The sequence below is a fragment of the Dysidea avara genome, chromosome 15 (genome assembly GCF_963678975.1).
Source record: "Dysidea avara chromosome 15, odDysAvar1.4, whole genome shotgun sequence".
NCBI lineage: Eukaryota > Metazoa > Porifera > Demospongiae > Dictyoceratida > Dysideidae > Dysidea > Dysidea avara.
In genome coordinates, this window is record NC_089286.1 from 2,174,686 (window position 1) to 2,246,774 (window position 72,089).

Sequence of the window (72,089 nt, forward strand, 5' to 3'; positions counted from 1 at the left end):
TACATTACGCAATATAATCTCTTTCTGTATGTGAAATCTGCATGATTTTTATCCAAAAATCATGAATTTTTGTCCAAAAATCATGAATTTTTGATCAAAATAATGTCTTGAGTTGGCAAAATCCTTTGCATTTAGGAGTGTGATTAACCCACTGCAGGTGAGTCTCCTGCCCTCTACATAATCTCACTCATTTTCATACCAATCTCACTCATTTTCACTTATGTTCTCACTCAAAATGATTTCAACCAGTTGAGAGCTCTGACAATGCATTCTTGCAGTGGGCATTAAATAGAGCCATCAAGCAAATGACTTCTAACATATCTATAGCAGAAACAAACTAATTCTAGCACAATTCTAGTTATTGTGCGAAAGTTGGAAACAATGCAGTCATATAAGAACACAGTACAACTGTTGTACTTGTATAGCATATATCCTTTGTCCAATTGTAATTATACTGATTTATGAACAATGCCTCCTAGAAAGTGTTCTATAAAAACAAATTATAAGCAGATTCAATAGTAAGCCTTGAAATTTTATAAAGGTGTCATGACTTGTTTGAGTGTGTGCATAAAGAAAGTGTTAGGCAGTAGCAGTCAAGCACTGTAAAAAGCTAGTACAGTAAAGTCCATACTCACTTCATGAATTTAGACAATATTAATCAGTGGCCTGAACTACTTAACAACAGGCCTACGTGGTAGTCAGTGAAATGTCCAGCTGTAATCATATTATCATACTTTTGTTGTTGTTTTCTTTTTAGAAACTTGTATACCTAAAGCTACATGTATAAATGGAGACTTGGCCTTTGTTTACAATGCCAACTATCTATGTCTTATCTAATAAGTGTAGTCAAGTACTCCAGATCGCCCACACTTTCACCTGTTAGGTATGGATAGCCCTCCCACTGGGTACTTATACTAGTCCTGCACCCAGCTGGAAGATCTGTTCAGATAAACCATGGTTCGTACACATACTGTAGTGCATAGGCTTACTAGTTGAAAATGGTGTAGCTATTCTAATATCTTTTTCTTGTGGGGGCAATACTATACAGAAGGTGAAGACCAGCTAATAAGGTAGCAGACGAGGTAGACAGAGGTGGTAGAAGGGTCACAATTGTCAACAGTGAGTAAAAGACAATGGCTGGCGAGGCAGACATTCAACCTCAGATGCTACAATAGAAGGTCAGTTTCTAAATGGCGGGGAATTAGTATAATCTGGTTGTAGCTGAGGGAAAATATTAAATACGTGAGGTAAAATCAGGGTAGGGAATGTGTGGTAAAACTGATTTTCACCTATTTGCTTGTGTGTCTTGTGTTGCAGTGGTGATCTTTAAATTGACAGGGTCAAGGCAGAGTAAAAACCATAAAGATTATTCACCACTGCAGAATATTTAGCTTGTTGGCTGATATTAGGACCACTGCAAAACAGGAAATGCTTATTATTATGTGAATGAAATGATCAATACAATAAGATTAGTGGCATGCCAAGAATTTTTGACAGTAACTATTATGTTTACACTCAGAACGATGTGTACATGCTTGCCAATACTAATATCCCTAATTCTACCGTGTGAGTAACTTAGAATAGCTTTGTTCTAGTTTCTGTAGGCCTATATAAACAGACACCATGTTTTCAAAGCCAACTTTTAGTAGTTTCTTGTGCATTTTTGACCTTACCATGTCTGTAGTTGGACTATAACTCTCCACATGAACTAGGGATGGGGCTTCTTCTTCCGGTTAATCTGTTATGCACATAAAGCATATTGAAAATAACCATTGGGATTGTGAACCTAACAAAATTTATTTAACAGAATTCTTATATAGTAGTCAAATTTGGAAATTTGAAAAGGGTATAAAACTACTTCTCCAAATTTAAAAATTTAGGCAAATCTTAAAAGGATGATAGTAAAACCCCAACTACAGATATTACTTACTTATTCATTTAATTATAATGCTTTTTGAAGCAGGAGAACCCGTATCAAAGGTCTGTGAGAACCTGTGCCCACAGCCAGAGATGTACACCTATACATTACAATTACTTAACTATGTAGAATAACTACTGTACGTACTTATTACTAGCTAGTTTGCAGATCAATGTCAGTAATTAAAAAGGGAGAAAATTGGTGGAGATGTCTTGAGCATCAGTGGCATGGACATAAGAGATGAAATGAACAGGATTGATCAGAATTGAAGATAGTTGTAAAATGATCCCAATACTCACTGGCAGATACAGAATGGGAAAATACCCCCCTCACACCTTGTGAAGGAGCCAGCCATACTTCTAAACTTTACGAATGTCAGATCAAGATCAGTGTCATATATAGCACATTGTACTAGCATTTGTTACATATTACATATAGCTTTGCAAACTTTTAACAACTATAGAGGATAAGTGCTGCTTAAGATGGGCACCATTTATCCTACTCACCTGTTGTATTAAGTTCCCAGAGTAATCATCACTATTCAATAGTTGATGTTTGATAACTACGGATTCATAGACTACGGATTCACGGATTCATAGATAATGGTAATTCACCCTTGTCTACTATCTTGAGACGTGAAGAGAATTGGCTTAATGATACCAACTGGATTAGTGCTTGTGCATAGATCTTAGAGGCATTAGATTATCTGCACAATGAAAAAAAGTTTGCATTATTCACAATGACATAACAAGTACCAACATTCTTATAGGTGATCCAACTGCATTGTCAGCACAGCTGAGCTCGTCAACTAACGCCACATGTACAGGTCGCTATCAAGTACTAACTGATTTTGGGAAGGCCACAAAATCTATGCAAGGAAGAACTCTACTTGAGCAAATAAGAAAAAAGTCCCCAATTACCACCAGAGGTTGTAGAAGGTGAGAGACCACAGTCAACTAGTAGTGATATGTATGCTGTGGGTGGGGTGTTTTATCGCATTGCTGAAAGCGGACATATCTCCTCAGTTTATAGAAAAAGTTTACTGAACATTGCTGAAACATGCAGAGTAGTTGAATATTTGCAGCGATTAACTGTTAAGGAAGCTTTGTTACAAATGCAAGTTATTATTTTAAAGAACCGTAATCCACTTAAACAGTGAAACAAACAATGATTACCTGTGACACTTAGTTCGTTCTACAGCAATGGGAAATTTTACTTTAAGCAAGGGCATTAAATAGAAAACAAACTAGTCTTGAGTTTTCTGCTGCAATCCTAATACTAATACAGCAAGCCATGTGTTGACTTTGTAGATTAGCACTACCAACTGCGGTATCACGAGATTCATCAATTAATGGGTGTGTCCAGTGACACTCACAATTGTGTTTTTCCCACTGCGGTAGAACAAACTGAGTGTGACTGGACACACCCATTAATTGATGAATCTCATAATACCGCAGTTGGTAGTGCTAATCTACAAAGTCAATTACACATGGCTTGCTGTATTAGTTATGGCTACACAGGAAAAGTCACTGATGAATAATACGCAAGATTTCACAGCAAATATGACTATCTGCACACTCTGTGGAATTGTTGCCTAATTGAATACACTATAACAAGTAAAATAATCTGTGAAATATACTGTGTAATTTATTGTAGAATTATTTGTAGAACTTTTAATGTATTTTTCTGCAAATTTTAACATAAATTATATGACAAATACATTGTATTTCATCTGTAGTACATTGTATTTCATCTGTAGAATGCTCTATAAAATTAGTAAAGAATTCCCCCCATTCATTTCCACTGTTAAATTCTGCTATAATTTTCATAAAATGTTTTCCAAAATTGTATAAACTAAATCAAAACTAAAAGTAACAAAAGTCAATATTGAATACGTAGCTAGTAGTCTTCTGAGTCCACAAATGTTCTATCAGGATCATTATAAATCTATGGCTCATTTCCAAAGTCTTCAGCAAATGGACCATAGCCTGGAAAATATGGCCTTCCCATATAATCAATAGTCCGGTCCATGTAGCCAGCTCCATAATCCCATGGCTGTGGTTCCCTGACACTATCACCAACAAAATTGTTTTGGGTGCTTGTACACACTGGATTAAAGTTCAATAACACAGGAGTACTTCTCTTAGTCTCTTTTTTTTCTGCCTTTACTTCTCTAGCAATCTTCAAACTTTTCCACAGCAAAACTCATGTATGGAACTTACAAAGTTTAGTCGGTTCACTTTTGCTGAAATCCTTTTCTTTGTTCTCAATTCTTTATCTAAACTGGACAATTTACTACTTCTCCTCTGAGTGTAAAATTGGTGTAGGCTATTGTTTATATCTTTCGATAGCACGGTTTCACATCCTTTAATCTTTATTTGATCCATTGCAGATTGAAGCATTTTCTTTCTAATTGAAGGAACCAGGGCCGACCAAGTCTTACTCAATAGGAACTCATCTAGTTCTTCTTTGTATAATACATCAAACAGGTCTTTTTTGATGGACTGTAATGACAGTATATTCACATGCACTGCGTGCATGCAAGATTCAAGTATACTTATGAGAGGAAGCAAATACTTAGTTGATGGGCTACCTCTTGCAGAGCTACAGCCTGAAATTTATATTCAAATAGCTACAACTCTAATTAAATTCCTTTACCTGTTGTGCTTAAACTGTTATTTTTATCCAGACTCAGCTTGCTTCGACTAGTCCCATTCTATGACTCAGTTCATCCAGTCTTGCATGATTCTCGTCGAGTTTCTGGCACATCCGCTCAATTGCCGCATTACCATGGGTATCCATCAACCTTACCAGACTTGATAAAGTTCTGCCTACAATATAATCAAGTGTAACTCGTCCTTTATCTGTATTCTAACTAGCTACCCACTGTGACACTCACCGTGCTCGGTCAAAGAAAGTCACTGGGTTCCCTCACCGATAGGCGCCAAACATACAAATAGCACACGTAGCAACTTTGACAGTATAAACCAAACACACAAAGTTGTGGAGTATTGGTGACTGCCTTTGTCTTCTCCACAGACCTGCGTCTTTTTATCAGTTTGAACAAGTTCCCGCTTTTAGTCACGTTCCTGCTGTCATAGTGACCATCACGTGATTACGTGAAAAGTATTATGAAGAAATCTTGTACAGGAAGGCTTTATACATGTGATTGTACTCTATGTAAAAGCAAGAAGAAGGTGTCGTATTCTACAGTTCAGAGACATTTAAGCGTTTATGGAAAAGCAAGAGTTTTCACAGGTACCCGAATCTCTGCTCGCATGCGTACATAGGGTGTCTATTATCTCTATGATGCGTATAACCTAAATATTGTTAAAATGAGATGAATAGTCAATGCCATCTAGTGTATCCATGTGTAGAGCTCGAGGAAGCAAGTATCAACCATGGCCATTGTTCTGAAAGCACTGACGTACATGATCATGAGTCTTCATTATCTACAGTGAGTCAATTTCACTACTATACCTTTAGTTTAAGTAGCTAAATGCTTTTAGACTGATGGCTTGGTAAACTAATTGGAAGTTGATGATTTTGTGGAAGAAGGCTAAGCAGTATATTATGATGGTAACTGATCAATGTGTGTATGTAGTAATATTTCCTTCTCTAAGTATATAAAGTGTTAAGAAGTCCAATGTCGCGCTGCCAGATATGTAACAAATAATTACAGCCCTTGTGTCAGTGTTCTCACCTCACACAATCACAGAGCCGGCCTTAAGGGTAAGTAGCTGCCTAGGGCCCCGAATAAAAGGGGGCCCCAAAGCTCTGAAACCAGGGGCCCCAGGCCCCCAGCTCCCAAAATACAAATTCAGTACATAACACTCACTTATATACACAACTTGTCTTGGTAATTCAGGAGGCCATTCGCAATGCAAGCAGCATGGGTCACATGAACATTGGCTAGCTCCTTTTAGAGCCTCATTGTAGCATTGCGTGTCACTGGTGACTTGTGAAAGTGTGAGCCTAAGTGTGAAAGTCTGCAGTCTTTGAAAGCTACCTTTGATAACTGGGACAAGAAATGTATGTAGGTTTACAGAGTAGCTAATGATCTCTATCATTGTTGATTAGCCCAGGTGGGTTAATTTTTCCAGGCGTGGGTGGTATTGGTGAATACCACTTCTCTGGGGGCCCACCCAGATTGTTTTGCCTAAGGCCCCACAGTCGGTAAGGCCGGCATTACACAATCACTAGGTTGGGAAACTTTAGAATCCCGTCATATTCAAGCTAGACCATTAACATTCTATGAATGATAAATCAACAAATTGCAATACCTTACAACTCTTATCTACAATATTCCAATGCCAACTTTGCAAGAGGAACTAACAGCTATAAATTTATCCCTTTCTTTTGTCACAAAACCCCTTCTATTTCAGAGCTCCTTTTCCCCCACACAATACCAAAATGGAACAAATTACCAGACCACATTACAAACTTAAATTGTACTTATTAAACCATGTACAGTAATGGTAAATAATAAATATGTACATTAGGTCAGTTGAACACTTAGTGCTGCATGCAGGGACTAGCTATCATACCTTGTATGCATAAAGGACTGCCACATGTGTGTATGGAAATACAGCACCAGGGTGTGATGCACTAGGTGAAGCTGAGTGCTGTATTAGATCTCACAAACCAATCATTAGTAGCCATATAGTGATCAGCTATCCAAACGTTCACAAGAAACCTTTTCCCGTAATTTTGCCATTCAAAATGTTATGTTATTTCAACTGATCATCCTTACATATGCATGGATGCATGCATACACATGAGCATGTATATCTCCACTTGGGTGTACTGTAAATGGCAAAAGTTTGGCGAATCAGCATGTGGAGCTGGTTGGTAAATAAAAGTTTGGCAAATTTACTGTATAGCCAGTATTGAACAGCATTTAAAATAGACTGGGAGAATAAAGTTTGGCAAATTTCCTTTGTTTGCCACATTCGCCAAACTTAAGTCATCACACCAAACTTTCATCGTTTACGGTAATAATTTCTATTAGATGAGAATACTGCAAGCAGTAGCAGTGATAGTGATGATCAGCAGACCTCACCGACATTTGAAGCAGACTGTTTTGAAGTAAGCTTGGACTCTACTCAGCTTTCACCGGTGACCTGTCCACCTACAGTGCCTTGCCTCCCTGAGCACAATGAGGTGCTCACAGCTAGTGAAAATGAATCATCTGCTGCTGAGTCAGGTTTATTTCAACCAGTTTTACGTTTAAATAAATGGATTTCTGTTTTACTGGGGTCATAAGGCGAACAAAGGATGCTCACGTTGTGAGTTTGAAGGTGAAAGGGAAAATCCACGGGATGTAACTAGCAGAATGAGTTACTTCACTGTGGTAGACATAGTGCCTCGGCTAAATGATACTGTTAGGTCACAGGCTGTTGAATTTTTGGGTGCAACAAATGCAACTGAGGCAAAGAAAATACAAAAGAAAAATGGTGTTCGATGGAGTCAGTTGTTAAAATTGACTTACTTTGATATTGTCACAATGACAATGGTTGATCCAATGCACACAGTGTTTTTGGGGATGATAAGGCATGAAACAGATCTGATTTTTCAAGACCCCCTGTTTTGTAAAGAGTCTCAAAGAGTGTTTAGCAGTAGACTAAAACGCTTACGTGTGCCATATGATGTTGGCAGATTGCCTAGTTCATTGGAGAAAAGTTAGAATTTTCCAACTTGATCAGTGGAAGAACTTTGCTTTGATTTATGCTAAGCCTTGTTTATGGGACTTGTTGCCACCAGACTCATATGAGAGCATCTGTATGCTATGTGATATTGTCCAGCTTATTGTTCAGCCATCACTTACAGATGCAGATATTTCTAGACTTGATTATTTACTTAAATCTCACCATCGGTACTTTGAAAACATTTATGGCAGATTTCAAGTTTCAGTACATTACCACATGGCACTTCATATCCCAGACATGATAAGACATTTTGGGCCCCCTCATGCATTTTGGTGCTTTAGTTTTGAAAGAATGAATGGTGTACTGTCTGGTCTTCCAAATAGCAATCGCTACGTTGAATTGGAATTGCTTACCAAGTTTCTGCAAGACATTGATATTGAATCCGTGCTGCCACATGACCCATTGGTAACTAGTTGGCCACACCTGGATGATATTCTGCCGGTTGCAAGGGAGATGTCATCTTCAGTAATACATCCTTCACTGTTAAACATCCGTGTGAAATCTATGTTTGCCACTTCTACACAGGACATGTATGACTTACAACTGTCCATTGATAAAGGAGACACAAATATGTTTGGATTTGAATGGAAAGTTGAATATTTACCCCCTACTAGGTTGGATTTGCAAGTTACCAAAGACTTTTATCTCAAGTTACTCTGCTTCTATGAGCACTTATATGAAGGAAATTCAATAACTGTCATACCACATATAGATAAACATGCTCGTTGTTCAGTGAATGGTTTGTCACTCACTTCTGATCTTCACTCGTCAGATCGTAGCAGCATGGTTAAGGCATACTTTGCTGTTGTTGATTCAGAGCCTGGGTATCCATATTTTGGAATTGTAAGATTCTTTTTCAAATCATTGGTGATAATAAAAGGAAACAGTTTTAATCCCACTGAAACCACAAAATCTCATGATTTGGCTTACGTACAATGGTTTCAGTTCTACAATGGCTCTGATGACCCTTTCTTTCAAATAACAGATGAATTTTATGATGGTGATGAAATTATAAGTCCTAGAAGACTTGTATCTAGATGTGTACTGCTCAAAGCATACAGTAACAGTCCTTACAAGTTTGTTGTTGAATTACCAGCATGATTGCTATTTATATTTATCACTTACTGAAGCATGCAATAGGGTGCATGGTGATTCTGAGGGTCTATACCAGTGACTTGCACTGCCTATATTATATCTATAACTTGCTGGAGCTGAACTAATGTATAATGTGCATGTTGTTACAAAGTATTTTACAGTACACTAAAATTCAGTACACTATTTGATAGTCATTGCATCATTGTTTATAAAGTGAGAATACATTGTGGAATTGCTTGCATCATTCATTTGTAATAATTCCGTGGTGAAATAATACGTAGTATTTTACAGTGTATACCTCAGTATTATTTAATGACCTGTAAAATTATTTGCACTATTTTACTATAGCATCTCTCAGTAGAATACCACGCACAATTCTACTGATTGTTCCATAGAACAGAAAAATACTCTGCAAAATTTTGCATACTATTCCTCAGAAACTTTTGCTGTGCTAGGATTGCAGCAGAAAACTCAGATTAGTTAGTTTTCTATTTAATGCCCTGCTTAAAGTAAAAAAAACAACAGTTATTTATGCTATTTTTGTTACCCATACTATGCTGTACAATTCTAATTAGCGCTCTCTTATCTTTTAGGAGACCTGCTGTAAGTAATGGCCGATAAAACACTAGCCTAGTGGATAAAAAGGAAGTGTCTTCTAATAGTCATTTGTCAGGGCCTAAAATAAGGCCTTAACACTGCACAAATGTGCAGTAGTAAAACTAAAGTGTACAGGGATAAAATGTGATTTGTGCAGTATTATACAGCCAACTAACCTCGAAATCCATAGATATCAACTTCGCATGTCACGTTTTAATTCGAGGTTCATCATGGTCGCCATTCCATGCCTTGACAGTTCTGATAAAGTGACACATCTTTAGCCATAGGGATTCAATGCGGACCACGCGACCAAACAAAGGTGTTAAATCTGGGTAATCAACAGCAGTCAGATTTACGAGAGGACACAAAGGTATGCGAGCTACTTTACGGGCTCATTTTGCATTGCATTGCATTGCATATAGCGAAGTTCGATACTCACATTATAAACTCTTGATAATACCAACTGGCTTACTCTTCCTAACACATTATACCTCTTTATAATACTGACCGGCTTACTATAAGCGATGGCCTATACTGATAAAGCATCATCATGTTGATATGATTAGTGGTAGAGTTGATGGAAACTACTGAGGATAAGGATAATACTTCAAGAAAAGGTAGACTACAGTATCGTTAGTATGGCCTTGAAAACTTTCGAGGAGTTAGAAGAGATTCCTAATTGGAGCACACCAGGAATAAAAGATGGTCTTAATTACACGCTGAGAAAGAAGTTGAAAGTAGGACAATATTGTGTTACAAGTGCACCCAATAAATAAATGATGAAACAAGTACAGTAAAGAAAGTGACATCAACAGATATAGTCTGGGTGAAAAAACTCAAAATCCAACGTTATGTGGCAACTTTTGTTTTTTGGCTAAAATAGTTAATTCTGTTCATAGTAATGTTAGTTAAAGTTGTTGCTCATTTCATGGCACAGGCATCAGTCTGTTTCAGTTTCCCACTTCATCAAATTTGGGAGAGAAGCAGAATGACATCAAACTAGCTTTGACTGGTACCAAAAAGGACCACCAGTTGCCAGACAGCTTTACCACTGTGCCAGCTGTGGTTTTGAAGACAGCAACAGTGTCAGTTCCACCAATGTTAAATGCATCATCACCAAAAGAGAGACAACTGGTAGGTGCACAATTAAAGGAAAGGAGCTGGCTGGACCATGCTTGTCTACTCCTGGAGAAAGATGAGATTGAAAAAGGTGACACTGTTGCCTGGTCAGCATTCCATGCCTCCATGCAAGGTTCATCAGCAGATTTCCACACTACCCTTACACAGCTTTTACCCCTTTTCTATGAAAAGGCAGCTACAGCAGCTATGATTAAGCATGGAATTAATGTGCTGCATTGGGCAACAGAATTTCTCAATCCTGGACAGATACCAGTTGTAGCATTTGATGCACTACTCTATGCTCTTGCCAAGTTCGTACAGTGGAACTGGCCTGATACACATGGAGAACAAAAGTTTATAGCAATGTTCGGAGGCCTGCACATAGAAATGGCAATGTGGAACACATATGGTGACTATTTGGAGGGATCTGGGTGGACCAATGCACTGACACAAGCAAGCATTGCATCATCAGGCACTGCTGACTCTTTTCTGAAGGCCTCACATCTCACCAGAACAAGGCATGCTCACCAGGTGACTGCTTTGGCTCTGGCAAAGCTCCAGGAGGATGCTTTCTTGCAGACTGAAGGGATACACAGTAATGAAGTCAAGGAGATTTGGAGGCAGGAAATGGTACAGAAGAGTCCAACATTTCAGTACTGGGATACAGTACTAAACATGGAACTTCTGGGCCTCATCTTTATTAGATCGACCTCCCACAACATAAAGACTCAGAATATGGCTTTCATCATGAGGGATTTTCCACCCAGAGAAATTTCAAAGAGCAGACAGTGAATCTGGTGCAAGTCTTCTGTGAGCTGGGAAACCCTTTCCTTGATGACAGTGATGAGTTATTGGCTCTAGACACACGGAATGTTCTGGATGAATCTGTGGTGAACACAGTGCAAAGTAAAGGAAAGGATCAGTATGCTACGTACTGCAAAGAAGTAATTTTTGATCGCACACGTTCCATTCATGAGCCTATTAAGAAGAATGTGTTTCCTCTTTTCAGTTCAAGACCAAAAGCCAAGACAAAGCAAGCAGGAAAAATCCCCTTACTTAAAAATGATATTGCTCTGTTCTCTCATCTGTACATTGTCATGCAGCACAGAGTTAGTGACATGAGCAAGTTCTTTAGGCATGAAAACCATCCTTTTCCTCCTTCACTGTCTGATTTGGGAAAATTGCGCTTGGGAAAGAAATCTGACCTGTTGAACATTTTGACCAAGGACACCCAGAATGATCTTCCTGACTTCATTGATGTGAAACTACTTGATGGAGCTGCCGTGGTGCACTTACTCCCTACTACCAACATTGTGACATTTGATGAGTATGCTGATCAGGTGTTTGTTCCACACATCTTAAAACAACTAGAAAACTCCAAAAGAGTTGATATAGTGTGGGACACATACATTCACAGCAGTATCAAAGATCTACTAGAGAAAAGCGAGGAAAGGGTGTTCGGAGAAAGGTTGCAGGTAAGAACAAGCTTCCAGGGAAGTGGGCTGACTTCTTACGTGATCCAACTAATAAACAAGAACTGTTTGCATTTCTTTCCAACAAGATTGCTACTATGGATTGCCCTGAAGACAAAGAAATTATTGTAACATCTGGTACCACAGCTATTCTTCGAGGAACTCATAGATCAATGGCACCATGTGATCATGAGGAAGCGGACACCAGGCTGATGATCCACTTACAGGATGCCCTTCTGAATAACTGTACCAACTGTCTGGTACGCACTGTTGATACAGATGTAGTGGTGATCCTCATTGGCAAGTTCCATAACCTGATCGCACTGTGCCAAAATGTGAGCATTTGGGTTGCCTTTGGTACAGGCAAGAACTTTACATACCATTACATCAATTCTATCTATGAAGACCTGGGTAAGGACAAATCCCTTGCTCTCCCTGTGTTCCACAGTTTCACAGGATGTGATACCACATCTGCATTCTTTGGAAGAGGAAAGAAGTCAGCATGGGAAGCATGGAACTGTTTTCAAGATGTGACACGTGCCTTTACCTACATGGCACTCCATCCTTATGCAGAAATAGATGTAGGTACTGAAAATTTTCAGTTGCTAGAACGTTTCACTGTTATTCTTTATGATAAAACCAGTGACCTGCAACATGTGGACGAAGCCAGAAAGGAGTTGTTTTGCCAGAAGGAAAAGACAATGGAGAGGCTTCCTTCAACCCAAGATGCATTGTTGCAGCATTTAAAACGAGTTGCCTATCAGGCTGGGATATGGTGCACCAGTGAGCAGAGTGAACAACATGCACCTACTCCAGAGGGTTGGGGCTGGACTCTTGATGAGGACAGCCAGTGGGCTCCTGTGTGGAACACGTTACCTGTTGTCTCCAAGGCCTGCAGTGAATTAGTCAAGTGTGGCTGTAAGAGTCAAAGTGGATGTGGTGCTAGGTGTGCATGCAGAAAGGCACACTGGAAGTGTACAGAACTGTGCAGTTGTCACTGTGAGAAGTAACACAGGCATGAACTACATGTATGTATTGACAATATACCATCACATTTCAAAGTTGATTCAGTATTTTGAGTGACTGCATGTCATACATAGCAGCTATATTGTTTTCCTAGCTTTATGTTAATAAAACCATCTGGTGGCTTGTGTAGTTTGTCTAAGTAGCATAGTTGTACTCAAAATGCATGTTTAGAAGGTGAGATATTGGTAAATATAAGTTTTAAATAGCGGCCATTTTAAAAATCCGAGGTGGCGGCCATATTGTATTCGGAGGGAGTGGTTCCTATCAAAAATTGAAAGCTAAGGTGATGGGTAACATGTGGAAAAAATTTGGTGCTTTTGTCCAGAGTGTCCACATCCATCTCAAATCTGGCCTTAAACTGCCTGACTATTAGCGATCTAGAAGAGCTAAAGGTGATGGCATACATACAAGAATACTTCATTGTGATCAGCCCTGTCCAAAGCAATGGAAAAGGTACTTGTCATCAGTTGGGGGTAATAAAGAAGAATTGATTGAGTTTCTATTTAATCAGTGGCATCAAGATTGCTACGCACCTTACTACAGAGGAACACTGTACATAATATTGCCACTGCCTTAAAGTACTGAATGAACATGTAGTTTTCACTGAAGTAAGTGAATTGTGTAGTTCTCCAGAAGAAGCTGACACCGGACTATTAGGGGTACCCTTTGATGTGGAGTGAATGATATCCTGTGCTATTGATACAACTTGACGATGGACAATGTTGTTTTCTGTTGGCTGCTTGATTTCCAAATTAACATCACTGTCTTGATAATCATTAATAAGAGGAGATTGTATAAACAGGCTGGAATTATGCTCTCTGCTTTTTCTGGTTCTAAACTACTTGTCATGGTATTTCATTGTTTAGTGATTTTATTGATCTCCGTGCAAATAGTGCACCATGCGGTGGATCTAGTCTGGTGGCTGCCGACAGCGTCCACGCTTTCGACATTGTCTTCAGCATCTGTACTTTCTGATGGGTACCTGAAGTCCCACCTGGACCTTCACCTACTGTATGAGACACAAACAGTTGGGCATTTGCTTCCCCAGTTTACACAGGGAAGCAGCCTGCCCAGTTGTAACTCACACACAGAACTGTCACCTGGACCTTCAACTACTATATGAGACATGAACAGTTGGGCATTTGCTCCCCAGTTTACACGGGGAAGCAGCCCGCCCAGCTGTAACACACACACGCACACAGAGCCTACTGTAGGGAAGCCATGCATTGCGCTACCGCTAATTAACACCTTTGGCTGTAAGCAAAAAGAAATGGGACACAAAGAAGGACAAAGGTAAGTCCATGATGCTTGCATTGTATGTATTGCGGTTTGAATATTACATTGCCAAACTCTTCTTTTGCTTTCACTTGCTCCTTGCACCAGATAAGTGTTTAGTTCTGATTTTGCTAAAGAAAGAAACACAATAAGCAATATTAATGTCCTGACAGTACAATGCAGCTTCTTACCTCTTGTAATAGTTGGCAATAGAATTACGACAGCAAGCACCAATCACTATCGTGGCTGAAATGCGAGACAGACAAAGCGGACAAAAATCTTGTCACGCGCCTGTATTGTTCGGCCTGCAGGGAGTACCAAAACAATGTGTGGGTAAATGGATCGGACAACCAGCGTACGAGCAACTTGTTGGACCACGCAACCCAAGGACAACACAAGAAAGCCATGGCTGAGCTTCGCACAGCACAAGCAGGACGCCAGTTGTACAGTACGCCCCAATTGCTCGTGCCCTCTCTATGTTAAGTGATGTCGATTGCACAAGAATGCAAAAGAAGTTGATGTGTGTTACCTTATGGCCAAGGAGGGTATCGCCTTTGAAAAATTTGTACCTCTGTGTGAGCTTGAGTCACGCCATGGAGTTGAACTAGGCCATGCTTACAGAACTGCTCCATCAGCAAGTCTATTTACTCACTACATTGCGCAAGCCCAGCGCCAGCAGTTTCTCAAGTCGCTCTGTGAGAATAATTTTTATAGTTTTTTAATGGATGGGAGCACAGATGCAGGTAACGTTGAACAGGAGTTGGTAGTCATTCTTACATGCATGAAAGATGATGCTGCTGAAGAGATGAAATCATGCACTAGATTTCTTAGTCTGGAATCTCTCGAGAAGGCAAATACAAGTGGGCTTGTGAAGTGCCTTTGAGGATGAAGTCTTACCAAGGAGCTGAGCTGCGGAATTTCAGTGATGCTGTCCAAGTAAAGTTGAAGCAAGATGCTTTGAAAAATGTCACCAGACTTGATGAGAAGATGAGGGAGCGGTTGATAAAATTGTTTCGAATTGCAGGTAAAACTGGTCGTCCTTTTACTGATTTACCTGTTGATTGTGACATTAATGTTCTTAATGGAGTTGACATTGGACAAACATTACAAAGTGATAAATCTTGTCACAATGTTTGCGATTGCATTGGTAAAGAAATGCGTGCAAGGATTTGCAAAATAATCATTGAAAGTGAAAGTAAAATTTCTGTTTTAAGTGATGAAGCTACCTCAATTAGCAAAAGATCCACTCTGATAATACTTATAAAAACGTGTTTTTCTGCAGATAGTGTTTCTGTAATGTTTGGGTCACATTCTGGGGTAGCTAAGAAAGTACAGCAGGCTTTTTCCAAATGTTATTCTATGGCATTGTTTCAACCATCGCTTAGAATTAGCAGTTGGTGATGCTATTGCACAGATATGTGGGATCAATCGTTTCGAAATATTATTTGATAAACTCTATCATATTTATCACTCTTCTGCTAAAAATAAACAAGAATTGGAGGAATGCTGCCAAGATTTGTCTACTAAGTTTTTTACAACTGGACGTGTGCTTGATAAAAGGTGGGTGGTTTCAAGCTTTCGTACTGTTAAAGCTATATGGAATTTGTACTCTTCCCAGGGTACATGCTTTAATTTACAGGGCTATTAGGGTGTTTCACTCCATGGTTGATTATCCTGGTAATAATACAAAGAAGTAAAATGTGTGGTTGATAAAGTTGTGAATCGGATGCTTTTGAACCATCTGCAAATTACTCACAGTCAATACTCTACCATCTTGTTTGCAATCCTAAGAAATACAGTGCAAAAGACCACCAACAAGTTGAAACTACAAAGGCAGTAGTCTCCTTTATTGCTGGTAATCTGTTGCCATTATCCACAGTAGATAGTCCACATTTTCAGCACCTTATGGAAATTTCAAACCCAAGATATCAGATCCCAAGTCAAAAATATCTCAGTACAAAGCTGCTCCCAGAAAGGAAAGTAGAATTACAAGAGAGTGACAGAAAGCGGAAATGATATGTGTAACAATGGACCTTTGGTCAAGTCGGCAAATGAAAAGTTACTATGGAATGACTGCTCACTATATAACGGACTGGTCTTTAAAATCCAGGATGCTTGCATGTTCCCGATTTCCGTGGGCGATGCAATATCTGAACAAAGCGTTTTCGCTTCCTGGATTTGAAGAAGAACATGATAACAACTTGCAAGATGATAGTGATGTTGACTCAAGGCCAGGGGAGGAAGACGGAGAGGATATTGAAAGTGAAACTCTTGAAGAACTTGAAGATTTTTACAGTGAGCTTAATCAGCATGTATCATGTTTTGCGCATGCACTACAACTTGTAATCAAAGACGTGTTCAAGCAAGCAGCCAGTATCAACAAAGTTTTAAGCAAAGCTTCTGGAATTGTTTCCCATGTGAGAAAATCCATTCTTTCATCTGAGGTTTTGGAGTCTGAAAAACGTCTAAAAGCTGCGAATGTCACCAAGTGGAATTCTCAATTGAAGATGATCTGTTCTATCTTGAGAATTCCTAAAGAGAAGTTAGATTCACTTGATACCCATAGATTCACTTGATACCCATAAACTTACTGCATATGATCGTAAAATTCTAGAAGACCTTGTGGAAATTTTAAAACCTTTTGAAACAGCAACCCATTGTATACAAGAGACAAAAGTTGTCACCAGTAGTAAGGTTGTACCTTGTGTGAGAGTATTGAAGTCTAAAATTGACTCTCTTAGCCACAAATACACATCCAGATTTGTAGCCACTTTAAAATCATCAATTAATGACAGACTTTCAAAGTATGGTGCATTTTTGATGGCTTCAGTATTGGACCCTAGATTCAAGCTAAAGTGGTGCAAGATGTAGGTATTTGTATGTCATATTTTCAGAGTATTTGTATTTAAGGTTACGGGTTACCAGATAAATAATTTTGCAGGTGCTTTGTTTATAGTTCTGTTTTAACCATTTTGCATGGAAGAACTCACTAAAATTACATTGAATATTAACATACAAGTAATACCATAAGCGGTGATACACTCAACAAGGGAAGCACTTGTACAAAAATGCAGGCACTAAACAGTGAAACTGTTGATTGCTATTCATCAAAAACCAGGTTTAATGGGAAGCTACATCATGATATTTAGCATTAATAAGCTATTACTTAGTGATTTCTAGGTCCTCACGGACGAATAGAGTTGCTATCCGATTGTAACAGCACTGTAGTGGACTCGCGGTATTTCTGTAGCAGAACTACTCGCCATTATCCTTGAAAGATACGATAATTAACCAACCTCTAGTCAGTTCCCACAAAGTCTCCACGACAGGACCTAGATAATATAACCACCCGTTGATAATGCCCTAAAAAAATTGTGGCTGACAGCTGCTATTTTTGATGAATAATAACCACATTAAGCAGTAGCGCTAAACGCTGGTTCAACCGTATTGCGGGGACTTGATTTTACGCTTGACTACCTTCCATAGTAAATTATTGACACTCACTTTGTATGATTCCTCCGCTATTATCACATGGCTATACAACACTTTGAAGTTAACAACCTTTTCACTAACACCTGCGCTCGAGTTTCGTGCTAATATTGCACCATCCATTATAGTGCATCGAAAAATAATAACCTATTAAGCACCTAACCCGTAACCTTAAATACTTTTCTAAGTATTTGACCCCAAGCCTGCTCAATTGTGGTACAATTAACAGCAGTATCTACTGATCTGTGTTATAATTGCATCGATGTTATACATGCGTATGTAAGTAGATACAGTATATTTTTAATGTACAGTACCCTCACCAAAGTTGGGCCTCCAGAGCTTTGAAAACATTTTCAAATCTTGCTAAAAAATCTTTTGCAGGTCCATCAGTTCCCATAATGAGGTAAGATTGATTTTTTGGGTTGATCTTGTGCCCCAAAATAATGATGCCATAACCCACTTGGTTTAGTTGATCTGCCTATAATATAATTTTATGGTAAAACCATTAATATTTAATATTATGTTTGACTGCCTGAGTAAAAACCTGTAAATTCTATTTTGCTATATTCATCAGTGTATTGGAATACATATAGTAGACACGTGTACTACATACATAATCATAGATAATATATCCCCCTGGATTGGAAACTGCGCCGTGCGCCCATAGGCTTTGTACAAGAACCAGTGTCCTTAGGCTGGATTCATGCCTCAACAAATTTAATCCTATTACAGCAGAACGGTGGCATTAGTGACTATTTTGTTACGAGAATGACTTGTGGTGTTATGATAATTGTTTTGGTTAGTTTGACCACTTCACGTCACTTGGTCGGAAGGCTTACAATGGCAGACTACATGCTTTGTTGGAAGCACGTTCTTGGCTAAACTAAGTGCTGTAGGTAGATAATGTAAGTATCACAAGGTTAAATATGCTATAAAGAATAGCCTCAGCTAAATAATATGCCTTCCCATAACTTCTTTGGCAGGTTTTTGGGATGGTGTTTTTGGCAAAACTGAAAGCACATTCTCTCCGTGATTCTAACAGTATTGCTCCGCAATTTATACTACGAAGTCATCAAATAATGCTCCATGGTATGGTCTGAGTGTGAAGGGTATAGCATACAGGGTTTCAGTATTTTCCTTGAATGTATTCAAACCATCTAATCTCCCATTCAGTTTCACTTCTACCCTTCACACAATAACTTTGGCTTCCAAAACATCTTGAGAAAGAACCCTTTACCATTGGTGAGTCTTGTTTTGCCAAGAATAACTTGTCTTGTTATTGAAGGGGGCACATACCAGCCTGTAACCAATGGCGCTTACTAGTTTCCAATCCAGGGGTATATTATCTATGACATAACTTATGCATGTGCTAGCTAATCACTTCAGTACACAGTGAAATGAGTGATATCTGCAATGACATTTCAGATACGTTTTGTGTATATCTATGATGTCACAAAACAAAATGGCCACCATAGTGTGGGAACTTTGTACAGGAAGGTATTGGGTGAGATATTGTTTCCCTATGAAAGCGTTTATAAATTTGAAAAAGGCTAAGGTGAGGTATATAGTATATAATGCGATACAAATAAGCGTATTTATGTCCAAAAAATTAAAATTTTTGGTCTGCTTTCCTTGTTGGAGTGCATTTTGAACTGTTACAGTATGTGTACAACTTACCTTGTGGATCCATGTGTAAAACACTAGACAACATTCATTTTGAATATTATGTGCCAAAGTCTTTAAAGCCCCTGCACCAACACTGCCTTTTTTATCAATTATGACATCAAATTTTTAATCGAAAAGTAAAGAAACATCATTGCGGATATTGCTCATTAATTTGCTCATAGAGTTTGTACAAAGAAAGCAGCTATGGTTGTTTGATTACATCACATTGCAATTACCTTCTTTTTTACACATGAAGGAATACAGGGAAAGTTAGCTTGAACTCCCTGTTCATAGTAAATCAAGCTAACTCTTTGTAGTTGTTAGTGATACCTAAATAGTAGTTTCTTTATTTGGTATATAATGACAGACATGCAACACCAAACCAAAGCCTAAACAATTAGGATATGACCATCCATCTTATAGTTTATGCAGTACAATTCCAAGACAGACTTGTAAAACTTCGTGACGTTGGCCACATGCAATATCTCCATAGCAGCTTGTTCACAGAAGCTCAATTATGGCCAACATGTATATACAGAGCATGCATTAGTTGTGGTCAAACCAGTCCTGTTGTTTGTCTATCCTATATATGGCAGGGAAACACTTAATCCTAGGAGGGGCAGCATATATGTACCAAGGAACTACGTATGTTTATTGGCCATGTGTTATTATATGAGTGTGTGTGTGTATGTTTACCCTTGCAATTGCAGGTGAACATAAAACCACGCACTGTGACCATGGTTTGCTTGCATGTGTGTATATGTACAGAAAACACAGGGTACATTTGCAAATATAAATTTAAATACTACAAAGACTGATTGGTGCATATACATATTGTATTTCAACAATTCTGCAATTGATTAAAGCTTCATAAGTTCGTTGTACCAAAGAAGTGATAAACATGCATATAACAATCCTATTTTATATAGATATATAGATCATTATATCACATGCATTGTAGGTATATATATGGCAGAGAATATGTTAAAGCAACCACAGAATAATCTCAAATGCTCTATTATACATGCAGGTATAGGTAGCGGTATCAAAAATTAGCAAATGCAATCCCATAGCCTGCCCTTTGTATAGATGGATACATCTTTATAGTATGAAATGAAACTTCAAGAATGTTCATCTTTATACTAAAAATCTCTAAAGTTGTGTATCCTCTAAGCTCCAGTTTGAATGCATATGCATGTTCCCTACACTAGATCTGGGTGCCATTCTGACACATCTTATTATCATTCCAATTTGGATATCTTCATCATTTGGCTTGCTGACAACACTATTATGCAATAATTCAGATACTATGGAACTGTTATTGCCATCATCCTGTAGCACATAAGTGTGATAAATGCATACAATACACAGATAAATAGCCACAAATATGTGCACGTGTCTTATCAGGTGCATAAAGTTTTGAGAAAATGGCTGATCATTCCAAGGACTGCTCTGACCTCAGCTGTGACCAAGGTTATGATATTCAAGACCAGATGAGTCACTATTTTACCTAACTGGGTGTAGGTCATCAGGCTTGAAGTGGTTGATCAGATCTTCAATTTGAAAATTATCACCTTCGGTATATATCAGGCCACTGTTGGGTTACTGCATCCTTCAAAAAGTTGTTTGCAAACACAAACACTAAATGTCTGCATGATACATTGTATTCTCAGGAAGCTGCATCAACCACGAAGACCAACAATTGTTTTGTCATGTTTTTCCGTGATACCACTTCGTAATTCAACACCTCAAATGCATAAGTCGTACTGCTCCATCATTGTGGGTTCCATACAGTGCATTAAATCCTTTTTCATTTGTTAAGTAGTCGTTTGACATGATATGTTGTGGAGCCTGTCATAGTGGCCACCAGTTTATAAAGTGAATCATATAGAAATAAAACAACCCAAGCAAAAATGTCTGTCATGTTCCTTTCAAGAATTTTCTTGAAAAAACCTTGAAAGAATCTAACAAGAAGTATTCTTGAATAAGATACGTTTTGCAAGTATCTTGCAAGGTAATATATTACTGTCTAGTGAGCAATATATGTCTTGCAAGCATCTTGCAAGGTAATATCTTACTGTCTACTGAACAAGATATGTCTTGCAAGTATCTTGCAAGGTAATATCTTACTGTCTAGTGAGCAATATATGTCTTGCAAGCATCTTGCAAGGTAATATCTTACTGTCTACTGAACAAGATATGTCTTGCAAGCATCTTGCAAGGTAATATGTTACTGTCTAGTGAATACTGTCTAGTGAGCAATATATGTCTTGCAAGCATCTTGCAAGGTAATATGTTACTGTCTAGTGAACAAGATATGTCTTGCAGGTATCTTGCAAGGTAATATGTTACTGTCTAGTGAACAAGATATGTCTTGCAAGTATCTTGCAAGGTAATATCTTACTGTCTAGTGAACAAGATATGTCTTGCAAGTGTCTTGCAAGATAATATCTTAACTTCTACCAGGTAAGATACACCTTGCAAGGAAATATCTTACCTTCTACAAGGGTATTAAGATACATCTTGCAAGTGTATATAGCTTAAAATAGATATGTGTGTGTTTGACATATTTTCATTTTATAAAGTGCTTGCAGATAGTATTATCACAACTATATTGAATGAATATCAACAACACTATATAGAATAATCTAAATAATACATAGATATAGCATTTTTCAAGAAACCATTATTGTCCAGTTTCACCAAAGAATCATAATTTATTACAAGTATTTGCTGTCATTTCTAGCTAGCCATATGGAAAGTACATCTATGCAATCATTATTCCAGCCAAAGGTGTAGCCAGAACTCAGGCCTGGGCTCGGGTATCAATAATTTCAGGTGCTCTAATAGAGCAGTCAGATCGAGATACTCTCATAGAGCAGTTACAGTAGGCAGAGAAAAGGAGTGTTCCAAGCTACATGTGTAGCTATAAATGAGAGATGTGGTTGGCCGAGGGTATATACAGTAGCAATTTTCAGTAGGCTTATAGGTATAGCTATAGCCTGAGGGTAGTTACTTATTTTGGTCTTCAAGCCTACAGCTATAGGCTCTGACATTACCAAAAGTCTGGCTACACCCCTGATACTAGCAGCAGATGCTTAAAAGTTGTTGCTTACCTTCTTCATTTACTTGCGGCATTCAGATATCTGCAACCTCACTCATACATTGAGTCAACATAACACATTGAAACCACAACTCTACTTAAGGTACTGTTGTGTCACTATAATAAGGCACTCCTACTTCAGTTGTTTACCTTTATAATGTGCTTTAGCATCAAACATTAATTTGCTTAATTTGAGATGGCCACTTGTCTGTAAGTGTACTTACATGTATTTATTTATTTATTAAGGCTCGTCAGTGCAAAAAATGTGCTTGGATATGTGTGTGCAACTGACAATTTACAGTTATATTGTGATGCACTGATGGTATACTGGCATCCTGTTCCAGTGCTCAGAAAATACAAAGAGTGATTATTAGTAGTTATTTAAATACAGTATATGTGACCGGGCCTGCAAAAACCAGGCATGTGGGCACAAATACACTTTATCAGATAACAAAACATCTCAGTCATAAAAGAGAATATTTTCGTTCTGTAACTTGCATTATATGGCTAGTGTAATTCATATAAGGGATGGAAACTTTATTGCCATAGCCAACTGACAAAGGAAATTACGAAGTTATAACAAGTGGTCAAATTTTATGTGCCCACATGCCTTGTTTTCGCAGGCTTTGTCACATATTATTTTTAAGTTATTGATTTTCTGATTACAGTTGACTAAAATTCATAGCTGGATTCTAGTTGGTGCAGGTTCCACATGGACATAGGTAATGGAGTTTGTGTGGATTGGTAGCTAAATGGATTTGTGGATTGGATTGATAGCTGTTTGTGTGGATTGGATTGATAGCTAAATGCTATAGTTATATCACCTGCAGCCAATGTCTGTAGCTATGACATTTGCAGCAAATGACTGTAGTTATCACACCTACAGCCATGCAATGGTCTTAGCTATAACACCTACAGGCAATGGCTGTAGCTATGACACCTGCATGCAGCTAAATGCTGCAATAGCACCTGCAGTCAATGGCTGTAGCTATAACACCTGTAGCTAAATGCTATAGTTATATCACCTGCAGCCAATGGCTGTAGCTATCACACCTGCAGCCAATGGCTGTAGCTATGACAGCTGCAACCAATGGCTCTAGCTATCACACCTGTAGCAAATGGCTGCAGTTATAATACCTGCAGCAATGGGCTGTAGCTAGCACACTTGCAGTCAATGGCTGTAGCTATAACACCTGCAGTCAATGGCTGTAGCTATAACACCTGCAGTCAATGACTGGAGCTATAACATCTGCAATCAATGGCTGTAGCTATAACATCTGCAGTCAATGGCTGTAGTTATAACACCTACAGGTAGGCCTGAGCCAAATATGCTCAAAATTTTGCCCAAAATGCTTTCAGGAAATTCCCAAAATTACCACCCATTATCCTTTTCAGTGTTCCCATTATGCTGCTTGGTGAATAACATTACTTACAATAATCTTTGAACATTTTGATCAGTGAATGCTCTATTAGAGTATTTCACTACAAAGTGACTGTTCTATTAGAGTGTATCGATCTAAAGAGCTATGTACATGGCATTTGAGTCCTCTACTGCAGTTTGCACTTCCACTGACTGCTCTATTAGGGAGTATCGATCTATTTTTAAGGAAATAAGCTCTACAATTTGGAAAATCCGCCTAATATGCTAGCATTATGCTGGCATAGCACTCTAGCCTATTATGCTGGCATATTTGACACAGGCCTACCTACAGGCAATGGCTGTAGGTATGACAGCTGTAGCAAATGGCTGTAGGTATGACAGCTGTAGCAAATGGCTGTAGGTATGACAGCTGTAGCAAATGGCTGTAGTTATCACACCTACAGCCATGCAATGGCTTTAGCTATAACACCTACAGGCAATGGCTGTAGCTATTACACCTGCATGCAGCTAAATGCTGCAATAGCACCTGTAGTCAATGGCGGTAGCTATGACACCTGCAACCAATGGCTTTAGCTATAAAATCTGTAGCTAAATTCTATAGTTATATCACCTGCAGCCAATGGTTGTAGCTATGACATTTGCAGCAAATGGCTGTATCTATAACACCTGTAGCTAAATGCTATAGTTATAGCGCTAAATGCTATAGTTATAGCACCTGCAGCCAATGGCTGTAGCTATGACACCTGCAGCCAATGGCAGTAGCTATGACAGCTGCAACCATTGGTTGTAGTTATCACACCTGAGGCCAATGGTGTTAGCTATGACACCTGCATCCAATGGCTGTAGCTATGACACCTGCATCCAATGGCTGTAGCTATGACACCTGCATCCAATGGCTGCAGCTATGACACCAATAGCCAATGGCTGTAGCTATGACTCCTGCAGCCAATGGCTGTATGTAGCTATGACACCTGCAGTCAATGGCTGTAGCTATAACACCTACAGGCAATGGCTGTAGCTATCACACCTGCAGCCAATGGCTGTAAATGGTTGTAGCAATAACGTCTGCAGGCAATGGCTGTAAATGGTTGTAGCTATAACATCTGCAGCCAATGGCTGTAGCTATTACACTTGCAACCAATTGCTGTAGCTATCACACCTGTAGAAAATGGCTGCAGCTATCTCACCTGTAGCAAATGGCTTCAGTTATAATACCTGCAGCCAATGGCTGTAGCTATATATATAACACCTGCAGCCAATGGCTGTAGCTATAGCTATTTCAGCTAGCTTTTAACAGCTGCTTACAGCCATAGCTACAGTATCTGTATGGTCTAGTATTTAGCACAAGCAAATCTACACAGCAAAAACAAACTTGTTAAATTAACATAAAATGTTAAATTGACAATGTCATATGAACAATTTTCTGCCATTTTGACATGTACACTATCAATACAACAAAAGATTTGTTATATGTAATTATCAGTTGCCATTTTAACAGAATATGTTATTTTGACAGTATGTCAAATTAGCATTAGTATGGAAATTTAACACAGTGCCTTTCAAAATAATGCACTATTGTCAAAATTAGCATGAACTGTCAGATCTACAAATAGTCTGTTATGCTTTAGTTAGTATGTTGTTTTAACAAAATGATCTGTACTTGGAGGAGGGTCCACCCATGAAAGATCACTAATCTCATCTGCACTACTAAAGTCAACTGTATTACTTAAATCCATGCTACATATGTCTTCCTCAAGTTCATCTTCTACAACCAGAGAACTTTCTGACTGGCCTGTCTGGGGGAAGTTTTCTTCTGGCCTGACATAATTGCTGTGTGCCGATTTTTTAGCCTCACTCTCAAGGTCTGCTCCACAGTGCTTACGAAACAGGTGAGAAGCAAATGTCGAGTAGCATCGGAAAGTTTGGGAGCATCCTTCAACAAAGCATCTCATCATAAAATTGAATTCATTAGAATGGGCCAATCTGTGTCGGTAAAACTCCCTCCATGACAAACAACAAAAACTGCAGCACGAACAACGATAGGATACTGCCTCCTCCATCAAATTAAGAGATGTATAACATCTCGAAATAGTTAAAACATGGAACAGTTAAAAAAAAACGATATAGTTTACAAAAATTTACCGCCATTAAAAAGCGCGCTAAAGCACGTTGTTTCGTTGTGGTTTGTCACAAATCGTTATATCCCCCGATACCCCTTGCTACGAACACTCGCAGGTCTTGTGTCGATATGGAAGGCTCCAGTTTAAGCGAAGACATGACGGTGACTGATGTAGTGAGTTGGCTGAGCTGTCAAGGTTTTAAGGACGACATTCAGCAATGTTTTGAAGGTACTATGGCACTGGGATGCCTGCGTATGTTCTGCTATGTGTTGTAACGTTGTAGCTCAAGAAATAGATGGAGAAGCCTTGTTTGGAGCGGTTGGTTGTCAAGTTGGCCTGGACTGTTTGAAGGATATTCTACCAAAGTTTGGGCAACCAATTAAAGTGTATAGGGCAATCAAGGCTGAGATGGAGAAGACAAATTTACAACAGGTTTGTAAAAGAAATCCATTTGAAGGGAAATTTGTTTTGACCCATGGCCACTTTTGTGCAGCTTGCTAAGTCCACTCGGTTTCCTGTGCGCTGCTCACATCTGTTTACTACCAGCATTAAAATTTCATTTCATTCCATTTTCTATATTACGTTACTTCCTGGAATTTTAGTATACTGCACAGGCCCAGAAAAAAAAATCTTGTCAGAGTGTCTGATTACATATCAGTGTGCTATTTAATCAGCACGTATATGTTCACTTTTGTGTTATTCTCACAGCTTAAAGATGGTGCAAGCTTAAGTTTGTGATTATGTAGTTTTCTATGGTTGTGCATGCCCATGTAAATGTTGGCTTGAAAAGCTGCCGGTCATGGAATGGAATGGGCTGCATGAAACATTCTGGGAGCAAGTCAGTTAACAGAATTCATGGCCATCAGAGGTATTATAAAAATTTTCTTTTGTACAGCCACAATAATCCCCATGGTGTGGGACTCCAGAAAACACGGAATTATGGAACAGCGGAATAAATGAAACTAATTTTAAACAAAAAAATCTAATATAACTATATGTTTATACAGTGCTCACCTTGTAGCAACTCCATTGAGAACGCAATTGCAATGGTGGAACACTAAGGAAGCAAGCTTTAAATAGAATGTACACTGGACTATCCACTCTAGAACAATCTAACTAAGCAAAACTATTTTCTAATGCACTTCACTACATAATTGTTACAAAACTACGAGTTCTTTCTACTATACTTGCTTACAATAGAGTGGGCTTTAAAAAGAGCAGAGCGCTATCTAAAATCTACATCCCCTAGTACAGCATGATTCTAATGGCTTTGGGCACTCACAAGTGGCAGGTTGTACATGCAAGTATGGCAGAAAGAACTTGTAGTTTTGTAGTGATTGTGTAGTAAAGTGTATTAGACAGTAGTTTAGCTTAGTTAGATTGTTCCAGAGTGGTTAGTTTTGTGCACATTCTATTAAAAGCTCGCCACCTTGGATTCAACCATCACGATTGGGTATTTGAAAGAGTTGCTACAAAGTGAGCAGTATAATACCTATCTATAAAAGCAAGAGTTAATAATAGTGGAGAAGGGTTAGAATAAAAAATATGTATTCTGTGTTTTCTGGAGTTTCCAACGGTGTCCACCATAGCAAACCATAATGTAATTACAAAGGCAACACCTTACTACAGTTGTTATATGGTTTCATTACAGCAGAGGGTTGGCAATGGTAATTTGTGGTTACTCCCTTGAGTTATAAGAATGTATCCTATCTCCTAAAAACTTAGGGACTGCTATTATTGACAGGTAGCTCTTAGGTCCCTCCTTGTACACAGTGGCTGGACAATTGATACCTATCAAGTGTCTGGGAATTATTATATTCTCTGAGTCATAAGGTTATTGACCAGACTTGCAATTTGATAAAACACCATTTGACTAACATTGGCAACGAGGAAGTAGAGCAGCATCTATAGATGAAAAGCCGCATATAGACAGGCTAGTTACACAATTTTCTACCATGTGAGAATCCACTTTATTAGTGATGCATTTCATCAAGTTAATCTGTTGCTAATTACAAATTATTATGCAAATGCCAAATATTCTGATCACCAAAATTTCTGCTTATATGGTACCTTTCCTATATACGTATGTGTTATATTTTTATGTGTGTTTAAAATAAGTTTCATTATAGGATAAACGTGGAGAGTCAACAATTAGTAGTCTGCCTGGCAGCAGCAGTCGAGAGGTAAATAATCTCTTTGATATTACTTTAGCATGAGTTTTGTGCATGTGTAGACATCAATTCTGTCATGTGATAGTTCTCCTGGATCACCTACTTCTAGTGTTGCATCTCAGCACTCGAAGGTATTTTTAAGGCAGTCTGTGTTGTCTTCCATTGTGCTTTGCTACAGTCATCAATGCAGCCAGCTGCAGTAAAGGTAACTAAAGCACACAACCACCTCATTTTTGTTATGTTTAAGTTATGCTTGTTTAATAGTGGTCATATGTTCATGTATAAATGGATACTTTCTTTATGTAGGGAAGTAATAGCCTTCCTGATCCTTTTCCAATCCCAGTCTTCAGACAAACCACTGAACAGAATTTGGCCAAAAAGGATCTTTATCCTGATGATCGGCGTTACATGGTCAGGGTATTGTCAACTATGATTCTTGCCCACATATCCAAAGCCAGTGTGCATGATTGTGAACAAGTGGGAAAGGCTCTTGTACAGAAATTCCCTTTCTTAAAAGAATATGTTAGTCAGTAACACTACTATTGTTTCTGATTCATTTGTTTTATCCACACAGCATTCCTGGGCACAATTCATCTCGATGCTCCGTGCAACGCTAAAAGGGTAGATTAAGGTATCTATAGATGAACTAATATGACAAATTAAGACCATGACAAATTTTAGCTGTAATTCACAGATGCATGCAGCGGTAAATCACGTGATATGTTAAGGCAGTTGATAATCACCTTCTGTCTTCATCGTGTATTTTGTCGCGCACAGCTCAGCTATATAATTAGCTAGACTAGTATACATTCTCTATATAAAAATAAATCTTATTGTTAAGAAGTGAAACTTCTTCATGATCACGGTATAGTTCGTCCTTTACATTAATCTTCAATTCTTCGTCCCAAATCTGACAGAAAAATCTAAATGACTGTCATTGGCCACTTCCAAAGGAAGGAACTTCTTTATGTCCTCCAAATTGTAACCATTACTCATAGGTATTTCCATAGAAGTCGTTAATTGATTCTCAAAATGTACCAGTAGAGTGCAGAGCTTCGGATGTTTCAACTCGTACAACTTTTGCAGCCAGTTATCATGTTGTGCACCCAAAGTATGCAAGTCTAAGGCAGCATTAAGGTCATAGGAGAATGATTCCATCACCATGTGTCCTTTTAGCTATTTAACGCGAAGCTATGGAGGTTTTGCAAGGGGAGTTCACGTCTCACGTGCGCATTGAATTAATACGGTAAAATTCCTATATGGTCCACAATACATTGCACAGCTCGCGAGCCACGATATTAATTCCGTTATATAAGGCCTCTTTTTACAATGGTAGTTTGTACCTGTTAAACACATGTCTGCACTAGAACTCTTTGTTTAGTGCTAAGATTGCTGTAGACTCGGCCTCCACTAGCTCTTTATCCACTTATTAGCTACACGAAAAATTCCAACAATTGTCCGAATATGAATTTTTATTATGAATGCGTATACACGTGAGTCGGGAACGTCTCCTGCAAATCCTCTATAGCTATAGTTACACTCGATCCACAAGTATGTTGACAGTTGATGAATTCTTATAATATCAGTGAAATCCATACCGGAAATGCTTATAGTAAAGGAATAAATTTTTTCTTGGGCCCACTTATCACGTGATCTCCGCTACTGCATTGCGTAACCATCACAGTCGTCCTGGGAACCACACTAGCCATCCCACAACTGTTTATAGTCGAAGTCTCCTGTTTCATTGATCGCTGTTAATAAAAGATATCAGTGGTATGTTTATTAGAATTCACTCATTGTACATGTCTGCTATATGTAGTACATAAACTTAGGTATGTTTAATACTATGTCTACATGTGAAGCACGTGTTAGAATAGCTTTCCTTCTTACAAACTGATTTAGTGAAATGTATGGCATGGCCTGTTCAATGAACTCTGTTCTTGCGTTGTATCAGCTGTGCTGATTTAGCAACACAGTAATCAATGGCTATTACATATTATGTACACTGCAAGAGTGCTGTATGTACCTGATGTATTATATGTGTAACATCAAGGTGCTATCTTTTACAGACCACACTCTTTCTCTAGAACATAGTTTCAGAAGTCATCTTTTACGAGATCTGGCAAAGTTGTGAAGAGATACACACTTCCATGGTTTAAGTTCGGTGAGCTGATTGTTTCTGTATTGATGTTATAAAATGTAAGTGTTCACCCTCCAGTTCCCTATTGGTAAGGTAGATAAATACAAATACACCTGCTGCTCCTTTCTTTTGCTCATCGCAGTCAAATGCACTGTACTGAAGTCAATAAGTAGTCTTCTTAAAACAGCCCCACTGCTAGGCTAATAGTAGTTGTGGCGGTAAATACACACTCAGATTTTTACCATTATGTCATTGTGCAGGATATTCTAGCCAGCTTTTAGTTCATTGTGACCACAGCACAGTTTACATTGTGTCTACACTGTTGCTATGTTCTACCCTATATGTGACTGGATTTGTGAAAAGAGTCTTCCACACATCCAATTTACCATTTTGATGATTCGTACCTTAATTTAACTAGAAAACAGCTATTGACTTCAAATGTGGTCAGTAGTGAGCACCAACATAGCTTAACGGATGGAAAATTTTGCAAGGTTATATGTCTTGAACACAAAGTTATGGTCTTCCAATTTCATAGAGTTGGATGTGTGTGTGGAAGACCCATTTTTGCAAATCTGTTTACATTATGTAGAACAGTATTCGATTGCCCCTGAAGGTTATAACATGGCAGTAAAGCTGTGTTTATTTTGCCATTTAAAAAAATTGTTACCACTGAGTGCAATCCGTACAAGAATTACCAGCCAGGTACTGATTAACCTCAGGGGTACAGGTGTAGGATAATGCATACGATTTGGTTGATGATTATGTTATTCTAAACTACGTAATGTACAAAACTCCTTGCTTCACTGTTTACAAGAATGCAGTGAACAATAACACCTAACAATGAGATGAGCATTTTTTTACACTATTACTGTGATATTTCTGGGACATTGAAACAATTTCTACAGAAATGAATTACCGTTTCTGAGAATAAACTTACAATGGAATTTAAAGCAGTTAAACGGAGTTAACACGCAAACCCAAGCATATCTGGGGCACAACTGGCACAGAAATCAGGAGCACGTGGGCCCAGTGGTTTAATCTTAAGTGTGACACTTACATTGCCTCAGCATGTTGTTGGATCAATTAAGTGTCAGTTTTTGCCCACCCATGGAAATCAAATCATACAATACCAGAACTAAGGGCTGTCCACTTTGCTCAAAATAGTAAAGTAGACCCAACTACACACGTGAGCATAATCACCAGGGTTCACGTGAGATAGTAGTATCAATGTGTCTCCAACCTACCTATCTCTACCCTTCTGCCAAACATTCTCTCACCTAGAACAGCAAACTTTGTTGTCAGGTGAGTGTAGCAACTCTTCAGGTGACGGTAACTTGGTATATTATCTTTGTAGAATGCTAAGTATAGTAATTGTGCTTTACCCAGGTGACTCTAAACTGTATTGGCCATATAAAATGTTATTTTCTGGTGTCTTAAGAATTGTATCATTTACAGTTAATTCATATTAATTTTGTAGAATTTTAACACCTGACTTTATGGCCAAATATAAAGCAACGAAAAACTCAGCATGTTGGAGACATCTATATTTCTGTGAGGTTGTCCTTCTATATGGTTTATCTGCTGGTGTATTGTCACTGTCATTAAATAAATCCATAGTCAACTGTACTAATAAGTGTCTAAGTCAGCCAGAGTATAGTTGTCATCAAGTATTTGTACTTTGTGCTTGTACGCATGAGCTATTGCGTGTGTTTTATATAGAAGCTTTCCTGCCTTGTGGATGACTAGTGGCTTCCCTTAAGTGTTTCAGCCTATAGAACCTGGTAACTGCAACGACCGGTTCTAGAATTACAGTGTATTCACACATACCGGTAGCCTCTAGTTACAGATGACAGAGCCTGTCACTAAGTGGCTTTAATTAGGATCACGTGTTGCCTTCACCACCTTGTGCATAGCCTCACTGCATATTCCAATACCTATAATGTAGCCGCTAATACCAATGACTAACTTGTTTATTAGAGTATGTCAAGGTTTAATAATTTATAGTTACTTTTGAGTTGATACACCTGTACTAGAGTCTCATTGCCAGCGTGTATCATTTCCACCAGTAATGTACTGTTGGCAATGGCACTGTTTCACGCATGCCCTATTGGTAGGTTGTCATGTTGGTGTACACACTTGGTTGTATGTGATCTGATGTGCCACCTATGTTTAAGTAACCTGCTAATTTTAAGTTGCGTGGTTTTCTTTGGAGATACTTTTAGAGTACCCCATAGTTTGTACCATCTACCCAACCTGGGCACTATGGATACGGGAACATGATTGTGTGATAGTACTTGTGAGAACTATAATTGTACAAATATATATTGTATATTATTTCTTTTATGATGAAGAAAGTGTGACCAGTTCAATAACAAGGTAATTGCTATTATTTGAAAATATGTATTATATTAGTTTTTAATACTTCAACAGGTGAAAGGAACATAATCACTGCTGGCAACTAACACTTAGATGGACTAAATGGTCGCATACACATGCATGTATGTGCACTCTCAGATGCACCATACACATTCACGCCACACCTTCACACCCACACATGCACCCCCACCCCCCTACACACACACACCTTTTCACATTCTAACAGCTAATGTGCTAAAAATTGAACCAATAACAATGTTATGAGAATTGCATGTCAAAGTAACAGTGGTGTAAACTTTAATGTATTTGTACATTAGGAGTGTTCTTGAAAACATTACTTTGTAAATTGTGGGGTTTCCTTGACTTAAACTTTTTCATAGATAGTTCACTTTACTTAGTTGATTTACTCATTTAATTTGGATCTAAAATTGGTTCTAAACAGGAGTTAATCCGCTTTTCCTATTAGCATGGTTTTATGTAAAAAAATAGGAAAATTATACCCAGGAAAATTGTTTCTTGAAGAAAATTGACTAAATTGAACAGATTCCAAATTTTCTATTTAATTTTCTATTTATTTTCTATTTTCAAATGAATCTTAATTTTACTTTACCCACTTTACTTAGCTTAGGTGGACGACCTTGAGGAACGGGTTTTTGGCCTCTTGGTATTCCCTTCCTACGTCTGGAGGTAGCAGTTGTTTGGACTGGTATCAGCACTCCTTGGTGCCTTCTCTGCAAACCAGCTGTATTGCATTTAAGTTATAATTACAAAAAAACATACTGTATAGCTAGTGTGACTGACCTTCCATGCCAAATGTGTGGAGAGCACTAGTAATTGAAGGAGTTGAGATTGTTTTTCCCTGCAAGGATCAGTAACTCTTGAGGAACTTGGCAACGCCACTAATGTAGTTGGGATCAGTTTCTTTAAGACGTTCACTCATGTCATCAAATACAGCTTGCAGTCCGAAACTAAGTTCATTAGTCCCACTATTATCTACATTCTCCTTCTCGAATGAGGACAATGCATCCTCATCAACATCACAAGGTTCATCCACAGTCGTGCAATAATCTGGCTGGTCTAATGAGTAAATTGTACATTCTTGTAAATTACTAGCCTGTTGTTGCTGCATCTTGTTCTCGTGGATACTAGCAAAGAAGGACACATCTGGTGTGTTACTTTCTCCCAAGGCAATTACAGCAAATAAGCGTCTACCCTCTGAGGAATACTCAGGAACAAAGGTTACTGATGGAATTTTCAGTTCTTGAAGCACAAACGCTTGATATTTGCATGGACTACCACATATACCAACTGGGCATGAACACATACCTAATTCTACATTAATGTAGTAGTTCCTTGTGCAGTCATTCACATACTCAAATTTGTACACTGTATCACTCACTCTTTCCAATATAGCAGGTTCTTTGACTTTTTCAATTTCTTCAGAAGGTAATTTCAGATGAGGACTTGGACGATTATGAGCAATATCAAGCAGTCTCTTTTCAAAGTACAGTTCTAAAGTTGTGGACAAAAACTGAAATAACTGAACTAAATTATATGCTCTTGTCCTTTCAAAAACTTGATCTTTCAGAACTCTAACACTAGCTTCAGAGTAATTGTTGGTGTGCTTACCTCGCATACACAAATAAGAACGATAAGCCATTGCCCATTCTTCTTCGTTGTCTTCCATCTCTTTCATGCGCTTCAAAATTAACATTAGGATACTTTACAATCTTGCTGGAAGGATCCTTAATTTCATTTGACAAAGTTCTTTTCAAGTCTTCTGGGGTCTCTGCGTACACAAGTTTGCGGACAAATTCCATGATCACTTTTCTGTCATCAATGTTAACTCCTTGCTTAGCTTCCCAAAGCCATTTCCACCAGCGTTGTAAATAATAAAACAGACACAAAAGCTGTCTTGCATTGGGCCATGCATTTCTTAATGCTTCATGTTGTGAAGCTAATTCGTCAGTTAAAAACAAGATGGGACCAGTGTCACTACCTTTCCCAAAAAATGCATCTGGTGGCATTATTGACTTTAACAAGTCAAGACCAACAGTAAGTGTAGATGTAGTCTCATTGGAAACTACAAACACCCCTAAGGGAACAGCTCCAGCAGCTGATCCAGTGCTAAGTATGTATGTGGGGCAACTAAAACGATCAAGGCTAGAGGTAGCATCCATGAACACCAATTCAGCAGACTGTCTGACATACTTGTGGGCACGACACATTATGGGACTACAAATTGCCAGTATTAGTGGTCTTCCCTCATCTGAATCACTTTTACCAATAAACCGCTGCACAGCTGCTCTTCCACCATCACCATGAGCTTTATTATATGCTGCAATTTCTTCTAGATGGTCAAACATATCTGCCCCATTGTCACTGCCATGCTGCTGAAATCTCCACGCTTGGAATAAGCGTGAAACATCTCGAACATTAGGGTTCATAGATCTATCGGCTAAAAGCCTCTCCACAAGAGCAATGCCACCAGACAATTGCAAATGAAGTTGCAATTAAGTATGTGCTCATGTCTTGCGGATACAGCAGAATGCCCATATGTAAAGTACTTGTAAAAGTTGGCTTTTGTTTCCTCTGAAATGTCACGAAAGCTTAAAGCATGGGCAGAGTTAATTAAATGGTTGTGATTATAAGTGATTTCAACTTCACATAGATAGTCTGCTGAGGGCACCTTTTGTGAATTCCTTTGCCTGTTACAGTACACACGTACTGTTAGTCTACTTGGACATTCTGTTTTCTTTTGTCGTAAAGACAGCTCTCCCTTTTTTGGTACTTGTCCAGGAGGAAAATATTTGTGATAATGCTGGCAGTGTCTAACAGTTTTGAAGAGGACTAGACTCCCTGTTGTCTTAGAGCCTTTCAAAATTCAATAAGTGGTTTGAGATTTCTGCTCAAAATCAGTTATCCATTTGCATGCTGCCTTTTCAGATTCTAATTTTATGAAGAACTTGGCTTTGAAGAATTCTGCAGGGGCCCCTATAAAGCCACCTTTGGGCATGTCTTCATAGGTCTCTAGAAGATATGAATAATCACTAGGAAGCAATGATTGCAAATTTGGTGGAAAGTTTAAACCTTTGATGTCAGCCCGCCCATGGTACAGAAGTTGATGTTGTACTGGCTGGCTGAGATAAACAGTTATTTCGTATGGATGATTTGCTGGTATTGACAATTGGGGTGTTACACACTGTACTTGATGACAAATTTAAACTGGCTGATTTATACAGACAGTTGTAATCTGCTACAATTGATGATCTGTTGGTACAGACCGTGAATTTGTTCAATGACGGTGACAAAACACAAGTGGATACACCATCCTTATAGTTGGTCATAGGTGAAGATGTACTTTGTTCAGAAGACTGTACAACCTTTGGCTGTTTTACAGTTAACTTTGTTTCCATTAAGTCAGGTGTTAAACTTATGCACAATAATTATAGCTATAAATGGTATAATTTTGAAAACACCCACAAATAACCTTTTACGTGGCCAATAGAGTTTAGTCAGTTAGCTCCTTTTCCATTTCTCGCCAAATCATGGGTATGTCACCATACCACAAATTACTATTGTGTGAAAATTACAAATACTTAGTACATACCTGGGTAAAGCACAATTCTTGGTTAAATGTCAAACACTTTGCTTACTACAAAGATAGATTTATCAAGTTACCATCACCTAAAGTGTTGCTACACTCACCTGACAACAAAATACACCCCAATCAACATCACTTTTCTGAACTGGAATATTCTGTGAAAAGTTCTTTATTGAGATATATATATTTTGGCACATTGTCATAATTACCTTAAGGAATTTAACACTCCATCTATTTGAATTAAATGGAAACCCCTTCCTTTCCAAAAACTCTCTGTAAAATTAAGCAGGTGATCTATGCATTACATATTCACTACATACATGATCAGTGAAACGTACGAGTCAAGCTTCCACAATAAGGAATCATATAGTGAAATAGTCATCTCCGTGAAGTCTACCACCTACATAATTAAATTTGAATTTTACCGTATGTACATATTATAATGGTACAATCATAGATTTATGTACGTACTGTACAATCCTTACAATTAAACTCCAATGTACTTTGTTAGCGTTGACAGGTATAAGCCACAGATTAGCTGACAGTAACATGTCAAACAGATAATGTCATTTGGTTATTTTTCAAGATAGTGGCATGCATTATGAGGTTACTACAGAGAAACAAATAACCATGAATTCATTAAAAGAAGCTAGTGATTGTCATTATTAGGTCACCAAATAGGACATTGAAGCCATACGCATTATAAGAGAACCAATCTTCATAATTGATGGCCAACAAGAAGTGTTATAGAACCTTAACAAGCATATTAAGTAGGCTAACTAATTAAGAAATACTGGCTGTTTCTTGTAAACAAAGCCTCTTTGACTAAGTATCGGTATCAGCCAGGTAAGGGCACATTTCCTTCTGGAATGTATTGTTATTGGATCGGTTGGTAAAAAGTAGATTAGGGAGCAGAAGGACGCCGGTATCGCCTTTGTGCGGAATGACTCGGATGACAGTAAGTATAAATCAGCTACAGAGTATATAGGACTGTCACATATAAAATATAGCTAGACAGATATTTGTATATATGCCTTTTTGCAGTTACATAGTGACTGGATTTTAGTCTTAATGTCACATTTGAATTCAAATTTATTCCAGCCAAAATGTGGAACTTAAGCTTCCAATCAACTTAACAATGAGTAGAATTTGTAGATAGCAGCTTGAATTACTGTGAAAATTTTCAACAGGTGTATAACCTTCATAATGATGACACAATGAATGGCATATATATTTCAAATGTGACATTAGAACTGATTTTCCAAAATCCGGTCACATATATTTATTGGCTGAAAAATTATCTTGCTATATAGTGGTTGTCTCTAAGCGGAACAAAGCTGTTGGGTATAAATCAAACATCTTTTAGCAATCCATCTGCAGATCTGTGTATTGGCTGTTGGAGGATTGACCAGTGATCTGAAATTAAGATATGAACTATCAACAATGCATGCATACTGCATATCCTTAAAAGATCATATATACGTCATCTATAGCTAACATGCCATACAGCACACAGTATAAATAATCTTAAGACATCACTTACTTTTCACTATAGACTCAATAGGCTCTTCAATTGGAATGGCTATGACATTGCCCAACATTTTATTTTCACAGCAACAGGTTTCTTCGTCCTCATTACATTTGGAGCAAATTTTTTTATTTGTGTAGTCTTCTCCTTTGAACTTCAAAAATAACTTTTTGAGTAGATATGTACTTCCTGGAAGACTGTTGGGTGTAATACATAGTAGGGTGTAATACATAGTAAGTTCAAAAGCTTCAAAAGATCATCCATAGCTTTATACGACAGATGATTACAAATACAAAACTTCATTATAGCTAATATAGCAGTACAAAGTGTTATGCTGCTGCCATCATGGAAAGGTTTATTCATGAAACGAAGTTCCGAAGGTATTCCGCTTTCATCCTCACTTTCACTAGAGCTTTGCTGTTCTTCTTCCTCTTCTTCTTCAAAATGTGATGACACCTCTTGCGACCATTCATCATTTGATTCTAGGCTGCCCGCAGACCAGCCTAATTCTGAAATTTCTGGATATGACACTGTCGCAATTGGGTGATTCTAGTGCTGGCTCGTTTTCATCAGGTATGTTGATTGTGGGTGTACTGCTATCCATTGATGAGGTTTCCATGGAATCATCATTGTCACCTACACACGCATGCATACATGAAAAGGATCATGTTACCCATTAATGCATACAGTAATTAGTCATATTAAAAATATATAGCTTTGTAGTGCAACAACAATGGGTATATATAATCACAGTATTGATGAATGATTACTTACTTTGAAATTACACTGAAGGCATGCTAGCAACCTGTGCTAGAACCAAGTAAAAAAGATGAATCACTAGGCATGCATCACTAGCATGATGAATGGTATAGCTACTATATGTAAATAAGAACACTTGTTGTGCATAATGCCGGGTCTGCAATTTGTGGTTGCCTGATAGTCTGTAGCTAGCTAGCTATACAACAAACTTACTGCTTGTATCACTTTGTTCTTGTATCTCTCTAGCACGCCGCTTTTTCCACCTGTATTCCGTGGTTCTAGGTATCCTTATACTCTCGTCTTGATAATAGCGTCTGTAACGCTTTTTACCTGAAGGTCGTGATGAGTCCGCCATGCCGCTGGATTGTGGGAAAGTTACTGAGAAACTGAATTCAGCTATAGCTATACAGGCCTCGGATATGTACCGACAGTACTATGATCAGCGAGATGATCAGTCAGCTGCAGTAGCGATCAAGGGGATCGAGTAGAGGTCGTAATGAGCGGGTCAGTAAGTCACAGTTAGCAAAATCACACTGGATAACAACGTAAGAACGACAAACTACCTAGAACGAGTTCTGCTAGCGTCAACAATTCTTTTAGTCTCGTGGCTTCCTACCCGCAAAAAAAGAAGAAGAAAGGGGTCGGGCACAGAGGTGTGATTCCGAAGCCACTCTATTTTGTATGTAAGATTTTTGTCGCAAAAAGAAAACAAAAGATATGTTGTTTAAAAATAAATCGCAACGAAACGATATCTGATTCGTCTAGATTTCAGTGAAACGATACTATCACGATATCGATATTACCGTGGTTTCCACCAACGAGAAGTGTTTGTGACGCTCTTTAAAGGCCAGAAGATTCTTATATTGTACCTCTAACAATCATGTGATGCTACTGGAGACAAGTGCCTGGTGCTTGCAAGCCCAAAATTACTATAGAAGATCAAGATACCCTAATAGAACAGTCAACCACTCTAATATAACAGTCACCTGTAAATATCATGATAAATAGCAATATCGCGATATTTTCCTACACGATATACCGAACACTAAAATTCCAATACCGCCCAGCCCTAATTAGTAGTGTTGTGTAGTGTAGTGTAGTGTAGTGTATTGTATTAATAGTGTAGTGTAGTATTGCTAGTGTATTAGTAGTGTTGTGTAGTGTAGTGTATTGTATTAATAGTGTAGTGTAGTGTTGCTAGTGTATTAGTAGTGTTGTGTAGTGTATTAGTAGTGTTGTGTAGTGTATTAGTAGTGTTGTGTAGTGTAGTGGAGTAGTGTTGTGTTGTGTAGTGTAGTGTATTAGTAATGTTGTGTAGTGTAGTGGAGTAGTGTTGTGTTGTGTAGTGTAGTGTATTAGTAATGTTGTGTAGTGTAGTGGAGTAGTGTTGTGTAGTGTAGTGGAGTAGTGTTGTGTAGTGTAGTGGAGTAGTGTTGTGTAGTGTAGTGTATTAGTAGTGTTGTGTAGTGTAGTGGAGTAGTGTTGTGTTGTGTAGTGTAGTGTATTAGTAGTGTTGTATAGTGTAGTGGTGTTGTGTAGTGTAGTAGTAGTGTTGTGTAGTGTAGTGTAGTGTATTAGTAGTGTTGTGTAGTGTAGTGTAGTGTATTAGTAGTGTAGTGTATTGTATTAGTAGTGTAGTGTATTGTATTAGTAGTGAAGTGTTGTGTAGTGTAGTGTAGTGTAGTGTAGTGTATTAGTAGTGTAGTGTAGTGTACTGTAGTGTAGTGTAGTGTAGTGTATTAGTAGTGTAGTGTAGTGTAGTGTATTAGTAGTGTAGTGTAGTGTAGTGTAGTGTAGTGTAGTGTATTGATTGCTATACTGTTATTATGTTCACATGTTTCACACACAGTTATCGTCGATGGAGTGACCCGGATAGTTGGGTTAAAAGTACCCTGGGGAGGACACCGGTGAAGGGAGATGATGTTGTGATAGAGTCATCATGGAGAATGTTAGTCCACCCCTATTAGGCAAGGTAGAGGTGCTTGGAGAAATGAAGTTTGAAGATGAGAGGGACTACACCTTCACAGCAGCCCTTGTGAGTGTGTATTGTAGCTCTCATGTAGTTATGTAGAGTGTAAGAATACCACGTTAGAGAATTATCACAAATTCATCAATGCAGCAACTGGAGCTGTAATAGTCTAGGGTAATATTGTTGCATTCTGTCTTTCAGCCTCTAACAGGATAGGATATACACATTTCGTACAGTTAAAGTATTTGTCACATGAATAACTAACTATATTGATTGTTAGAAGTATTCATCAGTTTATGCATCACATAATCTCATCAGGTGTTGGTGATCGGCCCCAACAGCATGGGAGAGGAGTCCAGTCCATTTGAACACTGTGACTATCACACTATAGTGATCTTTCGAGGATGAATGTCGGCTCTAAGGCACTTGGAATATTTGGAAATGTGAGAAGCATTAATGTTGTAACCACTTTAACATGTAATATTATCTAGGTGTCTCTGATTGGCCAGAGGCGGTCAATGGCATGGTATATGTTGTAATTATTGTGTGTGAGACTTTAATAAGAATAGAGTTATCACATGCACGCAATCATGGTAGCTTCGTATTCGATGCTGAATCTGTATCCTTGTGTTTGATGAAAAGTGAGTCGCCTAGTAACGTGGCGCGATAATACTCTACTTCTCTATCGCAAACGGTACCAGAGAAGGTGACGTTCTTCACCGTGTTACTTTTGTTTCGTAATGATTTCTTTTGTAGGTATACACGCTCGCAATGAGCGAAGACGAAGACAGAAGGAAATTAGAGAGGCTGAGAGCCGTAAGAGGAGGACATCAAGGTGTTGTCACTAAACTCTGTCGAGAAGTGGAGGTTATACTAGCTGAAGAATCATTCACTACTGATCCAGTAAAGGTATCACGCTTAACCGTAATCAATGAGCAGCTTGACACGAAGCAGAAGGCCCTTGGCAATTTGGATGGAGAAATTGTATCTGTATGCCCACTTACAGAGATTGAAACTGAGTTAACGGAGTCAGAACCACTAGAAGCTAAACTAATCTGACGAATTAGATACAACAAATGATGCAACAGGAAGACCACGTCGTCGTGCTGCAATAATTGGAGAACAGATCCGTAGAAACTTTTATTACAAATAGGACTATTTGATTTTTCTTGTAGCGAAGGTTAGGCCATTTTTTCTGTTAGCCATGTAATTTTAGTTGGTCTCCCCAAGGTCGCCAACCGCGGGGAGTGTTGTAATTATTGTGTGTGAGACTTTAAGAATAGAGTTATCACGTGCACGCAATCATGGTAGCTTCGTATTCGATGCTGAATCTGTATCCTTGTGTTTGATGATAATCGCTCGCGAAACGATCGATTCGTACCTACCCTGAGGTTGGACATAAGCTACCTTTGACGATAGTTCTGATAGTATAAGAACCCTCAGAGGAAAGATGTATATAAGGTCAGTGTTCAATTTATAGTATCTATGTAATTATACTGGAACCTGTCATAAGGTGGTTGTCCTCTTTATTGGTCAAGATGTACAGGTAATTTAGAAACTGTCCCATCATTTTATGTGGTTTACTATTACCATTACACCTTGGTGGCTAAGCTTTACAATAGATTGAGCACTCTAATAGAGAAGTCACTGTGTCTTGCCTTGTGTTCTTATGAACAAAAGTTACTGGTATGGGCAGAAGTGCATCGATTCCTATGGACAAGGGAGCATGTAACTCCGTAAACAGTGAAATTCAAACATGGCCGCCATGTACTATATAAAGTAACTTTTAATTGACTTTATTAGGAATTAATAAGAGGGCACACGCTCAAGTGCATCATATTACTGGCATGGTGAAGCGAAGCTATGGAATCAGTGTTGAATGGTACGCCGGAATAATAGTAGCACAGCCACAGCAGGAGACCCTTTCTACCTTTTTTAGTTGCACAAAATTACTCTGGCGGATCATTTCAAGCTCTTCTTTCACTTAAACGGCATTCTGCACTGACTGACACTGCTACCTTCACACGAAACGATGGAGTGGTGGCCCAGTCTGTATCCCTGTTGCACGTAAGGATGATGTAAGCTCCCTTGTCCATAGGATTCGATGTGCTCCATAGTTGTATGGCCCTTCCAGAAATTGTTTATAAAAAAATTTGTATTCAAGAGAATTTTCTGCTAACTGACTGCCTGACTGATTTGTGGTCAAGTGTAACTCGACTTTAGTTAGAACTATGAGCTTGATTTCTTCACTAATGTATGTCACTTCTTCCTGAGATGTGCCTTTTCACTAACCGCAGAAGCTACAATCCGTGTATCATGGACCTACCTTTGTCCATTTCCACTCTTATTTGTTAAATTCTCAGTTGTTCACACTTACTGTCAATAGTTAAACAGTCTTGTTTTTCTCAGGATGGTTGGATTGCCCTTGTAATGTCCTTGAGATAATTGAGTTGATTGTTGGTGTTTGCAGGCCTGCCAACCTGGAAAGTAAAAATTTTTTGAGATTTCTGTTACTTTTATTATAGTATTGCAGTGTGTAGTAAAAAAAAAACGGTAGATGCTATGCTGAGACCAAAAAAAAAAAAACTCGACTTTATAAACTTGAAATCCGTGACATTCGCGCTACAAACCGTGAGATTCTATCCAACGAAGGTTAGTGAAACCGTGAGAGTTAGCAGGCTTCAAAAACCGTGAGATTTGATCTACTGCCCTTGAGCAGGGTAGTGAAACCGTGAGACTCACGGTAAACCCGTGAGAGTTGGCAGGCCTGTGTTTGGTGTATCGTACTGGCAGCAGTAGTGTCGACTCAGGCTGATATTGTCAAAAATCTTATATCAGCCACCGATATGATATGAATTAGTATATCAGTAATTATTTATTGATGTTGTATTCATGGCCAAATGAATTGGGTTAATGGTTCATTATTTTATTTGCTGTAGATTGTGTAGTAGCCCAAGAGACTGTAGAGGGTAGGATTATTTTATTTTGACCCACCAGAAGTATGGATATTCCATGCAATCATGTGTGGGTTGTAGGATTGTGTGGATACGTAGTGTAGTGTGTGTGTGTGTGCGTGTGTCCCTTGACCGTGTCGTACTCCATTATTGTTCACACAACAGGTAGGGGTAGTAGGTGCTCCAGTACGATGATCAAATTTTGCCTATGGAACAGAAAGTTATGATACCTGAGTGCATCCATGAGTGGATATCTTAGTACAGTGGTAGCTAAAGTGAGCTTTTATGCCATTATTTGTGCATATTGATTTTGAACTCATAATTCAATACAAATATTCCACGTGCACAGATTCTATGACAGTTGCATTTCCTATCTGATTAGTATTGATATCCACTTCACATGGACTCATAACTTTTTGCAAATGCACCAGATAACCCTGCTTCACTTGGATGTGCTACGGCTATGCTGCATGGTTTTGGTTGGGATTAGAGTACACTCTAAACTAGTGATGCACCGATACCAGATACTCCTATTGGTATTGACATTTTTGGTAATATCGGATCGATATTGGTAATGATTCTAGTGTCCGATACCTAACAGATACTATGTATGATGTCTTTTCAAGCATTGTGAGGGAAGATATAACCATGACTTCATTTAAAGAAGTTAGTTATTATGATTATTAACAATAAGTCATGTATGCATATTATGTGATAGCTGATTGACATCCATAAAGCCATTAAGAAATAATATTAGCATTGGAAATACTAGCTCAACCTTGTAAAAAATCCTCTATGGAAAGTACTGATATCGGCCAGGTTTTGGCCACTTTCCTTCTAGAATGTAGCGGTATCGGATCAGCTGGTAAAGTGGTATTGGTGCATCACTACTCTAAACATAGTTTTAAGGTCATGGTAGACATTTTCTTGGAATTATACACATTGCATAGCAATCAAGCTTATCTTAAAGGGACAATGCGCTGTTTACGAAGCCATTCAAATTTCAATGTTTACATCCGTTTGCATCATAATGAATTGTGTAATGGGTATGCAAAATTCCATATATTATTCAAGTATGGCTGTCGAAGTTGTTGATAGCCACGTGCAAGCCCGCGAGTCGGATTCTGCGGACAGCGACAGCGAAGAGGTAAGACTCTGTACAGTATATTTCATCCTTCTGGCAGGAAGCGGATATAATCTGCCAGTGTAAATTGACCTGCCAGAGGAAAGGGAAATGCCCGTGCAAGACTGCTGGGGTCCATTGCAGTGCGATATGTGGCTGTGGCTCCAGTCGAAAACCATGTAAAAACAAGGTACAATACAACTTATTTTCTTGATCACGTTATGCCAACATCACAAGAGAACGTCTGTTGCAAATCCTGGCCTTGTATAACAACAACCGAGATGTTTGAGACTATTGTTCTCAATAGAGATGTACTATCTGTTGCAATAGTGCATCACAGCGATGTTTACAGGGATGGGAGGCAGTATGAACCCAGTGATTACCGCAAAGCAGCTTACTGGCAATGGACCATGTGGCAGTGTGGATATTTAGGAGGAGGAGTCAGAAAGGTGGTCCCTTCTTGTGTTGTTTGGTGCGTCCGTGATAAATACTCTGCTCCTTATGGAAACTATTTAGGATTTAAAGAATATTGACCAAATGATTAGAGATTTTAGAAAACAATGATTTAGCGTATAATTGATTATGTACAACTTTAATTTTATACAACCAATGATTATGAAAAACGTGACTTTTTATTGGCAACTAGTTCATTTGTACTTACTGGAGGATGATGAGCTATTGTTCGTTGGATATTTGAAGGGTGACTAGTTGCTATTGCCTGCTTATACTTCAAGTTGTTTACAGAAATCTCTCTTTTTCTTTTTATAGTTAGAAATAAGTTCGGAATATAATCATATTTCTTTGGTGACAGTAATGGTGTGACATCCCATTTCTTGGTTTGTTTCCTGTACTTTCTGTGGTACATTACTTCTCCGTTTTGATTTTTTCGCATCTCCCTTTGATTGTGGTGATTGTGATCAAGAATAGCAAGTTGGATGCGCACTACATATGACTCATTTCTGTATGGATAAAATAACATGTTAATAGTAATCTATAGACTGGGTATTTTCAAGGGGAAATGTTTTTTGCAGTTCATTACATGTACCATCTAAAATTTTGACGTAATTTCGCAGTGGGAAATTTTGAGGGGGGAATTATCATGGAGAACGGTCAACCTGTGTATATTGCAAAAGTATTTCCTCCTTGAAAACAATCCGCTATAAGGTAGTAAAATTACTGAAAAGCTATCCACTTGGGACAGTAGCAAAGAAGTTGGCTATGAAAGCTTTCCAACACTCCTGTATGCCTACAGAGATGAAATGTATTATTTTGATTCGAACACATCAGTAAAAATTATTACCTAAATTTTATGTAGTATTTAACGATTTCAACCTTCGCTCATCAGTCAATATCTTGCTTAAAGAAGAAAATGCTGCTTCATTTACTCTAAAATATTGTAGCTCAGTGCCATCAGGGTCAATTGGTGGTCCAGTCAACTCCTCGTGATCACACTGTTGTGTTCCAGTGGGCCATTCATGTTCATCTGTGACATGGTGTAAAATCCCAAACCATTTGTCCTACCAAAAATTTATTGTTTAAAGTATTAAAGTATGTATACATTCACCTTCAACACCTGCAAGTCTCCATCACATGTATGGTAGCAATACCAAAAGTGGTTGACGATGTTCCTACTTCACTGTGCAATTTTGTCCTTATTCTTGATCTTTCCAGCCTGTACAAAACAGAATAAGGTAAATTATATAATTATTATACTGACTTCGTTCATGCTTTTCTCAACTTCTTAGCTTTGTGCCAGATGTCCATGGAGTGATGGGTAGCAGGATAAACAGTAGCTAGTGTGTTGAAGTATGCAACTATTGATCAGGTGTAAACACGACTAATTGCATACCAAGCATTTTCCGTACTGCTGATGAAGCATCAGTTACCAGTTCTCCAACATTGAAACCATTTTCTTCCAAATGCTTGATGGCACAACTGACGGCTTCTCTTTTGGGGGACTGCAGTGAAACTTCTCTTTTATCCACAGTCTCCATGTGCAAGATGGTGTTAGTATCTATATCCAGTAATGAATAGGTGCAGTATTTGGCACTGGAGCCTGGTGAGTCACATCTGCCATCACCTGATACCGAAACAGTTTTGCCTCTGTATTGTTCAAGTATCATTACCTAGACAATAAAAATATAATTCATGTTGTTCTGTGACACAAATTTCTACTTGCTCAGCTTGGAAGAATTGGTTAATTCCTTTCAAAATGAATGATCGTTGATAAGAGTAGAATGTAGTGTCACTGATCATTGGCATTTTTAAGAAAGTCAAGAACATCTCAATTTTTCTACAATTATTTCCTGATATGACCAGACTAGTTGTGACCTCCATGTTAACTGTGAATATTCTACCACCTGGTCTACTAGTCCTATTCCCTACTGTATTCTGACTCTCAATGTGTGAGGATGCCCAATTGAACTCATGACCACCAGCACAGAGTCCTGAGACAGTCAGGCAGCACCCAATAAACTCATGACTAAAGGTGCAAGTTCTCTCACAACCATTGGTATGACACTTGGATCCAAGCAACTCCAAGAGTTTGTCAAGTGAACAAATAAATTGGGTCCAAGTAGAATCTGTGGTATCAGAGTTGTTTTCAGGTGGTGGTTCATCATTCACATCTTGTAACTGGTTACTACTGGACCTATGTACTTGAATAACTGATTGGACATTTTAGTTCATTTCCTTACCCGTCATCCAATTCATTTTCACTTGCAGCTCCATCGGTATCAGAATGTTCACTTCTAGAAAGTAGTCAGATAGATTAATAACCTTCAATGTCTCAACCATACTGATATGAATCATCGTGCATCATATCTGTTATTTCGCATATTCTAAAGACACTGCGTCTATTACTTGTTATCACACTTATTGGTTTGCTAACCTCTCTTCTTGGTAGTAATCTGCAAATGATTGACAAGTGGTACTGCTTGTAAACGTGCTACTTGTAGTGTCAAAAGTATAGACAAGAGTCCAACAAGTAAGAAAGTGTCTCGTAAATTCAATTTACCTGCAATTCATCGCCTTTGCCTGACAATCTATATTCCGTGACCCTACATGTTCCGTATTGTCAATGCTCAATGTTTCTTCCTGACTGCATATTAAGCAATGGTGCTAATTTACAACTTGCTATAACTGTAAATATAAACTACCTCTGTGTTAAACCATTAGGAGAATAAATAGCACTCCATGTTTGTTCTTCGGATCTTGCCATAGAACTGTGGTACCAATGATACAAGATTTGATGTAACAGTCGTCACATACTTGTCAACTGCCTCTGTGGTAGTCATACACTCTGTAATGAGAAACAGAAATAGTTTTCACCTTACACTAGAGGTATTTGCTAGAACAAACAAAGGGTATTCACTACTAATAGTTCTGAAGACCCACCTGCAATCAGGACCAAACTCAAAACTAGTGATCAAGATAAATTTGGTCTGAACTAAGTGATCAATACATACCAGTAAGCGGTGATTAAGCTAGCTTGAAAAAAGAACAAAAAAATTTTCAAAAATACGTGCTAAATCATTACCCATTTTCTGACAAAATTAAGCAATCAATGAATGTTGATCAAAAAGTTTGATCCCATTTGTAGTGGTTCTACGGGCCTATTGGTAGTCACTACTCCTTAAAGATACACGAATAGCTAGTGATGTGCATAACAACTATTTTGTTTTACTTTTTTTAGCACGTGCATGTACACATGCATGTACTTACCTGGCAGCCTTACAGGCGTAGATGTGTGAAAATATCCAGGTTGCAGTGGAGAGCAAGGTGGGCTGCTGAGATTATGCTCACTAGAAATACTGCATACATTACGGGCCAACAAAATGAGTGAGTAGTACAAAACCTACCTTATAGTCTTCGGCATTTCAGCAGTCTGTGTTACAGAGTTATTGCTGATACCATTGCAGCTTGTATCCGTACTGTCCTGGGTACTCTTCTTACTGGCGATGGTCTCCATGAAATGAGCGAGTAGGTCACGAGTGAAATCATCGTCAGATTTTGCGTGACAGAGTCGCTTCATTTTTACCCATGACAGATGCGTTTCTGCTCTGAGCTTGATGCGAGCGTAACTAGCCCTAGCAACATGAGGTTGTCCAGGTGGCATCGCTTTAGTTTGTCACGTGCGTAACTATAACACGTCATCAATAAAAACGTGATTTTCTTGGTGCCCAAATAAATCACGTGTTTATATAAAATTTGGACAGCTTCGTAAACAGCGCATTGTCCCTTTAATGTTAGTTGCATACTGACACCTTTCATGCAAAGTAGGTCCCAGGACCAAACACTAATGCCATGGTCACCCTCAAGTTAGCACTGTCCAACCTTTCAATTATCACAATGATGCAATGTAACTTATAGTAGCTATGCTTTGCTACCTGTGTGGTCCATAATCCCCAACCCATAATCGATTGTAACTGGGTAGGGTATAAAAATGTTTGTGTGTTGTAATATTTTATGCTAATAATGGGAAGGGGTGTTGTAGATAAAGCAAGAGACATTAAATAATTTTATATAATTACCTTTAGTTCGTTTAACACTTTGTAGGAGTTAACATATAGGGTTTTGTTTCTGCAGAGACTAGACTAAGCTAGAATATTCTAAACTAGTCAGACTGGTTTTCACTACTATGTATTCTAGGCCAATATAAAGGGAATTGTTGTAAACTTGTTTAATGCTGGTAAAATAACTGAACCTGTTCCAACTTGAACTCTGTCGATTACAACATTTGGTGCCGAAACCAGGGAGAGAACTAAGGATCTTGGGACTTCCTATAGAAAGACTTGTCTACTATGAACCTTCTTCCCTAAACTCAGAATCTGTGGTACCGTGGAACTCTATAACGGTACCCCATAAGGCGAGTTATCTGTTAAGTCAGATCTGCTGTTCTGTATAAGTTGTTACAGGATTCTGAAGGAACCAATTGTGATGCCAGCATTGAGTACGTTGAAGAGTAATCGAACTAGAGCTAAAAATGCTTTGGCTAAAGAAGAGCAGGAAGCAAATGAATTGCTACAGCAAGAATTGAACAGTATCAATGAACAACAAATCACGAAATACAGTTTATCAATTGGAAAGTCTATTTTAAGTCTTGAAACAAAGTTGACACGATTAGAAGTGGCTAATGACAAATTGATGGATGCTTATGAAGAAGAAAGCAACTCAGAAGCCTCTGCTGAGTTTCAATCTATCTTAGAACAGGACAGTGAGTTTATGGACAGTGTTATTGACAAGGTATCTCAACTTAAAGTGCTTAAGGAGGAAGTTGAAAGAAAGAGGAGAGAACTGGACACTAGTCATACTCAGAATCTCGAGCAGCGTTTGACTCAGGTACAGGAGCAGATGTCCTTATTACAATCCAGTCAAACACGTACAGAAGAACTTCGTCTGCAGCCTCCACTGACAGGAGCAGTTAAACCAACACAAATTGATATACCAACTTACTCAGGAGATGTTTTGAAATGGAAAGAATTTTGGGACATGTTCGAAGCTTCTGTCCACAAAGAGAAAAGGTATGCTAGTATAGATAAATTTACTTACCTGAAATCAAAGCTTTCTGGTGATGCCCTAGAAGCAATAGCAGGGTATCAATTGTCGAATGAGAATTACCAAATTGTTGTTGATGTGTTAAAGAAACGGTTTGGAAACAAACAAGTTATTATTGATTCTTACTACCACAATTTGTCACACTTACCTGTAGCTACAAATCAAGCTAGCAGTTTGCGTCAATGTTATGATGCTATTGAAAGAAATTTGAGAAGTCTAGAGGCCGTTGGAGAGGATGTAAATCACCGCCATTTCATAGCATTAATAAGTGAAAAACTTCCACAAAGAGTGCTTTATCAGCTTTACATGTTGAAAGCGGAGGATGAAGAGTGGACAGTATCCAAATTACGTCAGTTACTTGGAAAACACATTACAGCTATGGAGATGGCTAGTTTAGAATTTTTGCAGACACCTACTGAATCCAAACATCACTCCAGCTTAAGTCAGATTGACAATACCAGAAGAAATCACTTTAGTTCTAAACCAACAGCCAGTGGACTACTAGCAGGGAGTACCAAACAGCGTAGACCTAAACAAATTCAAGCAAAATGTTTTTTGCAGCCAGCCTCATTGGTCAGATGAATGTTCCAACTGTAAAACATTGCATGAAAGAAGAGAAAAGTTAAAGGGATCGTGTTACATATGTTTGAAGAAAGGACACTTGTCAAAAAATTGTGCTAAAAAAAAAATCTGTGCTCACTGGAAGAAAGAATGATCATCACAGAAGTCTCTGTCCTACTTTGTTTCCCAATAGCGACTCATCCGGATTGTCCAGTATTGAGGATACAGTTGAAGCCAAGCTTAATGAAGTGACTAAGACTAACGTCCTAATGCAAACAGCAACAACAGTAAAGAATGTCCAGGGTAGCTCTTCTATGCCAGTTCATTTGATTTTAGACTCTGGTAGTCAGAGAACCTATGTTACAGAAAAGCTGGCAAAGGAAATCAAGTTGAATTTAGGACCATCTGAAAGCCTTTCAATTGCCACGTTTGGTGCAAATCAGTCCACAAAGCTTCAATGTAAATCAAGCAAATTACAGCTTCATCTGAAAGATGGAAGTGTTATGTCATTGGATGTTACAGTAGTCCCTAGTATCACAGGGAGAATAACCCGCACTCCATTGTCACAAGCAGATGCCAAATTTCTCAGAGATTCAGCATTAGAGGACAAGCTTGCTGACACAATTGTTACTAGTGCAGAAGTTTTTCAAGTCGACATGTTAGTTGGGAATGATTATTATTTTGATTTATTACAGCCCAGGAAAATAGATCTTGGAAATGGTCTATATTTGATTCAATCTAAACTTGGCTGGTCTTTGGAGGGAAAGTGGAATCTAAAACAGAAGTGGTGATTGAACAAAACTTACTTGTTAGTACTATGGGAGTAGCACCTACAAATGTAGACACTACCACACATAACATGCTTACCTCAGTTGAGTTTTCAATTACAGCAAAGCCTAACCTTGAGTTATTTTGGAACCTAGAATCCCTGGGAATTACTGAATCACCATTAACATGTGATGATGACTTAGCTTTAGATCACTTTAACAAGACCGTGAAGTTTGAGGAAGGAAGATATATGGTAACATGGCCATGGAAAGAAGAGAATCCAAATTTACCAAGCAACTACTACCTGGCACTGGGAAGACTGAAATCAATTCTCCAGAAGCTACATAAGCACCCACAGCTATTGCAGCAGTATGACGCTATAATACAAGAGCAATTAGAGAGGAATATTGAGAAGGTTGTGACCGAATCTGAAGAAGGGCCAACAAAGCATTATATTCCTCATCATCCTGTCATCACACCGTTGAAAAGTACAACAAAAGTGAGAGTCGTATATGATGCATCTGCCAAAACCAAACAGGATCACAAAAGCTTGAATGAAAACTTATACAGAGGACCCATCATACTACCTGATTTAATTGGCTTGCTGCTAAGATTTCGATTGCCTCCAATTGGAGTAATTAATGATATTGAAAAGGCATTTCTTAATGTTGGTTTACAAGCAAAGGATAGAGATGTGACCCGCTTTCTTTGGCTAAACAATACAGGATCCAACTTGATCAATGATGAAAATCTTCAAGTATACCGATTTTGTAGAATTCCATTTGGAATCATATCAAGCCCTTTTCTTTTATCAGCAACAATCAATTACCATCTGAAACAAATTGGAAGCACAACAGCTGAACAGTTGCAGCGTGATATCTATGTGGATAATTTGATAACAGGAACTCAAAGTGTTTCAGAAGGTCATCAATTATATACAGAAGCAAAACAAATATTTACCACAGCTTCAATGAACCTAAGAGAGTGGGCATCAAATTCTGAAGAATTAATGGCATTAATTCCAAGCCACAACAGAGCAAACAGCTCTGATATCAAGGTACTTGGTATTTGTTGGAGACTGAAGAATGACACACTATCAGTACCAGGACCATCTTCTGAAAAGCTAGAAGGAGTTTTTACTAAACGAGGAATACTTCAAGCAACAGCTTCAATTTATGACCCACTGGGATTCTTTTCACCAACCATCTTACAGGCCAAAATTTTCATCAAAGAGTTGTGGGAAAATAAATTTGAATGGGACACCAAACTCCCAACTGAGCTACTAGCAAGGTGGGAAAATATCTGTTGTGATCTCAAAACAATTCCAACCTTTCACATTCCTCGATATCTTGGTATGAATGCAGCTGGACATCAGCCAATAGTATACAGTTTGATCTGCTTTAGTGATGCTTCAAGCAAGGCCTATGCTACTGCAGTTTACCTACACCAATTTTCACCTGATACATGTAACTGCTCAGCTGATCTTGTTTTCTCGAAAACACGTTTAGCACCACAGGGAATAACAATCCCCAGATTAGAATTGTTGGGTGTATTTATTGGAACAAGAGCAATGCGATTCATTGAAAAGGAACTACACTTACCTATTTCAGCCAAAGTTCTGTGGACAGACTCCCAATGTGTGCTGCAGTGGTTACACAGTACAAAATCTCTTTCAACATTTGTGACAAACAGATTAAAGGAAATTAAATCACTTGGAGGAACGTCATTCAAATACATCCCTACACAAGAAAATCCAGCTGATCTGGCAACCAGAGGGAAGTCTCTATCTGAACTGTTACAATCCACTTGGTGGAATGGACCCTCTTGGAATTGTACTGCATAAACTATAAGATGGATGGTCATATCCTAATTGTTTAGGCTTTGGTTTGGTGTTGCATGTCTGTCATTATATACCAAATAAAGAAACTACTATTTAGGTATCACTAACAACTACAAAGAGTTAGCTTGATTTACTATGAACAGGGAGTTCAAGCTAACTTTCCCTGTATTCCTTCATGTGTAAAAAAGAAGGTAATTGCAATGTGATGTAATCAAACAACCATAGCTGCTTTCATTGTACAAACTCTATGAGCAAATTAATGAGCAATATCCGCAATGATGTTTCTTTACTTTTCGATTAAAAATTTGATGTCATAATTGATAAAAAAGGCAGTGTTGGTGCAGGGGCTTTAAAGACTTTGGCACATAATATTCAAAATGAATGTTGTCTAGTGTTTTACACATGGATCCACAAGGTAAGTTGTACACACGTGTGAATGGTAGAAGTGAAACTGAATGGGAGATTAGATGGTTTGAACACATTCAAGGAAAATACTGAAACCCTGTACGCTTCACACTCAGACCATACCATGGAGCATTACTGGATGACTTCGTAGTATAAATTGCAGAGTGATACTGTTAGAATCACAGAGAGAATGTGCTTTCAGTTTTGCCAAAAATACCATCCCAAAAACCTGCCAAAGAAGTTATGAGAAGGCATAGCTGAGGCTATTCTTTATAGCATAGTTAACCTTGTGGTACTTCCATTTTCTATCTACAGCACTTAGTTTAGCCAAGAACGTGCTTCCAACAAAGCATGTCATCTGCCATTGTAAGCCTTCCGACCAAGTGACGTGAAGTGGTCAAACTAACCAAAACAATTATCATAACAACACCACAAGTCGTTCTCGTAACAAAATAAAGTAACTAATGCCACCGTTCTGCTGTAATAGGATTAAATTTGTTGAGGCGCAAATCCAGCCTAAGGATACTGGTTCTTGTAAAAAGCCTATGGGTGCACGGCGCAGTTTCCAATCAAGGGGGGTATATTATCTATGATTATGTATGTAGTATATGTGTCTACTATATGTATTTCAATTTACTGATGAATATAGCAAAATAGAATTTACAGGTTTTTACTCAGGCAGTCAAACATAATATTAGTGGTTTTACCATAAGATTATAGGCAGATCAACCCAAAAATCTATCTTACCCCATTATGGGAACTGATGGACCCGCAAAAGGTTTTTTTTTTAGCAAGATTTGAAAATGTTTCGAAGCTCTGGAGGCCCTACTTTGGTGATGGTACTGTACATTAAAGATGTACTGTATCTACTTACATACACATGTATAATACCGATGTAATTATAACACTGATCTGTAGATACTTATATTTCACTGCTGTGAATTGTAGCACAAGACAAATACATAGTTATCAATTGAGCAGGCTTGGGGTCAAATACTTAGAAAAGTATTTAAATACAAATACTCTGAAAATATGAAATACAAATACTTATATCCAGGATGTATTTGAAATACAAATACAACTATTTGTAAAAGTATTTACATACTTTTAAATACTTCTGCACTTTCATCCTTTAAATCTGAACTACACATTAAACAACCGCCCAATAAAACACATGCGCACCTCTGCTTTTAAAATTGCTGTGTGCAAAAAAATCTACTGACCACACCTAATACCTGTAGCTTTGTAACAAGATAACTACTTAACTTATTGATTACATCTTATAAACACAAGTTTTTCAAATCGTTTGTCGTTTAAGTAACATCGACCAGGACGAAAGACTTAACCTGCGATACTAAGAAGTGTTTCTACGGGTGCCGAGGATGCAGGTATAGAAAGATATCTACAGGCCTAGCTAAAGATGGAAATTTTCCTTGATTAACTTTCCAAAATACAAGTGGATCTTCTTCTTGTGGTAAACATGACACAAGTAAGTATTCTTCGACCATTGTGTTCAAATCCCTAGAAGTCTCAGCACTTGTACAATCAGACTGGCTTATTAAATCACTAAAAAAAGTTTTCATTCTCTTAGCTGAAGGTTCGAATTTAAGATCTTCTATTTCAGAAGCAACCTCACCAGCAGTTGATGAGTGTTAAATGCTAGTCTCAGTACTCAAGTCGGTGGCCTCAACAAAGAGTAATATCATTCCTCCCTGTTGGTCATACGAAGTTTTCTCCATATTGGTGCTTCAGACTTTTTAAGCGCCAATATCACAAGATGCAAATTGGCTGCTTGGACATTGTCAAGGCTGTTAATGAATCTGTTGCTCCAAACGTAGCACATCCGGTTGGTACCAAGGATCAGTGCCGATGTATGACCGGAGTGCCTATTTTGAAGATAAAAGTCAAAACTGCACTGAATGGTATTACACAAATGCACCATTTTAAATTTCCAGCTACTCACCCAGGGAGAGTTTTCGTGAAGAACACAAATGATGGACCTGAATAGGAGATTAAATTGAAGAAAGTAGACTCCTGGCAGCCAATGTCTTCTGACCTACCTGATGAGAGTGTACCTCCTAGCTGGTTTGTCCCTAGTGCGACAATGGTATTTGCACAACAAAATATGTGAATTTTGTCCTGCACATTGCAGAGATGTGGTGTGTCCTAAGCCTCATCAAACTATATAATCACTATATAATAACTCTAATATAATCTCCATGGCATATTATAATATGTTTGTAAAAGTATGCTTCAATTAGAATAATGTTAAACTATTATGTAAAGCCTTAGTAAACAATTAATAGAGCTAATAAAAATGCATTACACATGACCTACACACGCAACACAGTACAAATTGTTTCTAGATCAGTTGGATGCCTAACACGAGGTAGCCATGAGGTGGCAGCAGTGGTTTGAGAACACATGGAATAAGTCAAGCATTAACAGTACTAACTACATGTGTGACTAAACTTCTTTTTTTAAATTTCCTTGTTGAAATTGTAACTAACATGCTGCGCTATCAATAACAAAGAGGCGTCAGTAAACTTTCGCTACAGGTGATCAAAGTGATTTGTTGGACGATGTGTCAGCTCGATTGGTTACGAGGATTACTGGACCTACGAAAACAGGTTAATTATCCATTTGTAAACTTTGTATGATAATGTATTGAAACATGAAACTGCAATATCTCCCAAATCGCTTAGCATATTGCTCTGAAATTTTGCCACAGTAAAGTACCACGTTATAGGAGACTTTTAGTGCAAAAGAGTGATTTTTAAAATGTGCATACATTGACAGTTTTGTAAAATTGGGTCACAATTATTCAAGCCACATACAAATTGCTTATCAAGATCATCCTTCTTTTCAGTTAGAGTGATTAACGATGGAATTCTTTACCCCAATCAGTGATTGACTCCAACTTCCCTAATAAACTGCTGGACAGACACTATAGTAATACAATGTAGGATTTTTAACACGCCTACAGTACAGTCATACTGTATGATTATCTGCAGGCACGTATATAGACAACTTCTCTTGTTTCACTACTTTATAGCTAACTATTGCCTTGTTTCATTATACATTTTCTCCTTGGATCCTTAATTTCCCTTCTACTTGTGGAATTATATGTGACCCAGTCTGGAAAAATAGGTTTTAAGTGTTTAGTGTGGGTGGGAGGCGGGGGGGCCTGGAAGGCAGATAAGATGGTGTTCAAAAATTGAACAGGAAGGCATAGGGATGAATTACGCCAAGTTTTGGGCCATTGAGGTCTCAAAATTGGCTAAAATGAAAGGAAATTCACAGCAGAGGTACTTATTCAACACCACAGAGCTGTACTTGCACATACAATCATCCCCAGACTGACCAGAGCTCCATTAAGGTCCCACACCGCAGTACGGATCGCCACTGGGCTTGGGAAAAGCAGCCAGCAAAACACCACTCAAGTCTGGCTGATTTTGACTGTGGAATTAGATAGTTTATTCATGTAGCTTTGTGTCCTGGGTGAAAAATCGAATCAGCTCACATGGGCGGTAAGACCGGTTTTCTCAGACTGGGTCACGATATTCCACTCATTATTTCATAGATATGCTTATTGTACAGCATCTCATAGCTCAAACATTAGTCCGGTAGATTTAAGGTTGGACCCAGAAGAAATCCGAATAAAGCTGATTTTAGTATCATTAGAAAGCAAATTTTTCATAGAATAACATATCCAAAATCTTCTAAAATCCACCTTGGGGAAAACTTTTTATGGCCAATTTAGTATTGAGGCGTATGTGAGAAAGTGGATCTTCCACACATATCCGATTTACCAACTTTGACAACTCATAACTTCAGATTGGAAAATGGTATTGACTTGAAATTTGATCAGTAGTGAGCACCAGCATCACGTATTAGTTGCAGAAAATTTCAGGTTGATATTCAGCTTGTACACTAAGTTGTGGTTTCTTTATTAAATGACCTATTTTTGCAAATCTGGTCATTTGTGACTAACAAAAATGCATATTATCCTTAAAATATTTTCGCATAAGAACTTCATTGCAATCAATATTAGCTGTATGAAATAAGAATAAGACTGGTTATAGAAATAAAAAGGTGCCTATCATGTAAGTTCTGAACAAATATACTTGTCAAAATTATTGTGAACAGTTTCCTCAGTACTTCTGCAACTCTCTCCCCTGCAACTGCCACATGCTGCAGCATACTTTAATCCATGATTACAATGAGAGCATAATGTTGCTACCACATGGATTTGCAGTAGAAAGCTATTGTACAAATTTAAGTGAGATTTCTGATGCTAGTCCCATGTCTGTCATCATCAGTTGCATACAGCCTCGATCCTTCTAGTTTTCAGCTCCATTATGGTAATGGATCAAGTTAGTCATTAAGTTCCTTCTAATGAATAACTTGTAGACGCACATACAAGTTGTGAAAGTGTGTTGCTCTTGCAATCATTTGCGCATCATTTTCTTCTTGATTAGACCAACTTTACCCTGTTCAAATGTTGCAGATGTTGTATCACAGCCACTCCATGCGTGCATGTGAAAAGAGAAGATGTAATTATGACATTACAGTAGGACCTATGTGCCCAATAATGTCATCAATTTTCCAATGCTCAAATGTTTCCCAACCTCTGAAAGAAAAAAATATATGCTTGCTATGTTCTGGTGCACCATGCAGGAGGACAAGAACAACAGTGTCATCAGTTACAACACACTTTACTTCCTTCAATTGCAAATTGAAGTGCACATTGAACAATCAGTGTGTCAGCATCCAAATTACTGTGATGCACAACCTGGCCATCATCTCTCAGATATTGGACAATCAATTGATGTTTGCTCTTTTCATTTGCAAGAAAACTTCCTGACTTGTATGCTTCCATAGATTCACTTGACTGAATATCTGCACTTGTACATACCATAACATACCTGGGGATGCTGACAGCCCTACACACTGATAGCACACATGGAGATTCTGACGTGTTGATGGTCCAATGCGCACTTCAATTTTGCAATTGAAGGAAGTAGAGTGAATGTTGTAGCTGATGACAACAATGAAGTTCTTGTGCTACTGGTGCATGCTGGAAGCAGAACATGACAAGTACGTATCTATTTTCGTTCAGAGGTTGTAAAGCATTTGAAGATTTGGAAAAATGATGACGTTATTGCGCACATATGTAGGTCCTTTTTTCACATCCCTGAGGTGGCTGTGATACAACGTCCGCAACATTTGAATAGGTAAAGTCGGCCTAATCAGCAATCAAATGATGTGCAAACGATTGAAAGGTTAATGATGGATTTTATAATGCAACAACAGCACATGTTGAAAAAGTGGGAGTCAGTCTGATTCATTGAGGAGTCTCAGGTATACAAAACAAAGTACATGGAAATGGTGGTATCAGAAGGTTACTACACATGCGAGCTGTGAAAGTGTGTTAACCCTTGCAGTTGGATGGAGTTTTGAGGATCAATGGTTTTAGCTGATGCAAGAAGTTATTCATTGGAGGGAACTTAATATGGGGCTGTAAACTAGAAGGATTAAGGCTGCAACCGATGATGATAGAGATGGGACCAGTCCCAGAGATCATATAATAATTTTTTACAACATAAATGCCAGCTTTCCACTGAAAATCCATGTGGTAGCAATATTATACTCTTGTTGCAAACTTGGATTATTAGTGTGTTGCAGAAGTGCTAAGGAAACTGTTTCTTATGAAAAAATAATTTAAGGATAAGACATTTTTGTTGGTCACAAATGACCAGATTTGCAAAAATGAGTGCAAATGCATCCGATTGAGAAACCACAACTTAATGTTCAAGTTGAAGATCAATCTGAAATTTTCACCACCTAATAAGTGATCACTACTGATCAAATTTCAAGTTAATACCAGTTTCCAATCTGAAGTTATGAGTTGTCAAAGTTGGTAAATTGGATATGTGTGGAAGATCCACTTTCCCGAATCCAGTCACATATGCCTCAATACTAAATTGGCCATAAAAATTTTTCCCCAAGGTGGATTTTAGAGGATTTTGGATATACTGTGTTAATTGTTTACTAAGGTTTTACATAATAGTTTAACATTATTCTAATTGAAGCGTACTTTTACAATCACCAAAGAACATGTTATAATATGCCATGGAGATTATATTAGAGTTATTATATTATATAGTGATTATATAGTTTGATGAGGCTTAGGACACACCACTGCAATGTGCAGGACAAAATTCATGTATTTTGTTGTGCAAATACCATTGTCGTTCTAGGGACAGACCAGGAGGTACAATCTCATCAGGGAGGTCAGAAGACAAAGGCTGCCAGGAGTCTACTTTCTTCAATGTAATCTCTCTTTCAGGTCCATCATTTGTGTTCTTCACGAAAACTCTTCCTGGGTGAGTAGCTGGAAATTTAAAATGGTGCATTTGTGTAATGCCATTCAGTGCAGTTTTGACTGTTTTATCTTCAAAATAGGCACTCCAGTCATACATCGGCACTGATCCTTGATACCAACCAGATGTGCTACGTTTGGAGCAGCAGATTCATTAACAGCCTTGACGATGTCCAAGCAGCCAATTTGCATCTTGTGATATTGGCGCTTAAAAAGTCTGAAGCACCAATATGGAGACAACTTCGTGTGACCAACAGGGAGGAATGATATATTATCTCTTTGTTGAGGCCACCGAGTCGCACCGACTTGAGTACTGAGACTAGCATTAACACTGGCAATGTGACATCAACTGCTGGTGAGGCTATCTTGAAATTGAACCTTCGGCTAAGAGAATGAAAACTTTTTTTAGTGATTTAATAAGCCAGTCTGATTGTACAAGTGCTGAGACTTCTAAGGATTTGAACACAATGGCCGAAGAATACTTCCTTGCGCCATGTTTACCACAAGAAGAAAATCCACTTGTATTTTGGAAAGTTAATCAAGGAAAATTTCCATCTACCTGCATCCTCGGCACCCGTAGAAACACTTTTTAGTATCGCAGGTTAAGTCTTTCGTCCTGGTCGATGTTACTTAAATGACAAACGATTTGAAAAGCTTGTGTTTATAAGATGTAATCAATAAGTTAAATAGTTATCTTTTTACAAAGCTACAGGAATTAGGTGTGGTAATAGATTTTTTTGCACACAGCAATTTTAAAAACAGAGGTGCGCATGTGTTTTATTGGGCGGTTGTTTAAGTGTAGTTCAGATTTAAAGGATGAAAGTGCAGAACTATTTAAAAGTATGTAAATACTTTTACAAATAGTTGTATTTGTATTTCAAATACATCCTGGATATAAGTATTTGTATTTCATATTTTCAGAGTATTTGTATTTAAATACTTTTCTAAGTATTTGACCCCAAGCCTGCTCAATTGATAACTATGTATTTGTCTTGTGCTACAATTCACAGCAGTGAAATATAAGTATCTACAGATCAGTGTTATAATTACATCGATATTATACATGCGTATGTAAGTAGATACAGTATATCTTTAATGTACAGTACCATCACCAAAGTAGGGCCTCCAGAGCTTTGAAACATTTTCAAATCTTGATAAAAAAAACCTTTTGCGGGTCCATCAGTTCCCATAATGGGGTAAGATTGATTTTTGGGTAGGTCTTGTGCCCAAAAATGATGATGCCATAACCTACTTAGTTAAGTTGATTTGCCTATAATTTTATGGTAAAACCACTAATATTATGTTTGACTGCCTGGGTAAAAACCTGTAAATTCTATTTTGCTAAATTCATCAGTGAATTGAAATACATATAGTAGACACATGTACTACATACATAATCATAGATAATATACCCCCCTGGATTGGAAACTGCACCCATAGGCTTTGTACAAGAACCAGTATCCTTAGGCTGGATTCGCGCTTCAACAAATTTAATCCTATTACAGCAGAACGGTTGCATTAGTTACTTTATTTTGTTACAAGAATGACTTGTGGTGTTGTTATGATAATTGTTTTGGTTAGTTTGACCACTTCACGTCACTTGATCGGAAGGCTTACAATGGCAAACTGCATGCTTTGTTGGAAGCATGATGCTCCATGGTATGGTCTGAGTGTGAAGGGTGTAGCATACAGGGTTTCGGTATTTTCCTTGAATGTGTTCAAACCATCTAATCTTTCATTCAGTTTCACTTCTACCATTCACACAATAAAGACACAATTTGCCTCAAAACTCATTGTTGGCTTCCAAAACATCTTGAGAAAGAACCCTTTACCATTGGTGAGTCTTGTGTTGCCAAGAGTAACTTGTCTTGTTATTGAAGGGGGCACAAAACCAGCCTGTAACCAGTGGCTCTTACTAGTTTCCAATCCAGGGATATATTATCTATGACATAACTTTTGCATGTGCTAGCTAATCACTTCAGTACACAGTGAAATAAACAATATCCGCAATGACATTTCAGATACGTTTTGCGTATTTGTGTCCAAAAAAATTTAAATTTTTGGTCTGCTTTCCTTGTTGGAGTACATTTTGAACTGTTACAGTACATGTACAACTTACCTTTATTATCTTGTGGATCCATATGTAAAACACTACAGACAACATTCATTTCGAATATTATGTGCCAAAGTCTTTAAAGTGAGCTAACATATTTTATCAATTATGTCATCAAATTTTTAATCGTAACATCATTGCGGATATCGCTCATAAATCAAGTTTCACTTGCTCATAGAGTTTGTACAAAGAAAGCAGCTGTGGTTGTTTGATTACATCACATTGGAATTACCTTCTTTTTTATACATGAAGGAATACAGGGAAAGTTAGCTTGAACTCCCTGTTCATAGTAAACCAAGCTAACTTGTTAGTGATACCTAAGTAGTTATGTTGTGGAGCCTGTCATAGTGGCCACCAGTTTATAAAGTCCGATTAGGAATCATAGAAAAAAAACAAGCAAGTGCCTACACTTGAAGAAATACTAGCACACATTTAATCCCCACCAATTTATAACCACGACAGTATATTTGGAGATGTAAGCATACTGTTTTACCAATTGGTCTTTACTCCTTTTTTCACTTATTGTAACATAATTATGACTCACAAAACCTCGTATGTCATATCAAAAGAAAGAAGAGCACCAGGCTAATTAATTATTTTCATCTACATCCTTAGTTACAGTGTACGTTCAACAGCATTTTAAATGAAAACTAATAGAAGAAGCCAGTACAAGCCACTGATTATAAATACAGCCATGGGTTTGGACAAAAGTTAACAAAACAATAGTAGTGTTCTACATACAGAGAGTGCTATAAACTGCTTCATAGCATTGTTATCAGATAAGAACCATGTAAGGTTGGTTGATAGGGTAAATTAGCCAATGAAAAATGTACGTGTACTCTGCCCCCAGTCCTTTCAACACATACCTATCAATGCAATTCCCCACTACCACAGGTACAGGCTGAGGTGGGAGGTCGGGATTTGTATCCCTGAAAACTACAATTCCCAAACTACTTGGGGAGTATAGGCAATACATATCCCGACAAATCTCCAGTAAAAGGAACTCTCGTTTGGTGGGGATTTGCACAATTTGTGTATACAGATAATAACAAATCCCCACGAACCCCGACTAGTGTAAATTCACCTTTCGGTATCACGAGGCCAAGCGTTAATTATAGTATAATACAGCACGTGATACACAAAAACCGCGGTTCTCACGTAACAACCGAGGTAACAACCAAGCAATGAACTGGACTATGAAGTGGATGCATGAGAGGAAGTGAAGGTTGTTTGTGCTCGTAAAAATTATCTTTAAAGTTATTGATCAACCAGTGAGCAGGATGCAACGGGCAAGGTTAGTTTGTTGTGTACTCCAACTTGCAGATTTTGTTTGTTTTAATATAGGCCGTGGCAGTTGTATAGGAGTCGTTATACTCCAATGTTTTGTTGTGTACGTCAGCTTGCAGTTTTTTCATTTTTTTTAGAGACTGGCGGTTGTATTAAAGTCATTCTACTGTGGCAGCTGCAAGGAATTCTAGGAGTTATTCTCCAAGGTTAGTTTTTCTGTCATGTACGTCGGCTTGCAGTTTTAATTTTTATTTTACTGGCAGCTGTATTGAACTCTAGAAGTCATTCTACTGTGGTAGTAGCAAGGAGTTCTAGGAGTCATTCTACTCCAATGTTAGTTTGTTGCGTACGTCAACTTGCAGTTTTAATTTTTATTTTGTGAAGAGACTGACAGTCTAGAAGTCATTCTACTGTGGCAGCGGAAATGAATATTAGGTGTCATTCTATTCCAACTTTAGTTTGTCTCATGTACATCAGCTTGCAGTTTTAATTTTTTAGAGTCTGGCAGCTGTATTAAAGTCATTCTACTGTAGCAGCTGCAAGGAATTGTAGGAGTTATTCTCCAAGGTTGGGTTGTCGTGTATGTCAACTTGCATTTTTAATTTTTATTTTATATAGACTGGCAGCTGTATTGAATTCTGGAAGTCATTCTACTATGGCAGCTGCAAGGAATTCTAGGAGTCATTCTACTCCAATGTTAGCTTGCAGTTTTAATTTTTATTTTTTTTAGAGACTGCCAGCTGTATTAAAGTCATTCTACTGTACATGTGGCAGCGGCAAGGAATTCTAGGAGTTATTCTCCCAGGATAGTTTGTCGTGTAAGTCAACTTGCATTTTTTTTTGTGGACTGGCAGCTGTATTGAATTCTGGAAGTCATTTTACTGTGGCAGTGGCAAGGAATTCTAGGAGTTATTCTCCAGGTTAGTTTGTCGTGTATGTCAGCTTACAGTTTTAATTATTTATTTTGTTTAGAGACTGGCAGCTGTATTGAATTCTAGAAGTCATTCAACTGTGGCAGCTGCAAGGAATACTAGGAGTTATTCTCCCAGGATAGTTAGTCGTGTAAGTCAACTTGCATTTTTTTTTGTGGACTGGCAGCTGTATTGAATTCTGGAAGTCATTTTACTGTGGCAGTGGCAAGGAATTCTAGGAGTTATTCTCCAGGTTAGTTTGTCGTGTATGTCAGCTTACAGTTTTAATTTTTTATTTTGTTTAAAGACTGGCAGCTGTATTGAATTCTAGAAGTCATTCTACTGTGGTAGTAGCAAGGAATTCTAGGTGTCATTCTACTCCAACATTAGTTTGTTGTGTATGTCAGCTTGCAGTTTTAATTTTATTTTGTTTAGAGACTGGCAGTCTAGTAGTCATTCTACTGTGGCAGCTGCAAGGAATTGTAGGAGTTATTCTCCAAGGTTGGTTTGTCATGTACGTCAACTTGCATTTAAAATTTTTATTTTGTATAGACTGGCAGTTGTATTTAATTCTGTAAGTCATTTTACTGTGGCAGCGGCAAGGAATTCTAGGAGTTATTCTCCAAGGTTAGTTGTCTCTCGTGTACGTCAGCTTGCAGTTTTAATTATTAGTTTGTTTAGAGACTAGCAGCTGTACTGAATTCTAGGAGTCAGTCTACTCCAACATTAGTTTATCATGAACGTCAGCTTGCAATTTAAATGTATTTATTTTTCAGACTGTGGCAGCTGTGCAGAATTCTAGAAGTCCTATTTCAAGGTTAGTTTTGTCATGTTAGTTTTATTTTATTTATAGGCTGTCATAATTCCAGTAGTAAATGGTTTGCTGATTGTGGATTGCAGCAATTCTTTGTTAGTTAATTTTGTAGGCTAGCTTACAGTGCTAATTTTGCTGTGTTGTTCACAGATTGTTTTTGGATGATTCCATGTTTTATTCCACCCTTTCAATGGTCAGTCCATCATGTAAATCGGCTTGCAGTCCTTATTTGTTTTGTTCACAGGCTGTAAGCCAGTCGTCTGTAGAAAAGAGAAAAGGACTTGTAACGTTTTGTTCATTATATCGTGCACGTGAGCATTCATTACAAATAAAACAGTGTAGTATACGGTATACTTATAGTGTACGTGAGCATTCATTATAACGGAAACTGTAGTATACGGAAGCTATGTTGTAGGCACAAGACCCTTGAGATGATAACACGCCGAGCGCGTGAGAAGTAGAACGGCAGAAAACCTTATTATACCGTATTTTTAATGGCTTCCAATGGCATTAATGGCGGCGCAAGGAACGACAACACCACCTAGAATGTGTCCCACGACGGCTGAAACGGCGTGCCGTCTCCTAATTGACGGTTTAGCCACATAATTAGCCGTATCCCCTTAAACAGCGTGATATACGGCACATATTTTCTGCTGTATTAACAGGGCATTTCTCTTGTGTGCCCCCTGTGGCTGTTGAGTCATGAGGCGGTTACGCTTGTGACACTCTTCTTGGGACCATTGCTGCTTCATCTTGATTTTTAGTAACATTTGGCGACGTACCAAAGAAATCTAAGCTCCAAAATCTAAGAAAGGGCCCATGGGTCATAACTTGAACACAGTTCTTCCTCAGGAAAACTGATCATCCTTCCAGATGGTGGACCTGTCTCAACTCCAGGGCACACCTTAGCAAGGTGACCTGTCTTGGAGCATTTAAAGCACCTAAGAGCCTGCACTGTTATTTCTGCCCCCTGCAACAGGTTTGCTAACCACTTCACATGACATGCTACTGCTTCCCTTCTGTACACTGCCATAACTGGCCTCCAGTAATCTCTGTTGGTCTCTTCTCCCATAACTAAGACCACTTGCAGTCCTCTCTCGTTCCTACACAACTGATTCTGCCTTGAATAGCTTATGCAATAATTCTTGAACCGAGCCATCAGTCAGTTCTTTTACTTCTACCTGTAATTTAACAGGCACCTTGTTCCACAGTATCGATTCCAACACTTGATCAGTAAGCTTCTGAGGGGCCTTCTGCTGGTAGTCTCACATGGCATTAACAAGACCTTGTATAGACTGAAACTGGCTATATTGAAGTTCGTGGCAAAATTGGTAGGCAGTATGCAGATCCATGTGAATACCATACTGCCCCTTATAAATACTTACAATACTAGTCCAACATGCCTTATCTGATGTCTTCAGTGTTCTTTGCAATGTGCTTTTAGCTGGGCCAGTGATAAACCAAGAGAACCAGTGGGCTCACTGCTGATCTGACCAGCCCATGTCATTGGTAGCCTCTACAAAATCCTCTAACCAGACATAGAAATCTTTCTCACCTGTCTTGCCACTAAATTTGTCTACACGGCCACTCAACTCCTTGAATCCCCAGGAACGCAATTGTGCATCATCCCATTGTGAAATTCTGGGGGTAGCTCTCTTACTTCCACTTTCTGAAGAAACCCATTTGTCCCTCTCTCGATCCATGCGGTCAACTTCAGCTCCCTTCCTTGTGATGTTGAGGATTGACCACTTCGTAGCACTACAGGTACATTATCATCTGATAAATCTAAACTTTCGTCCTCACTTTGGCTGGAATTGTGGTTGTGTACTTCACCAGTTTGGCGGCCAGAATGTTGGGATTTCTTTACTCCACTAGTCGAATGAGCCCCACACTTCTGTGACAGTGGCATTTATAACATGCCTTAGTTTACTAAGTTCTGCCAATAGCCCTTCTTGCTCTCGCTGTGATTCTAAGCGTAACTGTTCAAGCGCCTCTTGTGCTTTGTCGCGATCCCGCGACTGGTCAACCACTGTTTGCTTAGTGACGCACATTCAGACTCTAATTTATTAATGCGTTTAATAAGTGACCCTCCCTTGCGACACTTGTAACAACAATAGATGATTTCCTTGCTATGACAACATCGAGTGACGGCTTCATATAAGGCTTCATCCAGGCGACCGGGAACTCTTGTGCACATCACGTGTTCCCAAGTATCACACAAATCACATTGCATGGCCTGGTCCTCTTGTCCCACTGCTCTTCCGCATATTCCGCAGGGTTGTGTTCGCTCACCAGACACTCATGACAGGTTTAGCACACAGCAGGCTCAGCTTAAGCATCAGACAAACATATGAGAGGAAATCCTCCAACATACAGTTTATCTGAATTTGCGAATTCTACTATAAGCAGTTCATCAGCAATCACCAATCCTCTGACAAACAGTCTATGTGTTACTTACTACCAATCCTCCAACATACAGTTTACCTGCAATTGCCAATTCTACTATAAACAGTTCATCTGCAATTGGCAATCCTCCAACAAACAGATCTAATGTTACTACCAATCCTCCAATTACTTGCAATTGCCAATCTCCAACAAATAGACTAAATTTTGCAACCAATCCTCCAACATGCAGTTTACCTGCAATTGCCAATTCTACTACGAACAGTTCATCTGCAATTGCCAGTCTGACTTATGTAACAATAATTATACTATACATTGATGTATGCATGCAGTGATTACATTTTTAGAATTGTTTAGAACACAATTGTGCACAATTAAACTTCAATCTTTATCAACCGTTTTCTTGAACATTAACTTTTCCACCCTACAGAATTTAAAGTCCTGTAAATACACAATGACAACACCTATTAATTCCAAATTTTACAAGGGTGTGACATCAATGTTATATAACATTTCCATAGTGATAATTCAATTTTTACTTTTCACCCGAAGAACCCTTTCTATTTTCTATGGCTCATATAGCAAACCAAATTATAGATGTGGACATCTCGTCCTGCACAGTATAGTCATGAATTTGTTAATAATACTTAAATACAAAATGAAAATGACATCTGAACATCTAACTGTAAATATACACACTTGGTTATATCTCATCAGACATAGAGGCTCATTACTCCAAAATGGTAGAGACTGATGATACTGGCAAACATTCTGAACACTGAATAGTCTGGTTCCTTATGGTTTTGATCGTGACACAGCGGACCAAAGCACCAAATTTTGCACAGTGACTCCTTTAGATATACAAAATAATTTCAGAAGGGATGCCACTTCCAAATCACCCTGCACCCCTTGGTACGGTACCCAACTTTACCAAACCGCGAATATTAAACCCACTATATATACCTATTCAATTTCCCATACATAAAAATATTGCTAAAGTTTTATTATGTCATGGAGTAGTCCACAGTGGTCAGTTAAGTAGCTTACCTACACAGTTATGATTTCAACTGAAACATAGAGAGAGTTACAAATACTTTAACTACCAGCGAAAATTAAAAATCGCTAAAATTAAAATATTGACAGTTATATATAAAAGTAGCTGTTCTCTTTTCTACAAGACATCTCATGCACATTTTCCACTGCAATAAGAGCTGTGCAGGGGAGGCCTGCTTCTTGACATTTGCACTTCCTAGAGCACAGAGGCTCAGCCTTACAGCCACACTTAATAAGATCTCTGCTAGCTTTAGCCACTTCTGGAAGTAATGTCTAAACTGGTACCCAAGAAACTTCATCTACCCTTTCCCACCCAAATCCTTCTGGAGATGGTATTGTTCTGTGGGACTGCAGGCATGTTGTCCAGATACTTGCCTGATAGAAAGCTCTTTTAGCATGTTGTAGAAGAACACACTATACGAAAAGACAAAAATGAGAAAAAAATTAAATATGCATTATATTCTTATCTGCGTTGGAGGAATCGCTTCCATTGTCTTACTTCTTTTGCAAAAAAGCTCTTTTTTTAGCTCATTCACAGAACTTAGTGATGTAGTTTTATCATATAAAACACACACATATCTCTCCAGGATTTCCATTTCAAAAGACTCCAGCTCTAGCAGCTGAAACGGATGATCTGTAGCAAACATAAATGCTTTAAAAGCATCTGGATAAGCTTTACAGGATTCCCAGGCTGATTTCTTTCCTTTTCCAAGGAATTGTGAGGTGGTATCACACCCTGTAAAAGCATGGAAGTAAGGCAAAGCTTGGCATGTTTGCACACCAAGATTTTGGCAAATAGAATAGGGGAGTTTAGTATAAGGACATCGGAATGCAATTATTTTTAATTGCGTATTGCGTAACTACTGGATGCTGTGGATGCCCATTAAAATGTATTGAAGCCATTGGGAAAACGATGATAACCGAACTTGAAATCTCCGTAGCTCACAAACTATGCGGTATACTCTAATTTGTCATACATCAGACGAAACTACATTAATTTCCCTTTCCTCTGGTGGTGGTCTGCAGTTGATACGACAAAGAAGACAAGAGTTACAGCGCCATGAATTCAAGATTTACGCAAGTCACACTTACCACCGATGATATACCAGGATCCAAGCTTAGTGAGCCGTTTAACAAACACACAGTAGTTGAACTGCGTTGGTGGCTACTTTGTCGTGGTATTAAAGCTTCTACATCTTGGAAAAAAACCCACCTAGTTGCGAGGTAACTTGTCTAGTGCAAGGACTAGCGTTATAAACCAGTGTGACGTACTGTATACATTAAAGGTCCTTGAACACTATATACCAGAGACTATGTTTCTCTGTTCAGTTCAAGAATTAAAATATGTATTGACGGTATTGTTGTTTTTAATACAATAATATATATACATGAAGATAATTTATGATGTTTAATGTATGTGCAAGAATTAATAGTTGTACAACTATAGTGTATCACATTCTTTATAGTGTAAATCAAGCTATACGAGAAGGAGTCCCATTAGTAGATGTGGATGGATCATATCTGTATAGAAAACACCAAAAGCTTGTAGAAGCAGGTGAGACTGTTGCACCACTTCCATATCCATCACCACCTCTGACTGGATGGAAAGCTGTGAACAGCACTAGTGTTGCTACTGTTGGTCCACTCATTCCAATAGTGACTAATGGTAAGAGACGATTCAGTTAACACATACCGTAACACACTTACCAACTCCAAAGATTATGAGATGTCTAGCTTAGGTTGAATGTTACTATTGCAAATTCACTCTCTTTGTGCCACATAGGTTTGGTGTACAATTTTTTAGCTGGACATGTAGGACGAAGAACCAATGATCATGGTGCATTTCGAGCACTATCCCGTGGCTACAATCATTGGTCTTCAGGAAGGCTAGAGCAGTTGGAGATAAATGCTTTAAATCCTCAATTTTGCCATGTACGTTGCATGATGAAGGCATCTATGAAGAGCAACAGTTATCAAGTATACATACTACTAAAACGACAAGGACAACTAGCTACTATTAGTGTGTCTACTTGTAAATGTGCTGCAGGGTAAGTTTAGTTACCAAGTATAACATATATACACCAGTATACCTATTACAAATTTATTATAGGAAGTCTGCAAGCTGCACTCATGTGTCAGCTGTTCTGCATGCTCTTGCTGGATTAAATCCAGCCCCATTTCAGCTGCAGCCACCATTTCCTAGTGCAACAGACGAACCTGATGACGATGAGGAAGTAGTTCCTGTTACATCACTTCCATGTGTCTGGAAGCAACCTAAAGGTAGGAAGGACAGTTCACTGCTAGTTTCACAGACGCATTTTGAAAGACATGAACACAGTAAGCCTGTAAAAAGGAAGTTCGAACTACTGGAAGAATTTGATCCTCGACCTGTGGAATTTAGAGGTTCAGCTAGGAGTAACTTACCTAAACTTTTGAATGAGGTAGAAGGGAAAAAGCTCTGCATATCACTACTGCTAGATCCTACATACAGTGAGGAGAAAACAACCACTCAACAGCCTGATGACTACAGCATACCCAGTGTATCTGATTTAAAGAGTACCATAGAGGCATTTAAAAAAAGCCTTGAGGTAAGCCATGATGAAGCCAGGAAGATAGAAAGAGACACACGGGATCAAAGAATGTCTTCCACTTGGTTTAGTCTTCGACGATACCGTTTAACAGCATCCAATTTTGGTGCTGCGATATCAAGAAAGTCAGACACTCCTCCTGACAAATTGGTGTTACAGATATTACGGCCAACAAACTTTACCTCTGCTGCAATACAGCATGGTATACAAAATGAGAAATTGGCTATTAATGCCTACGTTGACTATCAGCAACGCAATGGTCATCCTGATATATTAGTAACCCAGTCTGGGTTTATTGTTAACCCTCTTTATCCATTTTAGGGGCTTCACCAGATGGAGCTGTGTTTGATTCATCCACAGTGTGTTTGATTCATCCAAACTTGGTGTCTTGGTTGAATCACCACCAGGGAAATGCCTTGAACACACCCGAGAGCTTGGGATTATATCGTCTTCGTTCATCTCGAAAGCATTTAACCATGAACTTCTTCGCATAGGATCCCTAGCCGGAAAACGATGGAATCCTACAGTCTTGTCCGCCACAACACAACACTTTTGTCCGGGCATCGCGCAAAGGATAAAAATAAACTTCAACTTTCACAACTTGTAACTCACAAGTCGCTTGTCCGATTCACTGCAGATAAATACCAAAACGTGAAGAAATCACTGTACTTTCTAATAGTGCTCGAAAAATTAGAGTAAACAGTTCCGTCCGTGTGCAACGGAAGTTTTTACATCCGTTGTCGTCATTCTTCCAATGGTTTCTGTATATTTTTACGAGCAACCACAGCATCCAGTGGTTATGCAATATGCAAT

At 38.4% G+C, this 72,089-nt stretch overlaps 4 protein-coding genes and 1 long non-coding RNA gene across 5 annotated transcripts; all 5 read left to right on the forward strand.

Annotated features, from left to right (window-relative positions):
- Positions 1-26,042: 26,042 nt before the first annotated feature.
- LOC136245176 (uncharacterized) lies at positions 26,043-28,342 on the forward strand. Its single transcript, XM_066036678.1, has 4 exons — positions 26,043-26,196; positions 26,252-26,400; positions 28,098-28,151; positions 28,202-28,342. Exons 1-4 carry the CDS (start codon positions 26,097-26,099, stop codon positions 28,340-28,342), a joined length of 444 nt encoding a protein of 147 aa, XP_065892750.1. The 5' UTR covers positions 26,043-26,096.
- Positions 28,343-30,180: 1,838 nt separating this feature from the next.
- Positions 30,181-32,893, forward strand: LOC136245644 (uncharacterized). The gene is made up of 3 exons (XR_010696034.1): positions 30,181-30,303; positions 32,631-32,655; positions 32,710-32,893. It is a non-coding gene; the product is annotated as an uncharacterized lncRNA (long non-coding RNA).
- A 16,637-nt stretch (positions 32,894-49,530) lies between these two features.
- Positions 49,531-50,730, forward strand: LOC136245177 (uncharacterized). Its single transcript, XM_066036679.1, has one exon. It carries the CDS (start codon positions 49,531-49,533, stop codon positions 50,728-50,730), a length of 1,200 nt encoding a protein of 399 aa, XP_065892751.1.
- A 248-nt stretch (positions 50,731-50,978) lies between these two features.
- On the forward strand, positions 50,979-51,500 carry LOC136245178 (uncharacterized). The gene has a single exon (XM_066036680.1). The coding sequence runs from the start codon at positions 50,979-50,981 to the stop codon at positions 51,498-51,500; it is 522 nt and encodes a 173-aa protein (XP_065892752.1).
- Positions 51,501-51,526: 26 nt separating this feature from the next.
- Positions 51,527-53,320, forward strand: LOC136245179 (uncharacterized). The gene has a single exon (XM_066036681.1). The coding sequence runs from the start codon at positions 51,527-51,529 to the stop codon at positions 53,318-53,320; it is 1,794 nt and encodes a 597-aa protein (XP_065892753.1).
- Positions 53,321-72,089: the final 18,769 nt, after the last annotated feature.

Bases quoted from the DNA above. Each gene is read 5' to 3' on its own strand.
- LOC136245177 (XM_066036679.1), top strand. From the start codon at position 49,531: ATGCCAGCATTGAGTACGTTGAAGAGTAATCGAACTAGAGCTAAAAAT.
- LOC136245176 (XM_066036678.1), top strand. From the start codon at position 26,097: ATGGAAGGCTCCAGTTTAAGCGAAGACATGACGGTGACTGATGTAGTG. The intron at 26,197-26,251 runs GTACTATGGCAC...GTAACGTTGTAG, and splicing joins CATTCAGCAATGTTTTGAAG to CTCAAGAAATAGATGGAGAA. The intron at 28,152-28,201 runs GTAAATAATCTC...GTGCATGTGTAG, and splicing joins CTGGCAGCAGCAGTCGAGAG to ACATCAATTCTGTCATGTGA.
- LOC136245178 (XM_066036680.1), top strand. From the start codon at position 50,979: ATGCAAACAGCAACAACAGTAAAGAATGTCCAGGGTAGCTCTTCTATG.
- LOC136245179 (XM_066036681.1), top strand. From the start codon at position 51,527: ATGGGAGTAGCACCTACAAATGTAGACACTACCACACATAACATGCTT.